This window comes from Olea europaea, chromosome 9, assembly GCF_002742605.1.
Source record: "Olea europaea var. sylvestris chromosome 9, O_europaea_v1, whole genome shotgun sequence".
NCBI classification, from domain to species: domain Eukaryota; kingdom Viridiplantae; phylum Streptophyta; class Magnoliopsida; order Lamiales; family Oleaceae; genus Olea; species Olea europaea.
In genome coordinates, this window is record NC_036245.1 from 2,300,307 (window position 1) to 2,355,263 (window position 54,957).

The 54,957-nt window shown below is 33.3% G+C and overlaps 5 protein-coding genes and 1 pseudogene across 10 annotated transcripts; 3 read left to right on the forward strand and 3 right to left on the reverse strand.

Moving 5' to 3' along the window:
* The window catches only part of LOC111399812, a 55,698-nt pseudogene extending 46,322 nt beyond the window's left edge, over window positions 1–9,376 (forward strand).
* A 4,155-nt stretch (window positions 9,377–13,531) lies between these two features.
* Window positions 13,532–14,359, reverse strand: LOC111399813 (uncharacterized mitochondrial protein AtMg00810-like). The gene is made up of 2 exons (XM_023027307.1): window positions 13,887–14,359; window positions 13,532–13,748 (listed from the first exon to the last, which is right to left on the reverse strand). Exons 1-2 carry the CDS (start codon window positions 14,357–14,359, stop codon window positions 13,532–13,534), a joined length of 690 nt encoding a protein of 229 aa, XP_022883075.1.
* A 9,353-nt stretch (window positions 14,360–23,712) lies between these two features.
* Window positions 23,713–30,442, forward strand: LOC111399396 (putative E3 ubiquitin-protein ligase LIN-1). Of its 2 annotated transcripts, none has more exons than XM_023026677.1 (15): window positions 23,713–24,524; window positions 25,290–25,523; window positions 25,613–25,698; window positions 25,780–26,937; window positions 27,008–27,152; window positions 27,245–27,505; window positions 27,678–27,981; window positions 28,266–28,390; window positions 28,467–28,583; window positions 28,744–28,875; window positions 29,035–29,157; window positions 29,315–29,425; window positions 29,505–29,651; window positions 29,907–30,152; window positions 30,232–30,442. In XM_023026677.1, exons 1-15 carry the CDS (start codon window positions 23,751–23,753, stop codon window positions 30,247–30,249), a joined length of 3,981 nt encoding a protein of 1,326 aa, XP_022882445.1. In that variant the 5' UTR covers window positions 23,713–23,750; the 3' UTR covers window positions 30,250–30,442. The 2 variants fall into 2 exon arrangements, with proteins under 2 accessions (XP_022882445.1, XP_022882444.1); XM_023026676.1 differs by having other exon boundaries at window positions 23,714–24,524; window positions 25,602–25,698; window positions 25,905–26,937.
* A 1,670-nt stretch (window positions 30,443–32,112) lies between these two features.
* LOC111399814 (protein NRT1/ PTR FAMILY 1.1-like) lies at window positions 32,113–35,392 on the forward strand. Its single transcript, XM_023027308.1, has 4 exons — window positions 32,113–32,194; window positions 32,288–32,505; window positions 33,336–33,886; window positions 34,456–35,392. Exons 1-4 carry the CDS (start codon window positions 32,113–32,115, stop codon window positions 35,390–35,392), a joined length of 1,788 nt encoding a protein of 595 aa, XP_022883076.1.
* Window positions 35,393–36,157: 765 nt separating this feature from the next.
* LOC111399397 (probable lactoylglutathione lyase, chloroplastic) lies at window positions 36,158–43,326 on the reverse strand. Of its 5 annotated transcripts, XR_002703649.1 has the most exons (10): window positions 43,023–43,321; window positions 41,277–41,481; window positions 41,053–41,177; window positions 40,830–40,894; window positions 40,018–40,230; window positions 39,602–39,649; window positions 39,467–39,494; window positions 39,096–39,203; window positions 38,833–38,973; window positions 36,158–36,529 (listed from the first exon to the last, which is right to left on the reverse strand). XR_002703649.1 is itself a non-coding variant. In XM_023026679.1 (9 exons), the coding sequence occupies exons 1-9, from the start codon at window positions 43,159–43,161 to the stop codon at window positions 36,488–36,490; spliced, it is 1,086 nt and encodes a 361-aa protein (XP_022882447.1). In that variant the 3' UTR covers window positions 36,158–36,487. The 5 variants fall into 5 exon arrangements, 4 of the variants coding, with proteins under 4 accessions (XP_022882447.1, XP_022882446.1, XP_022882450.1 ...); XM_023026679.1 differs by lacking the exon at window positions 39,467–39,494 and having other exon boundaries at window positions 43,023–43,161; XM_023026678.1 differs by lacking the exons at window positions 36,158–36,529; window positions 39,467–39,494 and adding an exon at window positions 38,229–38,362 and having other exon boundaries at window positions 43,023–43,319.
* A 4,756-nt stretch (window positions 43,327–48,082) lies between these two features.
* Window positions 48,083–49,429, reverse strand: LOC111399398 (E3 ubiquitin-protein ligase ATL42-like). Its single transcript, XM_023026683.1, has 2 exons — window positions 49,280–49,429; window positions 48,083–49,187 (listed from the first exon to the last, which is right to left on the reverse strand). The coding sequence occupies exon 2, from the start codon at window positions 49,182–49,184 to the stop codon at window positions 48,126–48,128; it is 1,059 nt and encodes a 352-aa protein (XP_022882451.1). The 5' UTR covers window positions 49,185–49,187; window positions 49,280–49,429; the 3' UTR covers window positions 48,083–48,125.
* Between the last annotated feature and the right edge of the window lie 5,528 nt (window positions 49,430–54,957).

The window sequence follows — 54,957 nt, forward strand, 5'->3', positions numbered from 1 at the left end:
TCCCCCCCCTTTTTTTTTTTTTTTTTTTTTTTTGCATATCTACTTTGGCTTACTAATTTTTTGAAGATTGTACTCTACAAATGTAGGACTTGTAATTCTTTGGAGATTATCACTAATTCTTTGGCTTACTACTGATTATTACATAAAAAAGGACTTACAATTGTTGAGAGCAATGTGGGTTGGGATGAGCAGCACATGATACTAAAGTTTGGTACAAGAGCATCCTGAAATACTATTAATTTCAATATGAATTAGATGAAGAGAAGTTGGTTATGTTTTTCAATAGCATGCTTGCACTTTTTTACATTATGTATTCAAGTGTATAGAAGAATATTGCCATGCTTCACATTATGTATTCAAAAATTTGTAATGAAATCATCAATTTTTATACAATTCCAAAATTTATCATTTTCAATTTTGCGAGTCAATTTACATAAATTACTTAAAAAAATAAAAAGAAAAAATGGTTTTGTGAAACACTTACGGCAACGTTTTTGCCGTACTAAAAAATGTTGTTGTAGATGTATACGGCAACGTTTGAAAAACGTTGCGAAAGTGTCTTTCGCAATGTTTTTTTAAACGTTGCTATATCCTTCTGCTTTACGACAACATTGAGGTTTGCAACATATGTCCAAATATTGCAAAAGGTCTTCAGCAACTTTTTTGAACGTTGTAAAAGGCTGTTTTTGTTATAGTGGTTTTTAAAGAACTTACTACACAATTCCTTATTGGAAAGAAATATTTTGTCTGGACTTCCTAAACTCTTTGCCGAAAGAGTAAAAAATTCTATCAAAATTCTAAATGATGATACAATTCCTTATTCTGATCTAACTTATGAGGAACTTATAAATTATGTCAACAAAGAAGGTCTTACCCTATGTAATGACCTAAACTCAATGCCAAATTAAAATCTTAACGATCAGAGGGCTACAGAGAACTAGATCTTTTTGTAAACAATATAGTTTTGAAGAAGTTGTACCTCCTTCAAAATAAAAAGAAATTTTTTTTCTTCTCATTCAAACAGTAGAGTTTTTCAAAAGAAAAAGAATTCTCAAAAACTCCATCCTCAGTAATTTTCTAAAAAATGACTTTCAAAGAAAATATTTCAAAAAACTTCCAATATTACTTGTAGGAAATGCAAACAATCTGGACATTATTCTAGTGAATGTCCTTCAGAGGGAAAAAATTAATAATCTTCAAACTGATAAAGATATTAAATTAGAACTTCGTAATCTTATCAAATCCAGTTCAGATGAGGAATCTAAATTAGATATTGAACAAGTTTATCAACATTAAGAAGATTTTGATGTTGAAACTAGTTCGTGCTTCTCCTCTTCTTCAAGTCAAAGTAAAAAAGGTTTGTAATTGTAAGACCATTAATGTTCTTACAGATAAGAAAGAATTTATTCAAGAAATAGTCGAAAAAATTGAAAATCCTCAACTTAAGAAAAGATTTATTTCTCTTTTACCACAAAAATCTCCTGTTCAACTATTTAGTATGCAAAGCATATTACATCGGTTTAAAACTGAGTCTTCAACAATATCTAATTCTGATCTAAGATCAGAAATAAATGAGATGAAATCTCAAATTTCTGTTCTTGGAAAACAAATGAAAGAAGTTAAAATGGAAGTAGTATTCTTGAAAGCTAAAGATTTAGAACAATAATATATTTCCAAACAAAAACTTTTTCAAAATCACCTTCTTCTGAGGATGATACTTCTCATGCTTATCGTTCAAATTCTCAATCCGAAGAAGAAAAGGATCATGTTACTAACCATGTCCAACTTTAAACATGATACTGTAGTATGACCATTGTAGTCAGTAAAGAATTCAAACTCACAACTCGCATTCTCATTGACTCAAGAGCTGATCAAAATTGTATACATGAAGGATTAATACTTACAAAATATTTTTAAAAAACTACTGAGCTTCTTTATGGTACTAATGGTAAAAAATTCAATATTCATTATAAACTTTTAAAAGCTCATATCTGTAATTCAAATATTTGTTTCAAAAATATATTTTATCTTGTAAAAAATAAAGATCAAGAAGTAATTCTTGGAACTCCATTTGTTGTTCAAAATTTTCCTTTTCAAGTAGATTCAAAATGACCAACTACTACTATTTTTGGTCAAGAATATATTTTTATTTGGCAAGGACATTAATTCTTTAAAAGAAGCATCAATTCAAAAATTGTTAATAACATTAATTTTTAAAAAATCATATTAAATTTCTTAAAGAAGAAATTAAATTTTAAAAAACTGAAGTACAATTACAAAATTCTTCAATCAAAGAAAATATTTCAAAACTTCAAGAACAAATTAAAGAGGAAATATGTTCGACTATTCCTAATGCTTTCTGTAGTAGAAAGAAACATATAATTTCTCTTCCTTATAATTTTGATTTTCATGAGTCAAATTAATAAAGAATTACTTTATCACTCTGTCAAGGAAATCACTGATTTACTTAAAAAGAAACTTATTCGTCCCAGTAAATATCCTTGGAGCTGTTAGGTATTTTATATTAATAATTCAGCTGAAATGGAACGTGGTGCTCCAAAACTTGTCATCAACTACGACCCTTTCAATAAAGCTTTTCAATCAATAAGATGTTCATTGCCCCAAAAGAAAGATCTATTAAATAGATTATCTAAAGCAGTTGTCTTCTCAAAATTTGATATGAAGTCAAGGTTTTGGCAAATTCAAATAAAAGAAAAAGATAGATATAAAACTGCATTTAATGTTCCTTTTGTTCAATATAAATGGAACATTATGCTATTTGGTCTTAAAAATGCTCCCTCGGAATTTCAAAAAGTTATGAATGATATCTTCAACCCTATCAAAATTTCGTTATTGTTTACATTAATGATATTCCACTTTATTCTGAAATTTTAGAATGACATTTTAAACATATCGATACCTTCATTCATGTTATCAAGAAAAATGGACTAGCAGTATCTGATAAAAAAAAGTTGTTCTCTGTCAAACAAGCATTGGTTTCTAGGACATGAAATTCATTTAGGAACCATTACTCCAATTCAAATGAGTCTTGATTTTGCTAAATAAATTTCCTGACGAAATCTTAGAAAAATCTAGATTACAAAGATTCTTAGGCTGTATCAATTACATATCAAACTTTGTCAAAAACATAAGATTGATATGTGCCCCGCTTTTCAAAAGATTGCAAAAACATCCAGCATCATGGAGTCACAAGCATACTTTTAACTGTACGAAAAGTTAAAGATGCTGTCAAAAGCATCCCATGTCTTTCAATTATTGAACCTCTTGCATCCATTATTGTTGAGAAAAATGTGTCAGCCGTAGGGTACGGTAGGATACTAAAGCTGATTTCAAGATCATCAAAACAGGAACAATTAGCTAGGTTTCATAGTAGAGCTTGGATTGGCCCTCAAAGAAATTTCTCAACTATCAAAAAAGGAAATTTTATCAATTATTTTGTGTATCAAAATTTTAAGGTGAATTAATTAATAAAGAATTTATTTTAAAAACAATTTGTAAGTATCAAAAGACGTAAAAAAAAAAAAAATCCTTTGTTTCCAAACAGATTTTTTGCTAGATGGCAAGCCATTCTATCATGCTTTAATTTCAAAATTCTATATTTACAAGGTAAATCAAATTATTTTGCAAATTTCTTAATGAAAAAGTTTTTACAACAATAATATAATAAAGAGTGAATATTTGAGTGAAAAGTCAAGAATGGAGTCTTTTACTTAAAGAAGAATAAGAAAAATACATCATTGCTTCTACTTTCAATTGAAGATTATATTCAAGATTTCCATAGATCTTCTTCTACTTCTTAAAAAACAATCTTGGCCTCTAAAAATCTCTTCCAAAATACAACTCAAAGCAAAATAATTTCAAAATAAACAAAACCATTGTTTGTGTGAGACTCGCAAGAGTACGAGATCGTTAACAAGTAATAGATTTAGTGAGTTAAGAGTTATAAGAATAAATTTAATTCAGTTTACTAGTTTAATATGGAATTCGAATTATAAAAAACAAAAGTGAATTTTTTATTTTATTTATACTAAGCTAATCTAAGAAATATGGAAAGTTGGGTTTTTTTTGTCAAATTATGGAGGATTGTATTGGATTTCGACTCCGCCTATTGCTATCTATTTCAATTCATGATTCGTAATCTAGTTCCATTCATGTGTTTTGACAATCAATAACGTTAATTTATTCAATGCTCTTTTCCAAGACACACGAACCTGTGATTAAGACGATCCGATCCTATTCTTAGTCCGAATTTATATGAAAATCACGCATTTAGTTTAGCTTATCTAAGTAGTTGCATGTGTGAAAGAGATTATTCCTAATTCTAACTACACATATTAATTTTGCCGCATTCTAAATTTATTGTGAGTCTTCCAACACTACAACAAGCAAATAATTATCTAATTGGTGGCCAATCAATTAAATAATGCAATGGGTATGCAAAATTAATCAACAAATACAAGAATTAAACTAAATTACTTGTCTTGAATTAAAAATCAATAAAAATAGGGTTCATCTCATCCAATACATGAAAGGAATTAGCTTAACATGATATTGGAATTAAACGTATAAAAGTTGAACGACATGACTGAAATTTGACGGAACGTGATTATTTTCCGAAGTGAGAATGCAGTGGCCGTGTTGTTTCTTCCAAATTCCTTCAGCTTGCGTATTTATCTCTTCATTTTCAGCCCAATTCAGCTGCCACCTTTTTCTCTTATTGCATGTGTGTCTCTCCCCAGCCGCCTTCTTTAATTTTCCAACTCGTGCTTGTGTATATGTATGTGCTTCCCAAGTTGCCAATGTGTGTATATCTCAAATAATTAAGCAACAGGCACCTTAATTCTCCTCAAATTCAGCAGCCTTTTTCTGTTTGTATTTTTATCTTCCACAGCCGCAATTGTATGTGTATCTCTTTCCTCCAAGCAGCTGCCCAATGTGGGTTAGTATCAAAGGCGTCCCTGAGGGCGTACGAGTTCAGCGACCGCACAGGGCCTTAGCATTATAGGGGTACCAAATTTTTTTTAGTTAGTGTATATATATGTAGAAGTACATATTTATAATGTTTTATTAATTTTAAAATTTAAATTTTTGTTATTATATTAGGTTAAAGGGCACAATATTTATGAAAAAAGAGATTAAAAAAAATACTATGTTAATATTTGTTTAATTTAACATATATGGAAAAAAATATTTATTTTAATAATTTTAAACTATCTTGCTTTTGAAAAAAAAAAATACAATAAACTATCTATTTTACTAGTCCTAATATCAAAGTCCAGTTAGTTTCATTAATCAATTTCCAACCTAAGAAGACAATAAGAAGTCCAAAATTCAAATGATTAATGTGGAGAGTAAAAAGCTAACACTATATCCCTTTTTATCATTTCCCTCTTTTTCATCATTTAACCCACGAATAATAGTCAAATAAAGAACAGAAAAAACACTATCGTCAGTCTTTGTAACTTACTCTATAACAGTACAATCTAAAAAAAAGGTTAAAACCTAACCTTAAGGGTCCCCCACCACACCTATCTTGGAGCATCATGAGGGAGGTAAATCGCAGGTTATGCCTCCAAGGGTACAGGGTGGAAGGCTGCTTGTATACTTGCACTTACCCAAGAGTTAAATCCATATTTCAGGATTCGAACCCTTGACGCAGCAGCCTCAAGCAAAGCTGGATTTCTCCACCCTCCCCTTTTACCACTTGGAGATGTGCCCTGGGGGATCTATAACAGTACAATCTATTTATTGGAGCCGGTTGTCCATTTGTTAATTGATATTTCATGATATATTTTTTTCTTTTTCTTTTAGAAGGGTAAGTTTTTGTTTTATGAAAAATGATAGGTGATTATATTCAATTTTTGTGAATTCTTTTATCAAAAGAAACAAAAATAGCTTTGATATTTTGATTTATTTGAGAAGATTAGATTGCTTTTCGAATGTATTTATTGCTTATAGAATACTATTGACAATTGTTGTTATTGTAGCATCTGTCAAAAGTTCTTCAAAACTAAAGTTATTAAAATCTTATTTGCGACCACCCATGCGACAAGAACGATTGAATGAGCTAGTTTTGATATTTATTGAAAAAGAATTGCTAAAACATATTGATTACAAAAATTTAATTAGTGAGTTTGCTTCTAAAAATGCAAGAACAAATATTTTTACATGATTTGTTGCATTTCAAGATTTACACGTGATATTTGCTATTTTAGATTTCAAAGCTTGCTAATGGGAAATTGTACCAAGAGTTTAGTAGGTTGGATGGTTTCATACACAATTTTAAATTTCATATTTTTGCGATGAAATAATATTATTGAAATATTATTCATAACATATTTTTTATTACATGAAAGGGATACCATTTTAAAATGTCGCACAGGGCACCAAAAATTTTAGGGCCGGCCCTGGTTAGTATATTCAATTCCTCCCGCCGCCGTTTTTCTCTATAGGTTTAATCTCCAATTCTCCTCCCCCTATTGGCAACCATCTTGTATATATGTGTGTAAAATAAATCCCAGCAAGCAGCCCTTTTTGTCATACTTATGAGGCCCAATTATACATGATTTTTTTCCAGCCGCCAATTGGCAAGTAGAAAGGGCTCTAATTCAAAGCCATTAATTCTATATTATTCTTCGAGTCCTTAGTCCTTCAAGATAATGAAATTCAGTCATTGAGTTCTTTTATTCTAGCAACCCAAGTATTCTTCGATTCAATTCATGTCCTTCACTTTTAAAGTATGAAATTTAATTACCAAACTTTGCATCAAATTGCCAATTAATCCTTTATCCTCTTCCAAATGCTTCGAACGAGTCCATCACTAAAAACACAATGAAAATTAACCTAAGTTAAATAGAAATTAATGAATTGACGACTTAAAAGTTAGATAATGTGGCATGAATAAATACACATATTGCACTTATCAACCATCAAACTTCTAAAAAGCTATTTTAGCAGGATCTGAAAAATTATCAGATATCAATCCTCAAAAATCATTTCATTATTTTATAAAGCCAATTCAATATCTTGTCTTTGAAATGGAAACCTCATGGATTCATCGATATTCATCTCTTGATGAGTGTCTCCAAGATATATGTCCACCTCAATTCCTTTTCATGTCCAGAAATATCAAAAAGACTTGTACTTATTATGATGCTATCATGATTAAATCTGGATCAGCTATAATAACTCGTACTCTAAATTCTCAAAGTCCAAAAAAATCTAATTTTTTCAAAAGTTTCAATTCAAAGGGTTTTATCTTTTGAAGACTGGAGGCAACACCTACGGGAAGATAAGCGAATGAGATTATCAAAAAATGATACATTCGAATCTATTTCAATTATTTAGATTAAAAAGATGCCTAGTTCAATGTTTTTTTTTTTTTTTTATTTTAGACCAATAACTCATTCATGGTTTATTCGTTTTTATCATGCTTGCTCTACATATTTTTCAAAATGGTTTCAAACGTAGTTCGATCATTTTGGTCTCAAAAGCATTCAAAATGACTATATGGACTCAGTTACTTGGATGAGTATAGAAAATATCGGGTTCATAATTCAAGAAATATATTATTTCAAATGTGTTTGTCATCTTAAAAGTTATTCTTACTAACACTATCGATGTTAAAGAACAAAACTTTAATAAAGTGACTTTATTAAAGTACATTATTTATTCAAAAGTTGAAAAGAAGACAAAACCAATGGTTTTTGTCCTTCAAGATTCTTGAACTAAAGGTTCGTTTAATTGCAACCATGGAATTTGCATAGAAAGAAAATAAATTCTAGGCAATTGAATTGTTTAGAACTTATTTCTATGGAAGCTATTAATTAAATGTGTTTGATTGATTTAATTTTCAACCTAGAAATTATAATACTTGTCTATTTTTTATTGGTAGGTAGATGAAAGAGAAAAAGAATAGATGAGAGACAAAGAGAGAGTGAATTACTTGGAAAATAAAAATCACATCTCCCTAAAGAAAATATTTTCCTTATTTTTGAGAAAAATATGGTCACGTGACCAAAAGTTAGAAAACATTCAAAAAGTAGGAATTTGGGTGGAAAAATGACATTTTCCATGAAAAATAATGTCAATCAAACACACACTAAATTCAAGAAATTTTCAAGTCCAAAAATTCAAATAAAAGAGGAAAGAAGCCTCTAGTCTTCAAGCAATGTTTTTTTTTTTTTTTTTCGGAGAGATAACAACATATTCAAGAAAGTTTAAAGCCTTGTATAAGTTTTTAAACTTGTTATAAATAGGTGTTACAAAATTTTAAAAATATATAAAATATAATAAGCTGAAAAAGTACATAGATCATATTTTGCATGAAGTGTATAATCATTTCATTCCTATTTAACGGCTCTGATTAAATTCTTACACATTTTGATGATCAGAGGTTTGGAGATAAACCTGATGATGAACTTGCATTTGAATCCGACGGAGACTACACAAGAAAAATCGTTTATTATTAATTTCACCATATATCAAGTTGGCATATTAAATGAGAAATATTCAGACAACCTTCTCAGCAACGTCTGGTATCAACCGGAAGAGATATATTCCATTGATGGAAAACCTGAGAATAGACAGCATGCCCTTTGGGTCCCTGTTGACAAACTTTATTTTCACTTGCAGAGAAACTCGAGGTCCTTTCTTGTCTTAATCATTTGACCACCAAAGTGATCGACACATTTATTTAAATTTAGTTTTTAATTCTTTGTCTGTACAGGATATTGTCCTTGAAAGGTGTGTCAATTCTACTATGTGTTTACCTCAAACTCCAAAGGTATTTAGAGTGGAAAGAGGTGTGAGTGCTAATGTGTTGGTAGACAATGCTGCCTATCGAAATTTCTTGCATTCTAAGTTCAATGCAACTCTGATCGACATGGAAAGTTCTGGAGGAGCCCTTGTATGTCTCAAAAAAGGATTCCTTTTATAGCAATTAGGGCAATATCTGATTTAGTTGGTGGAAGTTCGTCTGTTGAAGTTTATATCTTCTCTTCATTGGCCGCTCGAAATGCTATCAAGGTTGTGCTTAAATTCGTCAGTTTGTTATTGAGGGAAGTGCAAACTCTTTACTCGGCTCAGTAAGGTTTATGAGCTAATGTCATTGTCAGTCGATAGAACTCGACTCGACTAAATAAGGTTGTTAGCCAATTTTGTACGCACTTATGTTCAAATATGTACTTTGTACTTCGTGTCAACTTCGTTATTAAATAAAGCTTCATCGATGTGTTCGCCTGATTAATAAGCTGTTGGCTAGTATTTTGATCGACATATGGTTTCTATCTTTCAAGAATTTAGCTATTTGTACAGAATTTTTTGTTGATATTTAGTTTTAATCATGTTAAGAATCGATAATCACAATCCAATAAATTAATAGAAACGAATTCATACATGCGGAAGCCATTGTTGATATGAATTATAGTTGTAATAGTAGTCAAGATCTTCCCGTCCTTGCTCCTCACAAAAGTATTAGTCATCAATGGGGCAAGCTAATGAAACATATGGATAGGAGAGGGGACCTAGCTTTTATATATAGGAAATAATTTGAGCCGTCCCATTACGACTAGAATTCTAATTAGGGTTTATTTTCGGCCCACATACTTTAAATTACCACATCAAATTAATTACAACCCGTAAGGTGTAAAAGACCCAATTGATCACTTAATAAATTTGGCCCAAACACAAATATCATTATGAACCATATATATAACCCGTAAAATTTTGCAATCGAATGTGACGCCCACATATGGAATTAGATATTGATCGCTTAATGATTTTCAAACAGAGTTTGTTAGCCCTTTCCCGCTTTCATGCTCGGCTACATATTCAACGGTACTCTTATCTGTGAGTTTTTCAAGCTTTTTCTTGATTACAAAATCCAAGCCCAAAAGATCAAGTGCTATTTCTACGTCTCGTTTCCATTTCACATAGTTATTCAAAGACAAGGTTTCAATAGCAGACAATTGATTCGAAAGAGATGAGGCATTATAATCTGTGGAAACATAAAATATCACTCTTAATATCATCCAAACATTATGCATGCAATCAAATGGATGATGAAATATCCAACTAATTAATATGGGCTATTAATTAGATAATCCGTAATTTAAATCGAAACATATGAATTTTATTACGGTAAGAGCCTAGGTGCATCATCATAAAGTCACCTTTGGATCGACAGTACAACTTGCTATAAGGTACTCTTAAAATATATCATGTGGCCAGCTAACAAAATTACATTAGTTTTCGAAACACTAACACCTTTGGACAGAAGGAAACTTCTAGACCAAGGTAAACTCGTTAACTGTCTTATGCCATTTTCCAAAAATATTACATATAATAACACCTTTTGACAATATATTATATGCAATAAATCAAAAATTGTTGGGCAAAAATATATGTATTTTTATTGTAGAGAAAATCGAACAAATAATAATGAGTGTGTCACTTTGGCAGCTACCACCCATTTTTATTTAAAAATATTTCTCTCATAGTGGGAAAAATAAAAATCGTTTCAATGCCCAAAAAAATTCAATCACAAAACAATAATTATATAACAAATCATAATCATTAATCAATCAATGACAAAATTTATGTGATTTAGATACAAAATGGGCAATAAATTTCAATATATATGAAAAATAAAATTTAAGCATACAAATAATAATAACATTTAAATGCACAAACATCTTGAAGAGAATATAAAAGTCGTCAATCAAATTATTACTATACTTTAATTGGGTCAAAATTAAAATTCTAGGGTCAAAATTTTAAAAGTTCAAATTAAAAGTCCCTTTTGAAAATCACATTTTAACCCCAAATTTAAAATTAAAACTAGATCCTCCAAAATCTCAAATTACAAGTAGGCCCTCCTTTTAAAATTGCAAATAGACCCTTGAGTGATTATTGCAACGGGGGGCTTGAGACTAGACTAATTACAGTAGGAGCCCCGTCTCCAGCCATTCAACCTGTTTTGGAGAAAATCCCAGATTACTTTTTTTTTCTTTTTTTTTCTTTTTTAAACACTGGGCAGTTTTGGAAAAGCAATCAAAACTAAAGTAAATTATAAATGATAAATTCAAGCAAACAGAGGAAAGTGGAAATATTGGAATGGCTACTGGGTTTCATTTTGATAGTAAAACATTGGGCAATTAAATATTCAATTGCAAAAAGAAAAACCTGAATTCTTGGCTTCTTCAAGATAACAAAATTTCAATGAAAAGGAAATTATATAGACATGTAAACACATACAGAGAGAGACCTTGAAGAAGTGAGAAAATTGTGGGTTTCTCTTTCCATTCTTCAGACGCAAGGGGGTGGGAGAGAAAAAGGAAGCACTTACTTTTAGGTTATTTGCTCAATAAAAGGCACATAATTCACGTGATTAGGAAATTTCTAAATTCACTGCGGATGTTTTCAAGAAACAAGAATTATTAAAGAAACAGAAAAAAAAATTGGAGAGTAAAGGCAAAATTTTGGTGGACAGTGGCGACAGCATCCTTCAGATGTATATATCATGAAAAAAGACCAGAAAAATACTTAACTCTGCTTACTCGAGAATGAATTCAAACCAGCTAGACACGAAAATATTATGTTATTTTATGAAGGATTCTTATCTTAGTATTACGCTTTGATACCAATTGTTGATATTTAGTTTTAATCATATTAAGAATCGATAATCACAATCCAATAAATTAATAGAAATGAATTCATACCTGCGGAAGCCATTGTTGATATGAATTATAGTTGTAATAGTAGCCAAAATCTTTCCCTCCTTACCCCTCACAAAAGTATTAGCTATCAATGGGGCAAGCTAATGAAACATATGAAGAGGAGAGGGGACCTAACCTTTATATATAGGAAATAATTTGAGTCGTCCCATTACGACTAGAATTCTAATTAGGGTTTATTTCCGGCCCACATACTTTAAATTACCACATCAAATTAATTACAACCCGTAAGGTGTAAAAGACTCAATTGATCACTTAATAAATTTGGCCCAAACACAAATATCATTATAAACCATATATCTAACCCGTAAAATTTTGCAACTGAATGTGAAGCCCACATATGAAATTAGATATTGATCGCTTAATGATTTTCAAACAGAGTTTGTTAGCCCTTTCCCGCTTTTCATGCTCGGCTACATATTCAACAGTACTCTTATCTGTGAGTTTCTCAAGCTTTTTCTCGATTACAAAATCCAAGCCCAAAAGATCAAGTGCTATTTCTACGTCTCGTTTCCGTCTCACATAGTTATTCCCAGACAAGGTTTCAATAGCAGACAATTGATTCGAAAGAGATGAGGCATTATAAACTGTGGAAACATAAAATATCACTCTTAATATCAACCAAACATAATGCATGGAATCAAATGGATGATGAAATATCCAACTAATTAATATGGGCTATTAATTAGATAATCCGTAATTTAAATCGAAACATATGAATTTTATTACGGTAAGAGTTTAGGTGCATCATTATAAAGTCACATTTGGGTCGACAATACAACTTGCTATAAGGTACTCTTAAAATACAGCATGTGGCCAGCTAACAAAATTACATTAGTTTTCGAAATACTAACACCTTTGGGCAGAAGGAAACTTCTAGACCAAGGTAAATTAGTTAACTTTTTTGTCCACCTAGTTGACAGATGCAGTCTTGATAGCGGATGATTAGGTGCAAAAATGGATTATTTTTTAAACAATCCAACATTCTGTCAAGGAAGTCGGCAAATAATTGACATGACATTCTGTCAAGGAAGTGAGCAAATAATTTTGTCAAGGAAGCATGATTGAATTTTGAAAGAAAATGTCGATAGACAACACACGTGCTGCATTTGTCTTTAATTTGAATTTTTCTTTTCAAGATTAATGAAGCATAGATTAAATCCAAATGGCACCTGGAATGCGTATTTGCTAGATAGCTGGAATTAGTCGAGGAAATATAGATGTGAAATAATTAAAAGAATAAAAAATCGGAATATTTTACCTATTTTTTTCTTTGAGTGACTAAAGAATTAATAGACTTGTCATTTAACAGTTGGATGACTCAGAAGCAATAGCTCTCGAGGTTGGACAGAAATAAGAAAGGAAAATTCACTTTAATGCGACAAAACGCGTGACAACATTATTTTCAGAAAAGTATTGTGATAAAACGTCTTATAAACTATAAAGAATTATAATTTGTAGAAAGAAATACAATATTTAATTTAAAAAATGATATTTAACTTTAACTTGAACTCTATAAAAGAGAAGATAACGTTGGGAAAAAATTCTTGTATATTATATTCAGCAGGATGTTTATATATACACATGATTGCAAAGACTTACAATGAAAGAAAATAAGTCACTGTAAAGGGAAATGAATAGAAATATCCCTAAATCAAGCTTTGCAATATTCTGTACATTCAATCTTGGCAAGATAGCTGGGATATAATATGGAAATATGCCTAAACTGGGTCTATAATGAGCACAAGATCTATCACCTTGTGCATGGAATCTGGCTAATTTGCATGGGATCCGGCTATCATCTTGTGCATGGATTCTGGCTGGGATTTATCTCTAACATTAACCTTCAAGCTAAGGGGTGGTGGAGACACCTGCAGCTTGTCTTTGAGGAGCAAAAACCTTGCAGCCGTGTGGCCCTTTGTGAACAAATCAGCAACTTGGCGTTCTGTTGGAATAAATTTGTCCAGAATATCTCCATTAATAACTTTTTCCCTAAAAAAGTGAAAATTGATTTCAATATGTTTTGTCCTTTCATGGAAAATGGGATTGGAGGCAAGGACAAGAACACTTGAACTATCACACCAGAGAATAGGAGGTTAGGTGAGCGGGACCCGCAGTTCTTTGAATAACATTCGGATCCAGTAAAGTTCGGTGGTGGTGATCGCCATGGCACGAATCCCTGCTTCTGTGCTAGATTGAGATACAACAGCTAGTTTCTTATAACCCCAAGATATAAGACATGAGCCAAGAAAAATTCCAAATCCAGTAGTGGATTTTCTATCATCCGGATTGCTAGCCCAATCCGCATCACTGTAAGCAGTTAATTGAAGAGAGTCACGAGTATAGAGTAAGCCATGGTCGAGGGTCCCCTTTAAGTAGCGGAGTACTCTCTTGGCAGCGATCCAATGGGTAGTTGTAGGGTTGTACATATGTTGACATAATTGATTGACTGAATATGCAATTTCAGCCCTTGTGATTGTACAGTATTGAAGAGCACCAACAACATGACGGTATTCAGTGGGGTCCAATAAAATCTCACCATCAAATTTAGACATTTTGGAGCTGAAGACACATGGTGCTGCATATGACTTAGATCCGGTCATCTTGACCCGATTTAGAAGAACTAGAATATACTTCGCCTGGCATAGGTGCAAACTGTTACGTGTCCGAGTGGCTTGAATCCCTAAAAAGAAACAAAGGGGCCCAAGGTCCTTGAGAGGGAATTCCTTTTGAAGCTACTGAATAATGTCCATAATAAACCCATAATTTGTACCTGTGATAATTATGTCATCCACATAGATTAGAATAAAAATATGGATTGAGCCTGAGTGATAAGTAAATAAGGAGGTATCCACAAGAGAGTTAATAAAGCCAAGATCCAATAAGGCAGTGGACAATCAATAGAACCGAGCTCGAGGACCTTGTTTGAGACCATATATCGCTTTGTGAAGACGACAAACATGATTAGGAGCTTGAGGATCGATGAACCCTTGAGGTTGTTCCATGAAGACCTCTTCCGTAAGATTTTCGTGTAAAAAGGCATTGGAAACATCAAGTTGTCTGATCGACCATTGAAAATAAGTTGCCAAGGCAAGAACTAGCTGAATGGTGGTGGGCTTGATGACTGGGCTAAAAGTCTCAGTATAGTCAACCCCACTTTTCTGTTGGAAACCCTTGGCCACAAGACGGGCTTTGAACTGGTCAATAGAACCATTAGGATGTTGTTTAATTTTGTATACCCATTTTGCACGAATTATATTTCGAGAGTGAGGCCGAGGAAAAAGAGTCCATGTTCCATTACAAATAAAGCATCATATTCTTGCTGCCTGGCATCCATCCAACGAGGGTCAGTTTTGGCCTTGGTAAATGACGATGGTTCCACATGAGGGAGCCCGGCATGGAAAGCTGTTATGGGATGTTTGGTGGAATAATACAAAGTAAATTTTGGAAATTGTTTTGGATAAGATGTTCCTATTTTGGATCGGGTTTGCATGGGATGATGAGGTTGAGGAGGTATGGAGGGGATCATGAGATCATCAGAGAAAGACGATGTAGATGCCATGATTAAAGGTGATGGGCTATTGGAAGGAGGTTCGGGTAAGAGATTTGCAGTGGGCACAATTTGAGGTGGTGAATCATTAAATTTGAATTGTCAAAGATTTCAGGAACGAATGATGGTAGAGAAGTAGAGATGCAAGGGGTAGTTGCTAAAACTATGGAGGAAAGAGGGGAGAGTATTACCTGCGAAGGAGCAAAGGCCGAATCTTGAATAGGCACGGGTGATGAGGGCTGTACCAATCCAGGATAAGAGTCTTCATCAAATACAACGTGAGGAGAAATATAGACTTTTTGGAGAGTGGGATCAAGGCAGTGGTACCCTTTGTGACCTGAGCTATAACCTAGGAAAATACATGGTTTGGTCCTAAATTCTAGCTTGTTGGGTGTATAAGGGCGTAGAAGGGGATAGCAAGTACATCCAAAATTTCGGAGATGTTGGTAATCTGGTGGAGAGGAAAATAATTTCTGGGATGGACTGATATTACCCAAAACTAGGGTAGGGAGCCGATTAATTAGATAAACTGCCATGTTAAAAGCATCTATCCAAAATCGTTAGGAAGTTTGGATTGTGCGAGAAGGGTGAGTCCCATTTCAAGTGGCGCAATTTTCTCTCTGCTAGGCTATTTTGTTCTGAAGTGTGGGGGCAAGATTGTCTATGGAGGATTCCATGTTGACCGAGGAAAGAGGAAAATTGATTTGAATTAAATTCACCTCCGCCATCAGTCTGAAATTTCTTGATTTTGCAGGAAAGTAAATTTTCTGTGAGACATTTGAATTTAACAAAGTTAGCAAATATTTTCGATTTATGACATATAGGATAAAATCATGTAAATCGAGTAAAATCATCTATGAATGTCACGTAGTAATGTCAACCGCTTGTCGAAGGGATAGGGGCCGTCCAAACATCAGAGTGAATTAATTCGAGAGGGGCACGTGTTTCGCGACTGGAGTCAGTAAATGGGAGTTTCTTGCTTTAGCCGAGTTGACAGGATTCACAAGTAGAGCTTTTATTTATTTCACTACAAATAGGTAAATTCTGAGATTTAATTAAAGATCGAACAATTTTATTATCTGGATGTCCAAGTCTTGAGTGCCATCCAGATGGGGTAGTTTTGATGCCTAGAAAAGCAATGGAGAAGGATGGAGGAGTAGTTGACGATGTTCTCTTATTCAGTTGAAGTGGATACAGCCCATTTTCACTCTTGCCTGCCAGAAGAGTTCCCTTGTCTTGGTGTCCTTCAAAAAGAAATGAGAAGCAGTGAGTTCAAAATAGCAACTATTATCTAAACAAAATTTTTGTATAGACAAGAGGTTAGTTGCAGCAGAGGGACAATGGAGAATATTTTTAAAAGCAAAGGTGGAATGTGCATATTTAATGAGAGTAGAACCAGTATTAGTTATTGGAAGTCCATCGCCATTAACAACCGCCACAGTTTTCCTTCCTTGAAATGGTTGCTTGTCAGTTAGAAAGTCTTCTTCAACAGTATTGTGATTATTGGCCCCACTGTCAAGGTACAGGTGGTATTTTCAATAGTGGCAATGGTTTGAGCAACCATGGCTGCAAGTTGGGCAGGAGGGTGTCGTCCTTGATAAGAGAAATCCATTCGGTGGAAGCAGTCCAAGGCACTGTGGCTACTTTTACCACAGATTTGGCAAGGAACTCGAGGAGTGGAGTTGTTTCCACCAGTATGAGCAGGAGTAGAGATGTTTGAGGGCTTCAGTTGAACAGGAAGCTTCTGTTGTATAATAGCCCGTGAGGAATATTTGGGGGAAGGTCCTCAAGGTCCATTAGAACGTCGGGAAGGTGGCTTCCCTAGTTTTGTGGACAGTAGAGCAAAGCTGTTGGTAACTGTGGAAACTTGTTATTGGTGATGTAATGAGGTTTCATGGTTCAAAAGTTCTGCCTGGAAATCCTCAAATGAAAACGCCTCATCACAAATTGCAAACGAGAAGGCAGTGACAAAGGATGTGTAGGAGGAGTTAAGTCCGCCGATAACAAATGAAATAAGGTTCTCATCAGGAACGATTTTGCCAACAGCAGCCAATTGATCAGCCCAAAGTTTGGCAAAGGCAAGGAACTTGGAACAAGACCTGTCTCCTTGCTATAAAGTCTAGAGTTGGCGCTTCAGTTGAGCAATGCGTGATGGAGAATGAAAGGCAAAACGTGTTGCCAGAGCTAGCCAAACCTGTCGAGCAGTGTTGAGTCCATAAACAGTTGACAACACTTTCTCGATAAGGGTAGCATTGATCCAACTAAAAAGGTATTGGTCTTTCTTGGTCCAGAGGACAAAGGCTGGATTTATTAAGGAGTCAGTTCCATCAGCAGAGGGAAGAAACTAGGGCGGGTAGATTTCAGTTCCATCTACTATGCCGAGAAGATCATAGCTTCAGAGAATCGGTAAAAACTGTGATAGCCACAGTAGGTAGTTGGTACCATCTAACTTGATGGAAATCAGCTGGGTAATGTTAAAAAAAAAAAAAAAAAGAGAGAGAGAGAAGGTGGTGGAGGAAGTATTTGATTCAGCCATAGGGATAGTGTTTTCAGATTTATATGCGTAAGCAAGGGGCTCTGATACCATAAAAGAGAAGATAATATTGGGAAAATGTTTTTGTATGTTATATTCAATAGGATGTGTATATTTATACATGATTGCAGGACTTACAATGAAAGGAAATAAGCCACAGTAAAGGGAAATGAATAGAAATATCCCTAAATCAAGCTATGCAATGTTCTGCACATTCAATCTAGGCAAGATGGCTGGGATATAATATGAAAATATGCCTAAACTGGGTCTGTAATGAGCACAAGATCTGTCATCTTGTGCATGGGATCCGGCTGGAATATGGAGGGCTCAAGATCTGTCATCTTGTGCATAGAATCTGGCTGATGTGCATGGGATCCAGCTGTCATCTTGTGCATGGAATCTGGCTAGGATTTATCTCTAACACTATTTATTTGATAGTTTTTATGATAGGATGTTTAAAGATTACATTTTCCTTAATTTTCAGTCGAAGCCTACTTAATTTCTTTGTTGAACTTCCCAAAATAGCTCACAACTAAGTGCAACCCCACCGAAATATTCCAATATTTAGCAAAATGTTTCCTAAAGATTTTCATAAAGTTTCCACCATTTTACTAAAAATGAAGAGAAAGTATGAAACTCTTCTTTGAGTTTTAAAAATATTATCTAGGGTTTTTGAAAATTTTCGTTTTTTGAAACAAAAACGCAAGCATATTAGAAGGGATTAGAAATCTCAAAGGTCTATACAATTTCAACCTTTTTTCTAATAGTTATTGGACTTTAAATTTTTCTAAATGGTTACTGTGTTTTCAACAAAATTTTCTCCAAGGAATTCTATGACGAATTCCTTAAAGTGGAAATTACACCAAACTTTACCTTAAAATTCAACATTCTAAAATCAAATGGGAAGTTTCACAATTCTAAAATCAGATTTTTTTATATTAATTATTTAAACAAACTAATAAAATTAAGAAAATCAAAACCCTACCCAATACCCAATACCCGTAATTCTCCTCCCTCTCTCCCTCCCTTCTCCGTCGTCTCTCCAGTGACATTGAACAACTACTGTGAGTGGCAAACCATAAGCATTCGCCGGTCTCCAACGTTCACAAATGCAGATAAGCACGCTAAGTTCGTTGTTGAGATTGGAATATTTTGCACTTCGGTCTCCCTTTTCACTTTGCAAGAAGCTACCGCACTCAACACCACCGCCAATCTCCCCTCTCTTTCTTTAATGAGAACATTGAGCATGGCAGCGAGTGGTGTCGTAGTGGATCTGGTGGTTTGTTGGTATTTTTGTTGGTTTTGAGGTTGTTGTTGGCGGTGGTGTGGTAGTGGATCTGGTTTTCTTGAATCTTGTTGGTGGCAATGGTGGTGGTGGTTTGTTGGTGGTTGTTGTGGTGGCAGTGATCTTGTTTGGTAGTGGTCACAGATTAATTGATTTATTGTGACCATTAAATTGGTTAATCCGTAACCAATAAACAATATACAACCAATAAAAAAGATAAATTGTGACCAAGAAATAATGTGTGACCTAAAAAATTAATAATTTGTGACTATTTAATAAGTTATTACCTATAATATTTGTGATTTGTGACTTATAAATAAATTGTGACGAATGAATTTTTGATCTGTAACCGATAAATAAATTGTGACCTACAAAATTTTTGAATTGTGACCGTAAAATAATTTGTAACATTAAAAAATTCTGATTTGTGATCGAAAAACAATATGTGGCTAATTAAATTGTAAATCTGCGATCAAATTATATAGATCCGTGACCTTAATGTATTTAATTAATAAAATATATAATTAATTAATTAAGTTATAAATAAATTTTAATGAATATTTGATTTTTGAAATTTGAAACTTTTATTCTTACTTTTGAAATGGACAATAGTTATCCTCTTACTTATGAAATTTTCCTTTCCTTAAAATATGTTTTCCTGAGTTATGAGGATGAAACTAATGGTTATAAACTCCGTGTTAGAGAATAGAATGGCTTTAAAGTCATTACAAGTAGAAATGTCATATTTCATGAAAATGACATGTCCTGTATTGTTTCTTCCAAACTTAAATTTGATAAAACTCCATTTATTAATGAAAAAGTTTTAGAAAATCAAAATGTTTACACAAATTGAATATGATAATCGAATTGAGGTGAAGACATTCCAATCTAAAACAGATCAAGCTCCGTCTGGTATTGTAATTGAGAATGAGTCTTAGGATCCCACTCTAGTTGACTCTCAATTGACAAGGGATAGAGGTAGAAAAAATAGGATTTCTCCTACTAGAATTAGTAGTGATGATTTCGTAATCCTTTTCTCTGTTTTGGAATCTTTTGATTCTAAACCTGCTACTTATGAAAAGTTGTTAACTATAAAGATTCTAATTTTTAGAAGGAGGTTATAAAAAATGAAATGGGGTCTTTGATTAAGAGTAAAATTTGGATTCTTGTCAACAGGTCTAAAAATCAGAAAATTGTTGATTGTAAGTTGGTTTATAAAATTAAACAAACTGAGTCTAATACTAAAAATAAGATATACAAAACTAGATTAGTACCTAAGGGGTTTATAGGAAGGGCGGAAATTTATTATAATGAAATTTTTTCATCTGTTGCAAAATATACTTCTAGTAGAACCTTACTTGCCTTAACTGTTCATTTTGATAGGGAATTGGATCAACTTAATGTAAAATCTAGTTTTTAAAATGGTAATCTAGATGAGATTATATATATGAGTCAACCTAGAGGTTTTGAGATTAAGTCAAAATTTGAAAAGATTTGTTTGTTTGGAAAAAAAAAAAAAAAAAACAAAAAATTCCTCTTTATGGTTTGAAGCGAAACCCTAACAATGGTATAAGAAATTTAATTCACATATTCAAACCTTGGGATTTGTTAAAGTAATTTTGATTCATGTTTCTTCTGTAAGGGTGTAGGTGGTTCTAAATCTATTTATATGCTGTAATATGTTGATGATATACTTCTTGATTGCTATGATAAACTGAGAAGGACAAAATTAAAATTTGAGTTTGAAATGAAAGATCTAGGTCAAGTTAAGAGAATTTTAGAAATGAAAATTAAAAGAGATGGAAAGATTATACTCTTTATGTGAATTAATTTTAATATGTGAAAGTGTTGGAAAAATTCTCTATGATCGAATGCAAAGATGTTACACTGCATCCTGTAAAACATTTTAAACTGTCAAGTGAACAGTCACTTAAAACAAATGAAGAATTTGAAAAAATGAGTAAAATACCTTATGTCAATACTGTTGGATTTATTATTAATTTAATGGTATGTATTGTAGCTTATTTGGCTCATGGCATAAGTATTTTAAGCAAATTTATGACTTATCGAAGTGGAAACACATTAGATTGCAATAAATTGGATACTAAAATATTTAAAAACGTACATCTGGGCTAGGTTTGAAGTTTAAAAAGTGTAATGAAGGAATAATTTTGAAGGGCTACACAGATTTTGATTTTGCAAATGATTTAGATAAGAGAAGATACATCCTCTTATATTTTTATACTTTGTGATCGGTGCATTAGTTGGCAATTCCAACTGCAAAAGATTGTGGCCGTGTCTTCTACCGAAGAAGAATATACAGCATCCATTGATGCTACTAAGGAAAGATTGTGGTTTAGGGATTATTAAAAAAAAAAGAGGGGTTTTATCGATGAAATTATCAGATTATATACTAATAATCAAAGTGCAATTCATTTTAATAAGAAGCTCTATATCATGATAGAACTAAGCATATTATAATAAAATTTCATTTTGTAATGGACGTGATAGAAAAAATGTTAGTTTAGTAAAGACCCCTACTTAGTTTAATGCTTCTTATCTTGGTACCAAAGTTCTTCCTTTGAATAAATTAGAAATTGCTCGAGGATTCCAAACATTACTTGAAAGGTAGTATACTTAGAATATCAAACTTCATCAGTTTTTGTTTTTGAACCAACTCTACATTTTTTAGGTTTGCCAGAGCATATGAAATTAGGTTGGCATTATTCCAGATACATTAATTAAAGCCAAAATTAATTTAGGGGGTGTTTGAGAGTAATTTTTATATAAAAATACATTTTAGAATAGTAACTTGACGGGAAGTGTGTTGTTGAAAAATAAGGAAATTTTTTTTATTTATATGTAATATTATTTTGATAAAGAATGTGTGGTTGAAAAGAAGAAAAAGAAAAATACATTTTGAAAAAAAAAAATGAACACCAAACGGGATTTAGTAAGGTGGAGATTGTTGAAACACTGATGACCTCACTATATGGTTGACTTTTAATCAAATTTGATCAACTTTTATGAAAGCGTGTTCGATGAATTTTGGCTTTTGGTTTGGTGCAACCTGGCCTTACATGTGACACGTTTATGAGCGTTGGATCTATGGTTTTCTAGGTCATATAAGACAATTTCTAAGAAACTCCCTATTTTTCAAGAACGTTTCCTATCATGTGGAGAGCATCTATAAATTTAGAAAATTAAAAGTTTGAAGCTCTCCAACAAGCGCTTTATATTTAATACTTAATTTTATAATTTTCAAAAAAATATTTATTATTTTTCTCTAACTTTTATTTTAACTAACTATTTGTTTATGAGCGTTGGATTTATGGTTTTCTAGGTCATATAAGAGCATTTCTAAAAATATCCCTATTTTTCAAGAACGTTTCATATCATTTGGAGAGCATCTATAAATTTAGAGAATTAAAAGTTTGAAGTTCTCCAACAAGCGCTTTATATTTAACACTTAATTTTACTATTCCCAAAAAATATTTATTATTTTTCTCTATCTTTTATTTTAACTAACTTTTCTTTAAATGATTTTATTATTTTCCTTTATTGAAAATTGAAACATTTGGAATGCATTTAATTACAGAGATTGAGTTTCACTCTTCGAATTACTCTCTAGATTAAAATATTAATTTAAAGTGTCCCTTGAAGCATGATTTTAGTGATTGTCTCTTTAAAATAGAGAACATCTCATGTTTGAAGATTGTTTTAGAGATGCTCTAAATAGCCACTTTTAATTATTTTACACACAGTTTGTATGTGTTGCTGTTTAAGGGTTTCTTCTCATGTTTACTTACAAATCCATTCTTCATTCTTTGTAATCTTGAGTGAATTTCTTGATGTACAAAGTGTGTAAATGTGAGATTGGAGTGTGGTTTATTATAGTAAACTTGTATATGTACAGCAAGAGAGAAACACCTGAAGAAATTTTTTATTTTTTCATACATTTGTACATGTTGATATTGGCTTATTTTAGTGATATGGAGCAATATTTAATATGTAGATGCTCAATGGATGAGTAGCGTTTAAACTACGTAAACATCTGGACTCGTTAGTGGGTGAAAATTCATGTCTTCAATTTTTTACATTCTACGAGTTTACTTTCTGAAATTATTATGTTAAACAAACGATTTAAGGACCAACACGGCTGTAAATGAAATTTAGAGTTTGTTTGATACAGCTTAAAAATCAATTAAAATCAATTTTTTTACCGTTATTTCACTATTCCAGGCATCATTTTTTAATTCTTCTCTCACAGCTAGAACTCACTTTATCTATAACGATCAAATAATCAATTATCAAAATCATTACCAAACAATTACTTAATCATTTTTAAATAATCTAAAAATTAAACCAAGTGGAAATATATCCACCTTGACGCTGTGGGAACCAAAGAAGCCGGCCTGGACGGCAAGAAGGTGGGGACTGCAACTGGCACATATGACCTTGCAGAGGAACTCCAATATTGTCAAGATTAATATAGTTTTTTTTCTGGTTTTTTAATGAAAGATTACTATATGTCTCATTTTCAAGTATAATCTTAATTATAGCGCCATGCAACGACATACATAATAGTTCTCCACATTCTTTGCAGCTATTCCGACCACCACCACAATGTCCGCCACCACTACTTCAGCTCAAATCCTCCGCTACACGACTTCTTTCCTCTCCGAAACGCTTTCTCAATCCCACCTCCGCCACCATCTCTTCACCACGTTCCTCGAAAAACTTTCTTCTTCCGATCAAACAACCCTCAAACTGCTCAAGTTTGCCTCTGAAACTCTAGAAAATTCATTCTCCACCAATAGCTCCTCAATTCGCTCCTCCTCTCTCCGCCTCGCCGAAGAACTCCTCTCTAAATCTGAAAACCCATTTGCTTCATTTCTTTTATCCTTGGCTTATTCACATTGCCGTCGTCCCATTGATGCATCCCTTTGTCTTCTTGATGTTTTTTATGCAGACCCTTCATTTACTAGAGTAGAAATTGCACCCTTTCTGTTTGAAGAATTGTTTCTGGTTCATTTTCTTCCTATATTAGAATGGTACAACGACCAAAGAAACAAGATTCTGTCTTCTTTATCACTGAATACAGATTACAATAGTGATGACCATTCAATTGTTTCAAATACGACAGTATTGTCGAAAATGAGTGGGGATCAAGCAACATCACTGAAGGATTTGGAGAGGGATTACGAAGATTTACTCGATGAAAATTGCAGGAATTTTGTTGGATTTTTTAAAGAGGTTTTGCAAAACAGAGATAGAGGCCAATTGATTATTCCACCACCAGTGGTGTTGCAGAAGAGTAAAAGGGGCGATAAATTTCATCATCGTGAGGAAAAGAAGATTGCAATACAGAAATTCGGATCAAGGAACGGACGGTATAATGTAATGTTCTCTTTGTTGAATTCTTCTGCTATTTCCGACTGGCGAATCCGTGACTGATATTTATCTCATATTTATGTCCACTTGAATTAGTTTATACTTATAGGATTCATTGCATTGAAGTTGCATTCTTCACAAGTATTATCATTAGGAATCTTAGACATTTGTGGTTTAGATTACAAATCCCAATTCAAGATTTTTTGGTTCGAGAAATCAAGATATGAAAATCGAACCCACAATACTCAAAACTTAGTTTAGTTCTCCCTAATGTTCTCCACTTTTCCATCAAATGAATATTAATAGCATAAAAACAACCTTGTCATTTGTTGTTTGGAGGACTTGATCTTATTACTCATTTTTTAGGGGGGGAAAAATGCACGTCTTATTGAGATCACTCTGTTTAGGGTGTCTCTATCATGAAACGGCAAGTATGAATGCTTAAAATATTTCAAGGAATTTAATCTATATTTGTTTAATGCTTGGATTTTTCTGAATTAGTCCAGATATGCAATTACAAGACTTGACATCAAGTATTATAAAATTTCTTTATTTTTCAAGTCTTTTTTATTTATATTTCTATATATTTTCATGATAATAGAAAAATAAATGCAATTCCTGCAAAATTCTATTGTTAATCCTGAACCTTTTGGTAGGTAATCTGAATCTTGAAGTTTCTATTGAAAGACAAGATTTATTTGACTTGGTACTTGCCCTTTTTGGCTCTATTTGTTTTAAATAACTCAAATTGTTCTTATAATAATTCTGCAGCCAATGTGGACTGAAGGAGATGTATCAGTTGAATTTAATAGGAATGGGGTGAAAAGCCTATCAAAATTTCCATCCTTGATTCCTGAAAGAGTCTCTGCAAAAATCCTCATAGATGAAAGATCATCAAAGATATCTGAAACAGCGTCCATTCATCACTTGGAGGCGACACTCGAGTCTTGTACCTATGACAACTTGAATAATTATTCTTCTTCGGATTCTGAGGCTGAACAAGAGGTAATCGATATGAACAATGATAACATGTTTTCTATAGTCTGATATACCAAAGCTTTTTTATTTTAGTTATTTATATAGGCACTGTGTAGGAAAAGATCCAAAAAACGGCATCATTTGACACAAGACAAAGTCAATCCAAGAAGCAAAAGCAATTCTTCTTGGCAGAATCCAGCCGGTATGTGATTTCCAAAGTACTAATCACAACTTTTATTGTCTGTAACTCTAATTTTAAAATTTGACATTCCTGGTATATCAGTTCTCCAGATCATCTCATGGAAGACTCTGATAACCAGGCCAGTGGAGGAAAGAGTACACCTCCGAAGGATTTTGTCTGCCCTATAACAACACACGTTTTTTATGATCCTGTAACTCTTGAGACAGGTCAGACTTATGAACGAAAAGCAATTCAAGAATGGATTGACAGGGGAAATTCGACATGTCCCATTACACGCCAGAAGCTGCATGGCACACAACTGCCTAAAACGAATTATGTGCTTAAACGTCTGATTGCAAGCTGGAAAGAGCCGAACCCCAGTTCAGATATTGCTAAATCCGAGGCCGTGAAACCAGTTAATGAAAATAAATTCAAACCGGCAATTCGTTCAGCTTCTCCTAATAGTGTTATAAGCCAAGCGACCACAGACGTCACCATGAGTGAGTTGAGACTTGCAATCACTGACTTGTGCACATCAGAAATTTTGAGGGAATCAGAACTGGCAGTCCTCAAAATTGAGCGGTTCTGGCAAGAGGCAAATACGGAGATGGAAATGCAATCCTTGCTCTCAAAACCTCCTGTTATTAATGGTTTTGTCGAGATACTGTTCAATTCAGTGGATCCTCGAGTACTGGGAGCAACTGTTCTGCTCCTATCTGATCTTGGATCAAGAGATGACAGTGTTATCCAGACACTTACTAGGGTAGATTCGGATGTTGAATGCATTGTCGCACTTTTTAAGAAAGGGTTATTGGAAGCTGTTGTATTGATTTATCTATTGAAACCTTCTTCTATAAGCCTCGTAGAAATGGAAATGGTGGATTCCCTTACAGAAATACTTAGTAGCATAAAAAATACTGAGTTTCCGAAAATGTTTATGAAGCCTGAAAAAGCTTCAGTGATTCTCCTAGGACAGATTCTTCGAAGTTCTGATGATTCAAGTATATCCGAAAGTGTTAGAACCATCCTTTCAACAAAAGCAATTGAGAATATCATAGTTAGCTTGGATGCTGAAGGGGTGGAGGAAAGGATTGCTGCTGTAGGTATCTTATTGAGATGCATACTGGAGGATGGAAAGTGCAGGAACATCATAGCTGAAAAAGCCGTATTAACCAGACTCTTGGAGAGTTTTATGGTGGTAAATGATGTCGAACGATTTGAGATAGTTCATTTTCTGTCCGAACTAGTCAAATTGAACAGGTATTGCTGCGTCCGTTATGGTTTCAGTAACATGAATCAACACGTGACTCACTATATCTAACTTCTGCAGAAGAAACCTCAACGAGCAAATTTTGCACATCTTGAAAGATGAAGGTGCTTTTAGTACAATGCACACCCTTCTTACATTTCTACAAAATGCTCTCGAGGATCAGTGCCCTATTGTCGCTGGTTTGCTTCTGCAACTTGATCTGCTTGTGCGTCTCTCTCTCTCTCTCTCTCTCTGGGTGTGTGCATGTGTACTCTCGTGTTTGTATTCTTGGTTTAACAACTGATTTATACCTTATAGGAGGAACCAAGAAAAATGAGTATATACCGAGAAGAGGCCATAGATACTCTTATTTCATGCCTAAAAAATTCAGAGTACCCTGTTGCTCAAATTGCTGCTGCAGAGACAGTTTTGTCCCTACAAGGAAGGTTTTCTTATTCAGGGAAATCCCTTGCCAGGGCCATTCTCCTGAAACGTGCAGGACTTGACAGAAGTTATAAAACCTTTATGCAGAAGGATCAGCGTCGCCAGCAAATATTTGATGAAACTCAAGAAACTATGGTTAGATTTCCATTTATCATTTGGCACTTTAGAAATCCATTCATTCTTTAAGATCAGCAAAGATAGCATCTTCTCAAAATTTCAATTCCATGACACTTTCTTGTCAATTCTCATTTTGATTTCTTAAATATTTACTATTTTAAATTTTTAATGTTGCCAACCGAATCCATAGGAGGAAGAGCAAGCTGCCGAGTGGGAAAGAAAAGTGGCATTTGTTCTTGCCAGCCATGAATTTGGACTACTGTTTGAGGCTTTGGCTGAAGGCCTAAAAAGTAGATATGCAGAGCTACAATCAGTATGCTTCATGTCCGCCACTTGGCTCATATACATGCTCTCTGTTCTTCCAGACACGGGGATACGAGGGGCAGCACGTGTATGTTTGCTCAAGCACTTTGTTTCAATTTTCAAATCCGAGAAGAACACTGATGACAGAGCACTCTCCATGCTTGCACTGAACAGCTTTGTCCGTGACCCTGGTTAGTGTGGCAATTTAATCAATGAATGAAAATTATACACTGAGTTTTTTGTTCTTATGTGGATTTTTCTTTTCGAGTATTTCCTTATCCTAGACAGACCAATAAAACAATGTGAAAAGGAATGAAATTTAGGTTAGCATCATTCAAAAGTTGATTAGGTTTTTCCCTTTCTTCATGTTATGTCTATCTTTCAAAATCAAGAGTAATATCTGCAGAGGATAATGAACATTGTGACTTTTTAAACGAATGGGGTTCTCATAAAGTATACGTATTGCAAATTTCAGACGGATTGCAAGATCTTACTGTCCACATGAAGGATATTTTAAAAGGCTTGAGGGAGTTGAAGAAATCATCTGTCTTGGCATTTGAGATGCTACAAGTCTTCTCTGAAGAGCATGACAACAGTGCAGTAAGTTTTTTACACATCCACTTTTTCAGATGGAATCTACCAGTTTATATACTTATCTGATGTTCATGGGCTGTAGGATCTTTGGAATCATAAAGAATTAGCTCAAGAAGATTGCAGCATCAATGGTGAAGTTCTTTCAATTGCTTCCTTTAGAGGCAAAATTTTCTCCGGCCACTCAGATGGAATAATAAAGGTCAGTCTATCGTTCTTGAATCTGTATGCACTTTTGTTCAAATGTTTTATTTTCATTCATCTAATAATTCTTACTTAAGAACATGGCCAATTTCATGGACAATCGTATAATTTGTTTTGAACTGAGATTGATGGCATCCATTTCCTTTTTAATGCTAAAGGTATGGACTTGTAAAGGTACCTTACTGCATCTCGTCCAAGAAATTCAAGAACACAGCAAGCCAGTTACCAGCTTAGTAATGCTGCATTCAGCAGGGAAACTATACAGTGGTTCCCTTGATAAGACTGTGAGGGTATGATACTCGTGTGTTTTAAAAAAGACTCATTGAGTCAATTTGGTTTTGTTACCACAAAACCAACAAAATTCGTGCTCAGAATAGATCATATCAATTTCCTTCAAACTAATAGTATAAAGCTTAGTTAATGCAAAAAGTTTGCCTTACTTTTGGTAGGTTTGGTCAATTATGGAGGAAGGAATTCATTGTGAACAGGTTCACGAAACGAAGGATCATATCAACAGCCTTGTAGTTTCAAATAACATTGCTTGCTATATTCCACAAGGAGTTGGGATCAAGGTAAACGATAAAATCTGTTTTCTTGATATTTTCTTTGCATCTTCTTTTTAACTATTCGTAATTTGAAGTCTAGTTTTAGTGATTACTCTATGTTCGAGTAGAATAAAAATTTGCAGGCCTTTGTGTTGAAATGTTGATTTCGACTTGTTATTTTAAGGTACACTCATGGAATGGATCCTCCAAAGTACTAAATCAGAACAAGTATGTCAAGTGTTTAGCTCTCGTACAAGGAAAACTATATTGCGGGTGCCATGACAATAGCATTCAGGTACAAAAAAATTACATTTTCGTTTATTCATTATACGTACAAGGTCCATACATAAATCGTCGCTTGACTAATTTTACAGGAAATCGATTTAGTCAGCGGAACAATAGGAAACATTCAGACTGGCTCCAAGAAATTACTAGGGAAAGCATATCCCATCTATTCACTGCAAGTTCAAGATGGACTGATATATTCAGCTGGTCCTTCTCTTGATGGAGCAAATGTTAAGGTATTATTCCCCTAACCTCGCGCAAAGTAGAAGGTCGTCACTATTTTTCTATTATAACTAATGATAAAAATTTCTTAATGCTGATGTGACAAAAGAATCGTAAGTATGATTATCTGAATGTATAAACTTATGGTTCTCTTGCCATGTTAATAGTAAGAAGTTTTTATTCAGCCCACAATGAACAGGAGATCATATCTGTTATAATTATTATCATGAAGCTGAAGTTTTCTTTTTGTTGGCATTTCCTTTGAAAAGATTTGGAGCACTTCGAATTACAATATGGTCGGATCACTGCCATCAACCTTGGATGTTCGAGAAATGGTTGTGAGCTCCGAACTAATATATTTGGGATGTAAGAGTGGTATCGTCGAAGTTTGGTGCAAAAAGAAGCAAACCAGAGTAGAAACACTTCAAAGTAATCCCAACAGCAAAATTCTTTGCATGGCTCTTGATAATGATAAAGATATTTTAGTTATCGGGACATCTGATGGAAGAATTCAGGTAATGTACTGCTAAAATCTGCTCTTAAACGCGCAAGATGCACGAACATGGACTAATAACTTCAATTTTCTTCATGCAGGCATGGGAGCTGAGCTGAATAAGTTAGTATAAAGAATCGAAGGTGAAGAAATGTAACATTTTTTACTAGGAATAAGCATATCTGTATCAGCTATTCAATGTTTATATTTTTAATATCAAAAGACGACATAGTTTATGCACAAAAACCAGTCTTACTGAATTAAGTTTCCAGACTGGAGGATTGTATATAAATATATTTAATATTGAAGATCGTCCTAGAGAATAATTAAAAAAAAATTAATTAATTGTTCCAAATTCTTTCATTTGTGGGTGATTTTAGCTTATCTTTTTATCTTTTGTTTTATCCTTCATGAATGGTTGCTTGGTTTCTGTTTGGTGGAGACTAAGATCAGATTTTAGTAAATTTTTTTAATAAAAGTTCACGAAATATGTCGTCACAAAGTTGTGAGTCCCGTAAAATATGTAGTTAAAATTAAATGTTAATTTTGATTTAGAATTAAAATCTAATTTTAATCATACCAAACAGGGCTTAGATATCTTTTTATAATACTTGTAACGACCTGGGTTGAGCTCAGGGACGGACCCACATGGGATCATGTGGGGTCAAATAACCTCACAGTTTTTTGGATTTTTCCTCCCTCCTACTGAAAACATAATTTTTCTCTCTCTCTCTCTCTGCTTGCTCCCAACAGCCAAGTGACCAACCCAATTAATTTCCTAGCCCAATGCCCAAAAAACTCAAATCCTAAATCTATATCCATATCATGTAGTTCATATCCATTAGTTAGTCCATAAATATATCATATAATCCACCGATTTCTTCCCAAAGTGCAAACATCGAATACGAATAGCAAACCACTAATTTCTCCTTTTTGTTCATAATACGTTGTTCGAAAAAAAAAATATTTTTGACCCCACAATTCGAACTGTTTGGGTCCGCCCCTAGTCGAGCTTGTTCTAGTCTAGGGCGAAGACGTGTTGTGTCCTCTTGAGCATGAACAGCCCAATTGATCTAGTCCAAAGACGTGCAAGGTCATCTCGAGATTTGGTGACCCAATATTAAACTCCGGTCGTGTCCAATTACCATGTTAGGTATGTTTAGTAGTTGAATCAGTGTCAAACCCTATGACTGGTCGATCTTAACACAAAACTGGTTAATCGATTCAGTTAAACCGATTTTATTTTCAAAAAAATGACAGAAGTACAATTCTCTTTACATCTCTTGGGAGGTTATTATTAGCACATGAGAGTTAGTTTGACAAGACATGACATGGATTAAGCTTGTGTATCAAGTCAAGTAAATATTTGGGTGGAGTTTATTTCATGCTTATAAGCATGAGATCATGAAATAAACCTCACCCAACTGCATATTTGATGTGCTCAACTAGTCGATCACACATTAGATATGATTTATGTATATCCCATTACAAGTTTGATATAAGTCAAGAATGGCCGACGTGACCTAATTTACACACTATTGCCAACTATAGAGGAAGACAATTAGCTAGAACACCATTCTCCCCGACCTCTGTAATCGTTATAAATTGATTCCTGATGGACACAAAAGCGATTTTATCTGTTTTTTTCGTAACTTAATGGACCGATGACACAAAATAATCGCTTTCCTTAGCTTTTAGTGGAAAACTTGGCAATCAATTCTCTTATAATTCATTGATATTTAATATTATATTCCTTGGCTTTTGCAATTAGTGCTCCACGATACAAAACAAAAATTATAGTTATGAATTTAATGAAGAGAAAAATAAATGAAGTAGCCGTTCCACCCCATGTAATCCATAAAGGAAGAAACAAACTATTCTAGTTTCCTCCGGTTGGAGCTTGTAGAAATTGAACTCTCCTTTTCTCCCTCAACTCATTTTCACTTGTAAACCAAAAGGGTTTTTTTCCCGGTTGAGAAAATATGGAGAATTCAGACGTGGAAAAGACTCCTGCGCCACTCGCTAGACGTAAAGGAGGTATTCGGACAATGCCTTTCGTTATAGGTAAATTTTATATCTTTAGTCGAGTCGAATACTGCAGATAAAGTATGCCATGATTTATATATATATGCTGATTTGTATATTTTGTGAATTCAGCAAATGAGGCATTTGAAAAGATAGCAAGTTTTGGACTTCTGCCAAATATGATATTGTATCTTACCATTGAGTATCATTTTGATGCTGCAACTGGAACAAGCATTTTGTTCATCTGGCTAGCCATTTCGAACTTCATGCCAATCTTGGGAGCTTTCCTTTCTGATTCATATTTGGGTCGATTTATTGTGATTTGCATGGCAACAATTGTTAGTCTTATGGTTAGAAATTCCTTTCCCCTCAAACTCTTCCTTGCATAGATTGATCTAACCAAACATACACTACGAAAAATTCGGAAGAAAAGTGAGTTTTGGGTCTCAACCTATTTAACTCTTTGAATCTGGATCCTTGCGTCATCATTAATGCAAACGTTAAAATTGTACACGATGGATTTTCGTCCCTAATTTTCGAAAGTTAGTTTGGGTCTCAACCTATTTAACTCTTTGAATCGGGATCCTTACATTAAAATTATACTTGACTTTCAAGTGACTTAATGTTGATTATGAAGCGGTTTGATCATTTTTATCTTCAGTTTTTAAGTTACATGTGATTAATTTTAACGTCCACATAGAATATTTTCATCGATTGAGGATCCAATTTTACTTATTTAAATAGGTTAAGAATACAAAACCTCTCTTCTGAGAGTTGGAGACTCATAATCAATTCGATTAAAAGGTTAGAGAGCGCAATCGTAAATTTTCCTAAACATACCGGTGGAAAGAACTAGCAGTGAGTAAACCTCTAACGAAATTTCATGTTGCTTCTTAAACTTCATTTTTATGCTGGTTTGGGAAGGCTTAAAAAGTTTTTTAACTATTAAAGTCAAAATAAACAATTAATTTTAACCACAAGTTTCTTAGAATCCATAAATTTTATCAACTTTTCAATCACAAATTTGATCCATAAATATAGCAAAGTTTTGAGTTAGGTGAGATCAACTTGAAAATAATACGAAGTTTGGCGACCGAAATGAAATGTCGCTAAAAGTTCAGTCCACCAAAGTTTTAACCCTAAAAATACATATGATCATTTGAATTCGCTTTGATTGCAGGGACTGATTGTACTGTGGTTAACAGCCATACTTAAACAGGCAAGGCCACCTTCTTGTGATCCATCTAAAGGAAATTGTATCAAACCAAATGCAGGCCAGATTGCACTTCTTTTCACATCATTTGTGCTGATGTCCATTGGAGCTGGTGGCATTAGGCCATGTTCTTTAGCATTTGGAGCTGACCAATTCGAAAACCCAGAAAACCCGAATAACGAAAGGATTATGCAGAGCTTTTTCGGATGGTATTATGCTTCTGTTGGGCTCTCACTCATGATTTCACTCACAGTAATAGTTTATATTCAAAACGAATACGGTTGGATCGTTGGGTTCGGAGTACCGGTTGGCCTCATGTTGGTGTCTGCCATTGTTTTTTTCTTCGGTACAAATCTTTACATTAAGGTGACGCCAAGCAAGAGTTTGTTTACTGGTTTTGCTCAAGTTATAGCAGCGGCTCGGAAGAATAAACACGTAGATTTCCCGTTAAAGGATTCCGATGGATGCTATTATCGTGGCAATGATTCAAAACTTGTTGCTCCAACACGAAGATTAAGGTTAGTTTATATAGTTATTGAAGTATTAGTTTTAAACTTCTACGATGCCAAGAATATTATAATTAGTCTCTCATAAGGCAAAAGTCTTTAAGTTCAAATTTTGAGAGACGCGATGGAAATTCGTGAAGGTTAACATCCATACAGTGTCACCATCGGAGATTCAAAATGTGAAGAGAATAAGTCATGCTACCCTTGTTCAACAATTTATAGCAAGTCTTCGTGGCTATAATTATAGCAATAGAGGGCGTGACCTTTATTCACCCAAAGCCAAAAATACTCTGCATGTTTGTCACACGCAACTTTCTTTTCACGACAGTCAATCCCAAACAAAAATACTCATATTACATTTGAGGGTTTCAATCGCCACTTTCTTTCCGTGACAGTCAATCCCAAGATGATACCTCGATAGTTATTCCATCACTGATATGATATTATAGACGGGAACATCCAGTACACGGTTTCTCTACTACTTTCTTGGCAAATCTTGAGCTAGTAACTGATTAGTAGTATTGCCAAACCTTGAGGTGCACAAATAAAGCTCTGATATCCATTTTCTTATGTGCTCTTAGGTTCCTAAACAAGGCCTGCATAATTCAAAACCCGCAGAAAGAATTAAACCCTGACGGTTCAGCTTCAGATCCATGGAGTCTATGCACGATCCAGCAAGTAGAACAGCTCAAATCACTGATCAAAGTACTCCCCATGTGGTCGACCGGCATTGTCATTGCCATCACCATTAGCCAACACTCGTTTCCAGTACTCCAAGCAAACACCTTCAACAGACACTTCATTGGAAAGTTCAGCATCCCTGCTGCCTCCTTCGGCCTGTTTGGAATCCTTACTTTAACACTATGGATAGCTATATATGATCGAATCCTCGTCCCTTACCTAACAAAGTACACCAAAGACCCTCGTGGGATTCCTGTCAAATACCGTATAGGAATCGGGTTATTGATTTCTTGTCTCTCCACGACCGTGTCAGCATTGGTTGAGAAAAAGCGTCGCTCAAGAGCCCTTGAAGAAGGATTAGCAGAACTTCCACATGCAGTGGTGAACATGACTGCAATGTGGATAGTTCCACAGTATTGTTTGAGTGGATTGGGCGAGGCGTTCAATGCCATCGGCCAGATCGAGTACTATTATTCGCAGTTCCCCAACAACATGGCTAGTATTGCAGTGGCACTTTTCGCGTTGGGAATGGCCGTTGCTAACTTGATTGCAAGCTTAATAGTTAAAATTGTGGATGATTGTTCGAAAAAGGGAGGGAAAGAAAGTTGGGTTTCGACTAATTTGAACAAGGGACATTATGATTATTATTGGTGGATTCTTACAATGCTTAGTGTGGGAAATGTGTTCTACTATATCATTATCAGCTATTTTTATGGGAATTTTGAAGAAGAAAAGGTTTGGAACGAGGATGACGACGAGAATATCAAGGATGGAAATGGGGACATCATTGAGATGGCAAAATCAAAAGATTCTCCAAAAATTTTAGCTATTAATTGAGTTATGTTTGCTTTTACTGTTTGGCAAATGTGTAGAAACTTGTTACATGAATCAACTACCAATAAATATATCCTAGTTTATAGTCAGATTTCGAACTGTTTCTATACAGTATTCGACTGAGTATAAACTACAATATGGTTCTAATTTCCATTTTTCTTTTTTCTTTTTTTGTTTTTATTTTCGGGTTCGAGTAAACAATTTGTTAAATTCACTCACTAGCTTGTGAATTGAACTCTTTTTTTCAATTGAAGTTTATCAACAAATTGACACCAATTTTACAGAAAAATAACAAAAACACCGCGAATAACCTGGTAAAAAGGGGGTGGAAATTTTCTCAAGAACGTTTCAAAACTTAACACAACCATAAAATTTTTTATAGAGAGATAATCATCAAAGAATGTAGTGATTATGTAAATTGAACGTATTAGAAAAAATAGTAAGTGAATATATTAATAGTAAGGGAGAATCTTAGCCCCCGTTTGACAACCATTAATTGGGTAAGACGGAGTTTTGAATAGTGATTTTTTTTTTAAAGAATGAGTAGTTAAAAACTAGGAAAATATTTAAATTTACGTGTAGAATATTTTATTGTGTGAACATATGGTTGAAAATGAGCATATAAAAACAAAAGTTCTGAAATAATGGTTGTCGACCAAGGGCTTAATTGGACTCTGTTTGGGATTTATAGTGTATTAGCTCTACAGAGGCAGCAAATATTTGTGAGATCCATGCTAATATGTAAGAGTGAAATTTCACCAATTTCACTTGTAGAAAATGATTGGAAACCAAATTCATTCAACATTTTGACATGAAAATGATTGTTGATATATTCTTTATTATGGAGCTAATTATAAACAAAAAGGCCATACTTATAATGGCAAACTTTTTTCTAAAGTGCAGCTCAAGTGTGTGAACATACCTCTAATGTGATAACACGACACTCTAATCTAATCTCTTAAGGTAGAAATTCACACACTTCTCTATGTGAAACCTCTTGATGAATCATTTCACGAGCGAGCCATAACTGGGAACGATGTCGTAAATATCAGGATTCAACCCTTTTCCGGAAGTTTGGCACAACAGTTTTTACAAAGCTTACTCCAGTTCCTTGAGAAAATCAATATTGTCGACAAAGACCTGCAAGATTCGAATGAGATAAAATTTGAATCACAAAAAGAAGTTCATGTAGTTCGTCTCTGATATAATACATCTAGCATTATTTCCATCTATTAACAAATCCACATACAAAAACCTTTCAAGATTTGAACCAAACATTAAGTTTATGCTGATACGCAAATATACGAGACTGAAGCTCATCACAAAAAATTGTCACTATCCCATTCAATAACATTTAGCAGCTTCTACAAGCAAGAGGGAATTCTTAATGACTTATTTTATTTAGCCCATATTTGCTGGCCATTAGTTGATAAAACAATGATTTGAATAATGAATTTTTAAAGAACGTGTGGTTAAAAAGTGTGGAAAAGTTTTGAGTTTACATACAAAATATTTTATTGTGTGAATGTGTGACTAAAAATGAAAAAAAAAGTTTTGAAATAATGGTTGTCAAACAGGGGCTTAGTTATCTATTTGTGGCTTGTTCAGTAACATGTATTTTATTAGAAGTGCCAAGGAAGAAAATATGCTAAATTATTGTCTATTGTATTGTTAGCCCTATCTAGTACTAGTAGCGTACCAAAGATGTAGTCATATATAGTCCTTGTTTGGTAACTATTCTTTCAAAACTCTTTTTTCTCATATTTATTTTCAACCACACATTTTTAAAATAACATATTCTTCACATAAACTCAAAACTTTTTCTTACTTTTTAACCTCACATTCTCCAAAAAATTACTATCCCAAAACTCATTCTTCCCAAAAAAATTCAAAAGAAAGGCTATCAAATAGGACCATAGTCTTTGGTGCAAATAATACTGATCAACTTCTAGGATAAAATCATCCAAAGTAGCACATACAATCACCATAACTCCCTTTTATCCTTCTCTATTTGTAGCAAAAAGAAAAGCAAGAAACAAAAAATTAATTGATTAATATTTTAAAGCAAAAACAGTGATGCAGATTTTCTTAGAAGTAAAAAGTAAGTTTTCAAATAAAAAATTTTTTATTAATAAATCATAATAATATGTAGCTAAGAGTTTCCCTATAGAAGCAGCTTTATTGGTAAAAAAATAAGAAAAATAAATAATCCAAATTTATTAATGAAAGCTCAAAATATGTTAGTTAGTTATTTTAACATTAATGTAAGAGCTATTTTTGAAAAATAATGTTCACTTAAATACGAAAATATAAGTTATCCAAACGTGTTTAAGAAACAAAAGTATATTTACTTGTAAATAAATAAGTAAATTTAGCCCCTTTATGGTACAAATTAAGCCCCCGTTTGACCCACATTAAATTTCATTACATTATTTCATTTTTCTCTTTTCTATTTTCAACCATACAATCTTCCATAAAATAATATTACACGTGAATCGAAAATTTTTCCTTCTTTTTCAACCACACATTTTTCAAAAAAAAACATTATTTCACCTATTTTCATTTTCTGAAAATGGGGACCAAACAGGGGCTAAATTTCAAATTTTAATTCAAGTCAAAGTCAACGACTAATTTTAATCACATATTTTATGAGACCTACAACTTTTCAATCACACATTTCATTAAATTTTATCAAAATCTACTAAAAAAGTAATTTTGATCCCGACCAAACAGGAGCTTACTTATGAATAAATAAGTTTTAATATAACTAATATTTTCTATTTAAAGTAAAAANTCAAAACAATTCTCAAGTAATCCCTCAAAACCAATGCTCTGTACCATGCTAGTGACGTATTCCTTCCAGGAAATATAGCATCTTACCCCTGCTCCTCGTAACCTTTATATGAGGTTTTTACTGCATTTGAGGTTTGAAAACATAGTTTTGAATGGTTGTTCCACTGTCGAAACTTGGATCTAAGAATTGCAAGACACAAATAAATAGATTTAAGCAAAATAAAAAATAACATTATTTCAAACCATCTCCAATTAACATTATTTCAAACTATCTCCAATTTGAAATTTATTGCTTAGAATATTGTCCAATAGGAATCATTGCTACACTTGTACTCTTCATTTCACATAGCAAATGAAATTATTTCCATATGAAATTCATAGCCTAAAAAATCTTACCATATGAATTATTGCTACCACATGTACACTTAATCTTCCTCTAGACATAATAAAATTAGCGAAATGCATTTTAGTTTAGAGCTTGAGTTCCTTATTCGAAATCCATAAGCCAAATTGGCATATAACAAATATTGATTTAAAACTGAGAGGAACAGGCACACCTCCATCCAAAAACAAAGATGAGCAATTTAAACCAGTAATGATTTGATCTTATAATAAGTAAAGCGCTGAATGTTGAAAAGCAAAGGTCATACCGACTTCCAACCATCAGGATCAAGACATGCAGTAATCTTGGTATTAATGCCAGGTAAAGGTCCAGGTTCTCGAGTAACTACTCCCCCAAATAGCTTGATTGCTTCTGCAGTTTTATAAACATCGTCTGTGCCTATTGCTATCTGCAAGAAATTCATAATCAATCAGCTTATTCAAATTTTGGATTTTAACTTTCAAAGTCAGCAGGCATAATATATCATGTCAAGCACGGCAGAGTAATGCTAGGAAAATGAAAAAAATCTACCTGAGCGTAAGCATTTCCTTTGTCATATTCGGTAACACCATAATTGTAAGTCAACTCCAAGACCGTATTGGTATCTTCCGGACCATAACCCATCATTGCTATAGTATACTGCAGAGAGGATCAAGAGCACACATCAGTACATTGGGATCTCCAAACGTAATACACAGAGAGACCTGCAGGCAGTAAATTATGCAACTAGGATAAGCATGTTTAGCTAAGCTTAAAAGGAAGTAGAAGCTTCTTTTTAAGTAGCTTTTGGTACCAACATCAGTTGGATATATACTTTTTCTTACTTGTAAGTAAAACATTGCAACAAAAAAATCAGGTATGATACAAAGAGGAAGGGAGTGACACAAAAGCAAAAAGCTAACCAAAATCAGTCTCAGGCACGACACTTGTTTTGAAAATTCCAGCACATGCACACACACAGAAAATATTTACTGAATAAGTCACAATCTTCAGACTTCTCTATCAACTTGACCTAATAATGAAAATGTCAGGATTACCTTATATTCAGGATTATCTCGCTTGCGAAGAAGCGCCATGCCAAAAGCCTAAAAAATGAGGCATAACGTAGCGATTATGAAGAATAAAGGACAGATAAGGCAAAGCTAACAGATGAAGCTGCAAAGAATAATATTTTAGGGATAAGTAAGACACAATACTACTGCAAAAATGATGTTGAGGATCATGAAAATATTAAGCCCCTACTTGGTACGGATTAAAATTTAGATTTTAATTTGAGTCAAATTCAACATTTAATTTCAACCACATATTCTATGGGTCCCACAACTTTACAACCACATATTTCATCAATTTCTATCAAAATCTACTAAAAATCTAATTTTAATCCCCACCAAATAGGGGCTAAAAAAAGGAAAGAAAAAAAGTGCATTTCTTATTTCCTGAAAGCAGAACACACCTTCTCATAAAACTCGATAGAACGATCAAGATCTCCAACTCGAAGCATCACTTGACACAATGGCTCAGGTGTAGGACCTCTCTCCAGTAGCTCAAACTTATAACCATCAGGATCTTCTATAAACGCAATTACTGTTTTACCACCTTTGACAGGACCAGGTTCTCGGGTAACTGTACCACCTTTAGCTTTTATGAGATCCACAGTCTTTGTTACCTATTTGTAACGATATCAATACTAACCAATTATATCCATTTTAAAATTAGAATAACAATGTGAGTGAGGGTGTGCGTGCGTGTGCATGCGTAAGAGAGGGAGGCAGAGAGAGGAGGAGAAAGAATCATGCAAGCATGCTCTTAAAACAAAGATATGATCCTAAACATTGAATGTCGACACTCAACACATCATCTTTCGAAAGGCCAAGAACTGTGTCATGCTAGTATACAAAAGAGCTACAGATAGGAACATAGGAAGGGAAGTATCAATTAAATATATTAATTGATAGGGAACTCATGGCTGATGCCTGGTAGGCTTGGTTCCGAATCCTACCATTCATCCATGAACATGGTTTCCAAGCACAAAAAAATAAAAATAAAAAATAATAATAAAATAAAGATGAAAGCATTTAACTGAATTCCTACAGCAAGACATAATACTCTTGATAAGAGTTCACTAGTTTAAAGTAATTTGGACATATGCAACAGAAAACCGCAGATAAAAGGTATTTCAGTCTTTCAGATTATAGCTATAAAGACACATAATTTAGTTTCAATCTTATCCATTGCATTATTATATAGATTGACAGAAAAACTTACATCCTCAACTGCAATGCCAAAATGGCCAAATGCGGTCCCAATATCATATTTGTCAATCCCATAATCTGACAGAATCATCAGATGTAGTATTAATGAAAAATCAACTTAGGCTGGCGGAGAAAGCACATGCCAACAAAAAGAGGCACGTCATAATAATATTTGTGCAATTGATACTTAGTACAGATCAAGAACATAATATTCGAGAAAACTGATGAATGCTTACTGTATGTAAGTTCAATAACAAAGTGAGAATCTTCTGGCCCATAACCAAGAAATGCATTTGTATATTTTTCCTCAGGTACATCACGTTTTCTAAGCAGTTTCATCCCAAGACACTCGGTGTAAAATCTGCAGCCACCATTTGATTATATTTACACAACCAACTGTACAAAGAAGAACCAGAAAGCCAAGATGGAAAGCAGATCGTGGCAAAAAGAAAAGGCGTACTTTATTGTTCTATCTAAGTCCCCCACGCGGTAAACAACATGGAGCATTCTTCTCTTATCTTTCTTAATCCATTCTAAGGCCTTTTCTTGGGAACTATCAGTACTTGCTTGTGCCATGTTACCTGCTGCACAAACTGATATGCTGGTGCCCTCTCCCCTAAACAACTTAGAAGTTTTAAGGCCAGAGCACTGTAACTGTGACACCGCTGGAAAACATAGAGATTAGCAAGTGAGAAGCACTCCTTTTGAGTCCACCAATCTTTGAGTAAACTCATATTTTATGTTGCATGATTCTTTCTGCGGTAGAAGCACCAGCTTCGAGGATCATTCCTCAAAAATAGAATAAGAAATTTTTTTATGATTGATCCTAAGATTAGCAAGAAGAAAAGAAATTAAAGCACAAATGGCATATTGTAATACCAAATTGAAAGAGGGGCGTTATTGATGCATCATATTAATTCTTTTGAACTTGCTAATAAATGGCATATTGTAATACTGAATTGAAAGAGGGACGTTATTGATGCATCAGATCAATTATTGTGAACTTATTAACACAAGGAACATTATAGAGATGCTAAAGCATTTGGATTTTCTCTCACTAAACTTGAGCAGTTTCTAGCACAAAAGTTGGATAGTCAAATGCAAGTGTCACCATAATCCCATAAAATTTAAGTTCATCCACAGTTCTGATTTGATATTTATTGGATAAAATTAACAACAGCAACTATTTTAATACAGAAGATAGAATAAATAGATAACACAAAACTCTTTAATATGGATGTTTTATAAGATTAACCCAAAAACATATCGATCACTCTTTAGTTTTATTGAAGTATTTGATCAATATAACAAAGATGATGGTTAACTAAGTTATTGCATACCTAGTAAAATGAAGATTAGAAACTTTTAAGAAGTTACCAAAGTTTATTATTCAAATAACTATAAACAATTTATGTAATACAAGCTAAACTGAATGAGACCTAATTATAGAAATAATTCTGCAAGAAAATTGTAAACAAGAACATGATGTTGTTTCCATCAAGGAATTAGTGATTTGGAATAGCAATCATACATAAGTCTAAATTATTCTATCACTGATTCCTAAACTCAAGCTCCAAATTTCATTCAAATACACCAGAATCTTGAACTGATAAGAACCATACAAATGCCAGAAAAATGAAAGAAAGATAAGTAAATTGAGAATCTGAAGTATATTATACCCAGTTTTATCTGTTCAGTGACAAGTTGCTAGACATTGAAAGGAAGACTCACAATTGGCAGTCAGAAACTTCATATAGCAGAAACAAATCCACATTGGCCATTCTTTTTCAGCAAAAACTGTAAACCCTTTGTATCATTATGTTAAAGATTAACCAAACCAGTTTATAACTACTTATATTAAGATTCAGAGAGAAACCTTATCCATAATGCTTATTAAAATATACAGAGAGGCACATACTTAACCATACGAAAACCACTTGTCTCTCAAATTTAAACATGTACATAAATACAACAAAATTCACCATACAATTCAAAATTCCTTAGGAATAAAAAAAAAAATAAATAAAAAAAATCTTTGTTATTAACGAGTTATATCTAAATCCAACTCATTGAAAACTGATATAAGTAGGTCACTCGCGCGAATTCGAGAGGCGGGTCAGCATAAAAACAATAACTCCAGTAAAAAATAGCTGAAAAGAGGGGGGGGGGGGGGGGGGGGGGGAATTTGAGGAAACAAGCAACTTACAACTGCCGAGATGTAAGAAACCAAGTCTCCGACTGGAATTGGAGGAATGCAGAGACAAGCCCAAACGAGAGCTCCCTGAAAAACTCAAAGACGAAAGCGAGGGCCTAATTGATGACGCCATAGAAATTATCCTCACCATCTACGTGAATATAGACAAACCCAATTTTATAGTTACAAGATAAGATCAGAATTGTATTAATATGGTAGGAGAAAGGGGGAAAATAAGGAAGTGAATAGCGTTGCTGGCACTGGGGAAGTGTACGGGTACGAGGAACCAGCCAAATTAGGGATGTCAAAATATCTCGTTATCTATATTTATTTGTCTTTGACTAAAAGGAATTTTCTGGTCTGTTAAGGAATAAGAACGGGCGAGAACTATAGCAAAATGTCTCGTCCCATCTCATCTCATCTCATATCATCTCATCTCATCTCATCCTATTTCGTTCCTATCTAGTTCGATGTTGTCCTGCTCAACTACTCCAAATGAAGCATGAATTTTCTAGTTAGTTGGAGAATTGGATTAAGAATGAAGAACATATCCGATTAATATTATATTAAAAAAAATGAAAATGTGAATATTTTAATTTTATCTCATCCCCATCTTGTACGTGCAATCTCTCCTAACTTCTCGAAATTCATATCTAATCAATCAAAGATTTCTTGATATGGCTGAGCTTTATATGAATTTTAGACGACTAAAGTTCATGTCGATATACTTCAAATGGATGAAGTTTGGACAAGTTTCAATTTCTAACGTTGACAAAGCCTTACACTAAATTTAATTATCTATCTTTACATAGTGAGTCCCAAAGCTTTTCATTTAATTGAATTATCAATCCTTACATAGTCACACTTGAGTCCGTTGAAACTATCAAATTTGCATTTCAAACAATGATTTTATGCCAAATTTGAATTTTTCTCCTTTAAGAGATAATTTATTATCAAAACCCAACTCTTTGATTACGTTAGAGGCCACAACCTTACAGGAAACACACCCGCTTAAGATCCAATCATGAATTTTACCATTCATCGTCTTATGCGTTCAAATATCTAAGTTTGTGGCGTAATTCTGATATCACTTCTAAGGAATAAGTGGTAGTTTCATCTCAACATTTCCAAGTACTCGAGTAACAATGATAAGAACAACTGAGGACAATCTGACTCGATTATCTATTTTTGTACAAGTGCATGTAGTTAATCAGTAATGGAAATGTGCGTTGGCTAGATACTTTTATTTTTTCAAGATAACAATCGTGTCAATACAATGTCTTATGGAACGTACTAATAGAACAATGCCAAATTTGTGCATAAACGCAGCCAAATTTGTGTCACTCGTATTATTGTTAACCGAAAACAAAGGTACATAATGTGAAAATTTAATTAAGCAGAAAAAATAAAAATGAACAAAAATAATATTTAAGAGATTGTCCGATGTTCGGCATGGAGTTGACATATAAAATATTTTACAGAAACTAATTTATCATAAGGAAGATGCTACGCAGACATAATGGTTAACATAATCATTGACATAATATCACATGGCAACCTATCATTGAATTATTTAAAATACAGTTAGCTTTTTTATCCAATTATTTCCCTCGACTTCATTTTCGATCGCTACTTCTGACATATTTTTCTATACAAACAACAAAATCCTTATCTCATGACCATGAAGTTTCTTGACGTCACATCTTACGTCTCAATTCTCTGTCTTCTTCTCTTAAGAAAAGTTTAATTCTATCAATGTCGTCCGTCGCCCACCTCTATCGTTAGATGCAACTACAATCAAACATATAATAATAAGTAATGCTATTTAACACTATTGATATTATTATATCAGTTTAGATGGTACAAAGTGTCATTAAATAAAATATACAATTAAATAAATCACATAATTTCACTTTTAATTGAACGTATCACATAATGCCACGTAAACTTATGATCTAACACATGGTAGATAATATTATTCTATTGAGATAGGCTTGTAATATATTTGTCATTTGGTATTTAATGTTGAACACGTAATTAAAAATAAAAAATAAAGTTGTTAGATAAAATTAATTTATTTATTTAAATTGTGTGACATCCTCTTATTGAATTCATTTATATTATCATAGACAAGATTCCTCAGCAATTTTTATGAATAATACTATCTTAAAGATATATAGCCTATTTAATTCGACAAATATACTTGTTTAAAGAGTTCAAATTAATTTAATCGTTCGATAAAATATTTAGATAAATATATTTGATTAGTGTTGAACACCATTGGTGCTGCATAATATTATTCGAGAGAAATAATTAAAAAAATTAAAGGTCTTTTTCAAGTAATGCTTATCCACACCTGTCTACATGACCTCTAGCCCTCTGATTGCTGTCATCAAAACTAATGGTGGATATTAGAATTCGTCTTCTTTAGGCCACGACAGAGTTTTGCTGTCAATTTAGCCCATGTTTGGCTAATGTTTATAAGTTATTTGTAATTGATCAAATCAATTTTTTATCAACATATTTTATGAAATTGACAAATATTACTCACTAAAAAATGTATTGTTGATAGGATGGATTCAATAAGATAATATATAATTGTGTTGTGGGATTGTTGACTAAATGCATAAAGATGGAATTAATAATTTTGCTAATAATTAATTATTAACATTGTGTCTTTCCCTTTCATTGATAAATGCATTTTATACACTTATTTAGGTCACAAAATATAAATAATTGTTGATAAATATGTTAGAATATGGCTTAGTTTTATATAAATTATATTTTACAGGATAACATTAATGAATATGATGGAATTTAGATGAAACAAACGAAAAAAGACCAAAACGGAAGAAAACCAAAGTCTAGGACCAAAGTGCAAATAATTGAAAGATGACCCAAAGGAGGAAACGAAGGTGTGAAAGAGTCAAAGACTAATTTAGTAAAGACATGAAGTATTGGAAGAATGAGGAATGAGAAAACGAAATTCAAAGACTAAAATGCAACTTTTGGATTCTCATCAACACTATGCAGTTGCATAGTAGGTTTTTCCATGCGGTCGCAAGGTCAATTTTAGCAAGTTCCAAGGCTAATTTTTCTTTAAACTATATTATAGCATTGATTTGTACTAAACTATAGCATAGTACACTTCTATCGGAAAAATTCTTGTTTCCTTATTTGATTTAAATTCTTATGAAAACAAATCTTGAGACGATTTTTAAAGTCCTAGGGTTGTCTATAAGTGTTCATCATGCATTTTAACATACTCATAAGGGTTTTAAGAGTAAACAAAGGAGACAAAAAGCACAAAGATCAACTCCAAGACTCGAAAAGTCAATTCAAAATTTAATTGGGTGATGTCGTTTATTCAATATTTAATTTATTTTCTTCTTCCTAACATGTTAGGCTAAATTTATTTGTATTGGAAAAATGATGAACCATTTGATATGAATTTGTAATCTTTTATTTTTCATAGGTGACATCAAAAACACGTTTTTGAATTTTGAATAATTTATATGAATTCTTTTTCTCCGTAATTATTGTGCATGGCAATTGTATGAAAGTGGTGACTTATGTTATGCATTCAAAAGAAGGGAAATAGACTCGACATAGTATAATTCGTCATAGGATCCGATAAGAAATAGAAATATATCGCTATATTTTATGTGAATCTTTAAGCGTTCATAAACATTCATGCATTCTTGATTGTTTGCATCCGTCACAGAAATATAGCCGGACCATATATGATAATAGGTTTGACATTAATTGAGAAAGGTTATTGAATAAAACAGAAACATTTACTCGTCAAGATTCAATTGTTTTGTCAAGGTGTAAAATTAAGGTTAAAAAGGATTATTACATGGAAATTCAGGATCCTATTGAGTTTGTTATTCATTAAAACACATCATCTTTCATTCAACATAAATTGCATTCAATTTAGTAAAATCATTCATAATTGCATAAGTAGCTTAATTTTAATTATAATTTCATCACAACAAACAAATATCTTATTATCCTTATTTTGGTTAAAGTTAAGATAATTAAAATTGAACTAAATCAATCTCTGTGGTACGATACTTAGATTCACATTCACTTTATTATTTGTTAATTGAGATAATTTAATTCAATAGATATTTTCATGAAAGCTCATTACTTAATATTAGTACAAGATATTAAATACAATTTGAATTCGTCATCGTCTTTAATATTAGTACAATATATTAAATATAATTTGAATTAGTCATCCCTAAACAGCTGTATATTAATGAACTTTTGTGTTACGTGGCAAAATCTTGAACCACTTAGTATTTAATTATTGGAGTTTGATAGAGATGTTTCCAACCCGAATTAGAGGGTTTCCTACCTAATCAAAGAACCTAGCACAAAACCAGGTTGGCTGGCAGAACTGACTCCCTAAGGTGGTCCATGTTACTAGAATGGTATTATTTGAAAGAGAAAATATTAGAAACGTTCATGATACCTCGACACATTATTGGACAAAATAATCGAAAGTTTCCATCATACTCATAATACTTCAATAGATTAGAAGATTAAAACACGACAACATAACCGAACGTTTTTATCCCATACTTTTCTTTATTCATCTCGTCAAATCCTGTTCAATCTAATGACATCAAACATTCTCCAAATGATATAGAAATCAAATCAACATTTTTTATGTACAAAATTGTTTTCAGTATCCCTACACATGTATATGTCTAATAACAAAAATATGTTAAAAGCCGTATTTTGTAGGAATTAAAATCAGATTTTTAGTAGATTTTGATAAAACTCGATATTTTTCAAAATTCAACATTTATACTAGTGAGTAACGTACGACATTTTTCAAAGTTCAGTTGTCAAAACTCGGCATTTTAAATTTCGGTGAACAATCAAAGACATGAACTTAAGTTTAGTGATCAAAACCCGACATTTTAAACTTCAGTGACTAATCAAAGACATTGGCCTTAATTCAGTGACCATTGAAACAATTAATTCATAAAAAAACAAGTACAAATTTTTTTTTTATATGTCTGTCTCTTGAACTGAAGAATTCAATATAAAGCCTTGTATTTTAAAACCCTAACTAAATTAAATAAATTCCACTGTCTTAATTTACAAATTTAACCTCTCTCTTGAGGTTGTAGATTGTGACTGTGAAGCCCTTTTTTCTCTACTTGCAAACCACTGAACTGTTTTTTTGACAATAGGCAGCCATATTCTTCTCAAATTTTCCTCCTTAAAATTATTTTCTTGAACGTAAGAAGAAACTCTATCATTGAATCTTTGATGAACTGTTATTTCAGACGTTGATCTCTTGTCTGAATTCGAAATTTTCGACCCGAATCCTGAGTTCTGTTTGGATTCATCTGAGGTTGTAGGAAAACTGGGAAATGGAAAGGAATAATCACTCTGCTTGAATTTTTCCTCGAAAACTCTTTTTCTTTCCATCTCCATCTTTATATTTATGATCTGTTCACTTTCTTCCTCAACCATATTTTTGGTTTCCATGGATTTTTTTGGCTCGTTTCTCGAATCCAAAGGAGAAAATCTTCGACTGGATGTGTCGTTAAGCATCTCCGAATTCAAGAACATTAGGTCGGAAGAACTTACGTTGCTCCAACGATTCTTCAACATAACATCGAACACAGTTATTTTGTGATTGAATTTGTGAAGAATTTTCTTGTCTTTTTCGTCATAATCATCGACAATTTCTCGTATAGGCAATTTTTCTTCCTTCTTGCTTTTATCAGATAATCTTCTGAAACTGCTGCCAATGCTAAATCTTGAAGATCCTTTAAAACTTTCCTCTCTTTCAATATATAATCCTATGTCGGATTCCTCTCTAATCCCTGACTGATTATTCCATAAAAATCTCAAACTATTCGAATATGTAAATTCTGAAAGATCATCTGCACTTACTTTCTGCCTGCAAAGAGGGCAAGTCGAGTGTTTTTCGAGCCACTGATCGACACAATCTATATGAAATGCATGTTTACACTTAGGCAACAACCTAAGAATCTCAATATCTTCAAATTTCGACAAACAAACAGCACATTCAAGGCCTTCCCTCCAACCCTTAAGCGCCGAAAATCTGAAAAAAGGCAGGGATTCGATTACTGTTTTATCGATTCCTGAAGCGCGAGACCCGGATCGAGCCAATCCATCTTGCATTTGCTGGTTCATGATATGTACAGTTGGCACTTGGCGACAGAACTTTAGATAAAGAAGAAGGATAAAAGTTAAAGAGAACATGATAAAGAAAATACCAATTACAACTGCTAGATTTCGTTGAAAATTGTTGATTGTATCTTGCGAATTGGGCACTTGCTCTTCATTTGATGGAGTTTGTGCTCTCACATGGAAGAATATGAACACCAAATGGAAAAACAGTACTTTTATGCCTAATTGATTCATGGAGAAATCTCGAAGCTTTTTCAAAACACTGTATTTTACCCAAGGGGCATATATATAGTGGAATCAAATAATTATCTTGTCTTGTGTGTAGAAGTCTCCAAAAATTATTTGGAAAATTAGTAACGGAACAATAATTCCACTTAAGTCTCTCATAAAACAAACGTCTTTTATTCAAATCATGCGGGATGAGACTACCCGTGAGACGAAAAATTGGCTTATACTCTCCCAAATGGGTAGTATATAAAAAAATGCAGGAACAAGGCTCGAGTCTTTTTTGTAACGATTCGACCTTTATGCACAAATCGTTCACTTACATATTGTCTACTATGGGAGAGCCTAGCCCATCTTATCATTTACGGCCTTTTGTCGTGTTCTCCAGAATTTGAAGTGAAGACCTATATCTTATGAAAGATTTAAATTGAATGGTGGTACCAATTACACAACTTTTAATTTATAAAGAAAAATAAATTTCTAATTATAATTTTTGTTTGTTTCTCCAAAGATATTATCTGGATTATTTATTAAAATTATTTTATCTGATCAAGAATAATAAAACGTCATAAATGGTTGCATCACAGTGGCTCTTAAAGTACCAAGAAAGTCAATGGTAAGGTAATTGAGTGGCTAAAATGCACGTAGGTGTTTCCCTATGCACCATAATTTTGTCAATCAGTTAATTTTTTATAATAAAGTCTGCTTTTGATCACTCCATTTGTGCCAACTAACATTAACCATTATTAACTTAATTTATTTCTAGTATAATCTACCTATGAGTTGAGCTCATCCAATACGATATAGTATATACACGTACGTTCATCTAAGTAATAAATTTAGAATACCAATCGTTCTTCTTTTCAGGACGAAACAAATTGGCGAATAAAAATGTACATATAAACGATCGAATAGAAATATATAAACAAATAGAAGTGTCAAAATAAACGAATTGTTGCTAAAATCAAACTTCGAATTATCTCAAATTAGGGATGACAAAATTTTCAACTCGCCACCCACCTTGCACAGTTCCGTCTCGAATGGTAAATGAGTGGACGGGAAAAATGATCACTACCCACGAAATCAATTTTTTTTCTATTTTTCTATTATTCAATTTAAATCCTATTTAAAAATATATAAAATAATGACTAAATCAATTAATTAATTAAATAGAAATATTTTAGTCCCACCTCTCTCGCTATTGCTCTCAGTCTCACTCCACTTCCCAAAAATTCTCGAACGCAAGGGCGGGACTAGATGACTGTCCTGACCTTGCTTCCGCCCCCAATATCATCCCTAGTCGGATGGGTTGACGATCTAGTCCTGACGTGATAACATTTTTCAATATTTTAGATCAACTCATTAGCTCCGTTCTAAACTAGGGAGGGGCAGAGGGAGCCATTTGAGTTCTCTTTAACATGCGACCCAGCCGTGTTGGACTGACCCACCATCGAAGCAAATTATAATTTGCTAGTTAAGCCCGAGGAAATCCCCCCAATGGTCACTGAACTTTGCCAATTTTCCATAGGAGGTCACCGAACTTCACTTCGTCTCTAAATGGTCACTGAACTTTGCCGAAATTTCCCAAGAGGTCAAATAAGCTCTGTGACCTATATTTTTGGTGTATGTGACCAACTATTTGGTGTATGTGACCAACTATTTGGTTAATCTGTGATCAAATAAGTAACTGTAACTTTAAAATTCAATAATTTGTGATCAATAAATTTGAAAATATGTGATCAATAGATAAGATGTGACCTATATTTTTTATCTATGACCAATAAAATAAATTGTGACCTAAAATTTTTTGATTTGTAACCTCGAAATGACCAATATTTGATGTATGTGACCTATAATTATGTACTTGTGAACATTAATTGTATAATTATGACCTTCTTATATTTTATTAATAAATATATTTAATTAACAAGCTAAATAATTGAGTTTTGCATTTTCAAACTTGCGACCTGAAAATTGAATTGTGTATAGTAGGCACTTGACTGGTGAATTTTTTCCTTAATCATGTGTTCAATTAAACACAAGGATTTACAGTCCATTTTCCTTGTAAATTTCGATTTGCTCTAATTTGTCTTAATGGAAATTATACCACAGACCTATTATTTAATATATATTGAAAATTACATTTTAGCTTTTCTATACCATAAATACTGCAAAATTTATAGTCTAAACGAAATATGAAAAGTTACTTAACTCCTATAGGGTAATCATTTAGCTAGCCGAATTTACTCCGCCAAACAAGCCATTTATTGAATTCGATTACTTTCAAATCCCAAAAATGGAGTCTCTTCATATTCCTTCCAAACCCCCTCCATCGAAAATCCTTATCCAAAAATACCTACACTCGAATCACAAATTGACCCTCCTCAAATATCAAGCGAGTAAAGCAAGGGAAATATTCAATCCCATGGTGCAACTAACAATAGATGAGCTTTGAGGAATATATATTTAAGTTACAATCCCATATAAGTCTTGGGAACATCTCTTTTCATTTGTAATCGTTATTTGTATATATTTATGCGCACATCAGCTTTCCTATGCTTATCATTTTGAATGTATGTCTTAGTTTTCCAACAAATCCTGATATAGTTATATCTTGATATGTTGTGTTTAGTTAATGGTAATGTACAGAACTTTTCATTCATTTTTAAAATAAGTTCGACTAGGCAATTTTATTTTATTTTCTTTTTCTTTTTTTAAAAAAAACTAAGCCACATTTTCCAAAAACAGGATTATTAGTTCAATGGTGCAAAACTAGATTAAGCAAGAAAATGCACACTTATGAATGTTTAAAATTTTCGGCGGGAGAAAAAGTTCTTAAAAATTGCAGCCTTTATTCTCCACAAAGTGTTTTATTGGTGAAATGAACAAGAAATTTGATGAAATGAAACAAAACTGATGAAATGAACAAGAAATTTGATGAAATGAAACAAAACTTCGATCCAAAGACATCTAGATGTAACTTGGCATGTCAACTATTCAAATATAGGCGCGAGAAGTTGATTGAAGCCTACGATACGTTTTTGATCTTGTACAGTGTAGCATCAAGCGTGACAAGAAGTTGAAGAGGTGTTGTGATTGAAAAGAGCTGTTGGAATAGTTGGATGATGTTAGGTTATTTATATGAACTAACATTCTCTCATAAATTTAGTTTATTCTTGAGGGCCTGAATTTTAGTTTTTATTTAAGTGCTTTTGCTATGTTCACAAACATGTTATGATGTTTCTACATAAGAGAGAAGCTACACTTACAGAATTTTTGCTTACAAATAGTTTACAGAAAAGACACATTGGTGGGGAGGGTGGTTGATTTTTTGGCATTTTATATCACACATGGGGCCCGCGCACAATGAGGGTTCTGGCCAAATTCTGTACATTCAGAATTTTCCTTCTACCTAATGTAATGACAGTTTCATGCTTTTGATCCTCTTGCTCAATTTCCATATGACTATGAACTTGGTGCTTATTCATAATTATGGATTTGCCATGGTTTTGATTAATTCTTATATACCACAGGCTTTACAACCTCCACCAACAACTCCGGACGTAATGTTTTGTCATGTGTCGCAAAATCCAATATTTCAAAATACACTAATATGAATCCAACCTTGAGATGTTTATATGATGCATTCTTCTCAATTTTTCTTATACTGTGTAGTGATAATACAATTTAACATTCGGTCTTCATTATTGCCATTTTCAATGCAAACCAAAATGAGCATCAAAACCTAATATGTCATTCGTAAAGTAACCTCTTTATTTTAATATAAAGGTGTTCTTTCCAAAATATGTTCATTTATACTTCTTTAGCCATCATGATTGTGATCACTCACAACAATTAAACATCACAACAAAATAGAAGAAAAAATTAATAAATTATATCGTTCACCCAGCAATGCACCAATCCACAATATTATCATTATATTTCGGGATCACATAACATTACAAGCACAAACACATTACATTTGGCACTAACACACGCGTGCGCACTCAAAGAGAGTATAGATGGTTAAAAACACTGCTTGTCAATTCATAATTCAAGGTTTCATTCAAAGAATCCAAATACATACTTGAATTGAAAGGTAACAGCATTTATTCTTGAATAATATTTAACCATAAAAAAGCTTTAAAAAGTCTTAGACGTTTGAAATAAAACGATAATAAGAAAGTTAAAAACAGTAAAAACCATTCTTTTCATCAATGTAATAATCATCTAAATCAAGCCCCCCCAGGGCATTGTCCAATGGTGCAAATGATAGAAATGAGGTTATCTCACGCCTTGCTGGTAGCCGCAGTGTGGAGGTTCGATTCCTGAAACATGGAATTGGACTCCTTGTAAGCGTAGTGTACAGGCAATTCTTGTTCGCTGGCCTATTGGGACACATCCCGCGATTTACCTTTCTCATAAAACTCTAGGGGCGGGACGGTAAGGACCCTCAAGATTAGGATTCAACCTTTTAATAATCATCTAAATCAACCGGTGACATGTGAATGCTGAAAATAAAATTCTGAGATATCGAAACTTGTATTGACATATCAGCCACGGAAAGGGGCGCATCAATGTAATGAGATGACTAGAGACACTTGACTCTGATGCAATAATCAAGACTCCGTTGAAGCACAATGATGAATACTCAAGAAAAATATTATTTTAATAACAAAATGAACAACACAATGTAATTACACACCAAATATGCTTTCCACAACTTCTCTCTTGCTCACTGCCACACCATATCCAGCACTCAATTCTCTTCATTTTCTCTTAACTCTTACTCATACTGTAGCATTTCTCTCTACACTGCAAAATACAAGTGCTGATCCATATTTATTATGGCAGTGGAATAAATAATATAGCAAGCATTCTAGTTTCTTCTACTATGTCGATGGATGATTCCAAATTTGCTGCACTTTCTAATTTATTTTCTCCATGGCAATGGGTAGCCTTACTAGATAATTATGGAGATTTTAATCTTCAAAAGGTGGTGCTGTATCTTCATAGAATTTACAAATAAAATTTTGTTATCTGCAGATGCAATGACAGTGTTATGTGTTATACTATAGTATGTTGATGATTTCTTAAAATAATATATTTCAAAAATTAACACATCACATATTCACATATGCAGTCATTCAATTTATATACGCAGCCAAATCGGGCTTACATAGAGAGACTTACTTCAAGAGGATCTCTCTCGGCAGCTCGGCGACGATGCTTCTTTCCTCGTCAAATGCAAAGATTAACACATCACATATGTAGTCATTCGTTGAATTGTGAAGTAACATAGTAGAATGAACATCTTAGATTAGGGAAAATATGAATAAATGGAGCCCTAGAATTGATTCAATAATGCTTTTCAAGATCCCAAAACTCAACAACAGTATATGATTTCATGAGGTAATAAGCATCTTCTAAGTACATGCAAAAAAACTGGAAAAAGTTGGATATTAGTTGTGAAGCAATATCTCCAATTTCAACCCATACAAATATAGCAGATTTTGATTTTAGCCAAGAGACGAATTTG

Excerpts from the sequence above, each read along its gene's own strand:
- LOC111399813 (XM_023027307.1), bottom strand. The coding sequence starts at position 14,359 with ATGACCGGATCTAAGTCATATGCAGCACCATGTGTCTTCAGCTCCAAA. Across the intron at positions 13,749-13,886 it reads GAACTTTACTGGATCCGAAT|GGAAAAAGTTATTAATGGAG; the intron begins GTTATTCAAAGA and ends TCACTTTTTTAG.
- LOC111399396 (XM_023026677.1), top strand. The coding sequence starts at position 23,751 with ATGTCCGCCACCACTACTTCAGCTCAAATCCTCCGCTACACGACTTCT. Across the intron at positions 27,982-28,265 it reads CAGCTTTGTCCGTGACCCTG|ACGGATTGCAAGATCTTACT; the intron begins GTTAGTGTGGCA and ends TGCAAATTTCAG. Across the intron at positions 29,158-29,314 it reads CACAAGGAGTTGGGATCAAG|GTACACTCATGGAATGGATC; the intron begins GTAAACGATAAA and ends TGTTATTTTAAG.
- LOC111399814 (XM_023027308.1), top strand. The coding sequence starts at position 32,113 with ATGGAGAATTCAGACGTGGAAAAGACTCCTGCGCCACTCGCTAGACGT. Across the intron at positions 32,195-32,287 it reads GACAATGCCTTTCGTTATAG|CAAATGAGGCATTTGAAAAG; the intron begins GTAAATTTTATA and ends TTGTGAATTCAG. Across the intron at positions 32,506-33,335 it reads CAACAATTGTTAGTCTTATG|GGACTGATTGTACTGTGGTT; the intron begins GTTAGAAATTCC and ends CTTTGATTGCAG.
- LOC111399397 (XM_023026678.1), bottom strand. The coding sequence starts at position 43,161 with ATGGTGAGGATAATTTCTATGGCGTCATCAATTAGGCCCTCGCTTTCG. Across the intron at positions 41,482-43,022 it reads TTTCTTACATCTCGGCAGTT|CGGTGTCACAGTTACAGTGC; the intron begins GTAAGTTGCTTG and ends TATGTTTTCCAG. Across the intron at positions 38,363-38,832 it reads ATCCTGATGGTTGGAAGTCG|ATCCAAGTTTCGACAGTGGA; the intron begins GTATGACCTTTG and ends TGCAATTCTTAG.
- LOC111399398 (XM_023026683.1), bottom strand. The coding sequence starts at position 49,184 with ATGCAAGATGGATTGGCTCGATCCGGGTCTCGCGCTTCAGGAATCGAT.